Here is a 72,089-nt window from a genome sequence, read left to right on the forward strand (position 1 = left end):
CAGATTAAAATCAGAGTATTGGTGTCATTTAAACGTACTCACTGAAAGTGCCAGATAATGTCACAAGCTGTCAAAGACAGTCCATTCCTCACCTTTAAGTTGATTCCATAAGCCCTCACATTTTATAAGTTTGACGTGTTTTCCCCCTTACACACAACTTTTGTAAAGTATCTGCTGCATGTTGGTGTCAGAATCCTTGCTTGTAAAATACAGCCATACTGTAGAATGCTTAGTTTAAGCAAACTGTACGCTGTGCGTCGCTTCTGGTGTGCGATCTGCTTTACGTTCTTGTCGCAGCACCACTGGCACCGGAATTAGGCACCGAAATTCATATGCTGATTCGGTCTGGTGCGTACCGGTTCCAAAGGTACTGGTGCCATAATGGACACACATTTACAATGAAAACTGCTTACTTAAAGTTTATGTTTGTAATATTTGTATTATTTGCTAATTAATAACCTCATGTGGATCTCTGAATCTGCGTCTCATTTCGGTCACGGGCACATGTTTTGTGAGCCTTCCTGACTGAATGAATGAAATACACAGTTTTCCAACAAAGCAATGCGGGGTGCTGAAATATAATTGGCTAAACTGGCAGTGGGCGAGTTAAAAAAAACAAAACAAAGACAGCCGTTCTGGCACGTAACAGACATTTACAAAGCAGAATATCTGACTTCAGCACTTTTCAGATAAACAAGAATGTTCGCTTGGCATGTTTCTTAAATATCTGCAAACATATTATGGTATATTTATGCTTTAAAAGAGTCAAAAACGTATGTACAGCACCTGTTAATATAAACAGTTTTTTTTTTTAGAATTGTGTGTGAAAGTGTTCTTATTAGGGCTGCACGATATTGGAAGTCTGACAATGCGATATTTTATATTGCATATTATATACATTGCATACATGCAATTTCACCAGATGACGTAAACAGCTTTATTTGGAAATAATTCTTCATTTTAGATTGATTGGAATAAAATTTTTGAAGGGAGTGAGTCTCGAATAATATAGAACAAATAAATTACAAGTATAGATAAATAAAATATAGCAAAGAAAAAAGTGAATGGTTATTTTCTAGAGAGTCTAACAGTATTCAGGTTACATATATTGAATAATCAAATCTGCATAGTCTTCACTGCATATTAAGAAATCTTTATTAAAGTTACAAACATTAGAATTTCTTGTGGCCGGATGTTCTAAACTCTGAAATATTTAAATGTTCGCACAGTCAAAGGCCTTTAAGGAATAGCTCACCCAAAAATGAAAATGGAATCTCTATTTAGTCACCCTTTACTTGTTTCAAACTGTAATGAGTTATTAAAATTTCTTTTTTTGTTCAACATAAAAAAGAAACTCATAAATGTTTGAAACAAGTGAAAGGTGAAATGAAAATAGTGAATAAATGTTTGCGTTTAAAAATGCATGTAGATGATCAATTTTAGGTCATTATGATTAAACTCTGCATTGAGTATAATCAATTATATAAGTAACTATAAAACCAACTCAACATTGCATATCCTGCAATGTGATTATTGCAAATGCATTGCAATATCGATGCTGAAACCATTTATTGTGCAGCCCTAGTTCATTTACTTCATTTTATGAATATTACAGCAAGATTTTTTTTTTAAATTACAAAATGTATTGGCTTGTATTTACCTAATAAAGTCTAATGAGGTTATGAAAACAGAGAAGATACATACAGTGATGCTGTGGAGAATCTTCTTAGGAGTCACCTAAAAAAATAGCACCTTGTTTAACTTTGCATTAATAAATGTAATATGTGATCCTCCCAATATAACAGGAAAGTGTACATACCCTTGACTTAGTTGAGCTGCGGAACTGCTGAACATTGAGGCTACAGGTATTACTAGTATTGGACTAGAAATAAGAGAACCACAAAAAAATACCAATTAGAGATAGAAATTAGTGAACAAAACAATTGTCTTTTTTTTTTTAAACTGAAAAGAACCAATGTTAACATGAACTGTACCTACCAGACTGTAGACCTCAACATCAATCTCGAAACTGGAGCGAATATCTTGTCTGTGAATCAAATATTCAAACCAGTGTAAATCACTTTTATCCATAAAAACCTCACAGAAATGATTCAGTTTATACTCTAACATTGCATTTTATGTATTGTGTGGACTCACAGTGTGATGGAAGTTGGGAAGGTGATAGTGTCTCCATTTTGGGCATCAGCAGCTGTAGCTAAAGGTGTTGCCATAATGTTACATGGGCCATAACGAATCAGAACGAAGAAGTAGTGCCTTGGACGACCTTTATATACAAAGCAGACAAACTGTGTGTAAACACTGACTGCATACAGTGAAACATCTTATTCCTGCCATTCATAAATGTATATTAAAACTCACCTGTGCGAGCCGAGCAAACAAACTCCACCTTGAGAGGCAGCTGGATGCTGCTGATGCTGACAGTGCCCCTGCAGGGCTGAAGAGGTGCATTCTGGGATTTTGGTCCTCCAGGTTCACCCTCTCTCAGTCTGTTGACCTCTGCCAGTAAGGCTGCTCGTTTTTCACCTGCATGACAGGAACGGATTAGAACAGAGTTTGGACACTACCTGACAAAAGTCTTGTCGTCGATCCCAGTTGTGAGAGCAACAAATAATAACTTCCACAGTAGTTGATCATTTGGAAAAGTGGCAGAAGGTAGATTTTTATGATGAATCATCTGTTGAACTGTAATCATCACAAATACTGCAGAAGACCTATTGGAACCCACATGGACCCAAGATTCACACCGAAATTAGTCAAGTTTGGCGAAGGAAAAATCATGGTTTGGGGTTACATTCAGTAGGGGGACATGCAAGAGATCTGCAGAGTCCATTGCAACATCAACAGCCTGAGGTATCAAGACATTTGTGCTGCCCATTACATTACAAACCACAGGAGAGGGCAAATTCTTCAGCAGGATAGCACAAAAAAGGTCAAGGTGCTCCAGGATTGGCCAGCCCAGTCACCAGACATGAACATTGTTGAGTATGTCTGGGGTAAGATGAAGGAGGAGGTATTGAAGATGAATCCAAAGAATCTTGATGAACTCTGGGAGTCCTGCAAGAATGCTTTCTTTACCATTCCAGATGACTTTATTAAAAGTTATTTCAGTCACTGCACAGATGTGTGGATGCAGTCCTCCAAGCTCATGGGAGTCTTACACAATTATATTAATTCTTTCTCCACTGCACCATGACTTTATATTCTACACTGTACATTATTTCTGTTAAGCGACATGACTTTTGTCTAAGCAAAGTCAGACCGTACAGGTATGATCATATTTTATTTTGGTAAAATAGGCGTAATCTAGAGGCCTTTGCCTTTCATTTAAATGACTTCTAGTTGATCATTTGGTATCGGAAGAGAAGTTATTATTTGTTGTTCCTAAAACTTGTATAGGCAACAAGACTTTTGTTAGGTTTTGTATTCTCTACTCTCAATATAAGATATAAGACACAATTATTAGCCCTTTTATGAAATTTTCTTTTTAAATATTTCCCAAATTTTCTTCAGTATTTCCAGTAATATTTTTTCTTCTGGAGAAAGTCTTTTTTGTTTGTTTGTCTGGAATAAAAAAAAAGTAAAAAAATAAATTAAACCGATAATTTGAATATTATCATCCCCCTTAACAATGTATTTTTTTCTGATTGGCTAAAGGACAAACCACTGTTATTCAATTACTTGATTAATTAATCTAACTTGCCTAGTTAATCTAAATAATCTATTAAATTGCACTTGAATCTGAATATTAATATACTGCAAAATAACTAGTGAAAATGTGTGTACTGTCATCATAGTAAATGAAATTAGTTATTAAAAAACGTGTTAGAAAAAAAAATCTCTTCACTAAAGATACCTGGGAAATATCTGAAAAACTTCATTTCACAGGAGGGCTTATAATTTGGTCTTCAACTCTATATGCAGAAAGCTCAAGAAGAAAATGAGTAGGGTTGCACTTACTGGACACAAGCAGGAGTTTCTCAGCCTCTGCCTCCTGTTGTGAACCCTTTCCATGTTCCTCATCGCTGCAGCAGCTCAGAGCCTGCAGCGTCTGTGTGATAATGGTCTGCAATTTGGCCGCCTCCTCGTTTAAAGCCTTAAAGAACAAATTCAATCACCTGAATAAGATCCTGCATTCATAATGGTAACCAATGATGCATTTTATATCTATACACAACACATTTTCTAACCTTAATTCTCTCCTTGACGTTGACAGGCTTTTTTGAACAGATCTTCTCTTGAACCTGCTTCTGAACGCCAGGGGTCAAGCTCTGAGTAGAGAGTTGGTGGACCTTCCTCTGTGAGCGGTAGGCATCAATGCTGTCAATAATACATACAAATAATTGTCAATTATGATGTGTAAATTGTTTTTTAAAAAGCACCAAAGCAATTCAGCATATTAGAATGATTTCTGAAACACAACATGACTTAATATTGGAGTAATGGTTGCTGAAAATTCAGGTAAATTACTATTTCATAACATTATTGTATTTCAACTAGTGCAGTGGTTTTCAAAACGGGGGTCGCGAGACAATAGTTCCAGATTTTATCCATAACCTACTGAAGATAAAAATAATATTTAATAGTTACATAAAAAAAACAACATGCAAATAAAAAGCCATCAGCTTTTTAATTCTTTTTCCATTGGATTGCGACCCCTGGGGTTATTATGCTAGATTAATGACACGGCAATAGTGTTAGTTGCACCATATTGATTTAACGACACAATGTTAAACTTTGACACCTTTACAGCACTCACATACATTAAAAATTAAGACCATGACTGAATATAGAGGGTCCAAATGGAGGTCTTCAAAATTAAACCAAGAATAGTCTTGTGCAGTAAACATTGTGTCCACCATTCTCATTAAATGAGCTTAATACTGAATTAAACAAATGAATGACGACTATAAAAAAGTATATGGTTGTTAGACACTTGCACTTTTTTGTGTTGTCAATAAGCTTGTTTATATAATTCCTATTAGCATGTGTGCACCATTGTGTGCAATGTTTGTATGTTCATACAAGGATAGTGGGAGTTGAGAGTCCCTGGAATTGCTATTTTTGGGGTCGTGAGCTGAAAGGTTTGGGAACCCCTAAACTAGTGTTTTGTGTGCATCTAGCATGGGTGAGCACTTTTTATTTTAAAATTTTAATATCTTACTGACCAATCATTTGAACGGTAATGTATATAGAGAATCTAGCTGAATTATTTTAGCCTATCACTAGCTACGTTTCCGATTAACTTTTTATTCGATAAGAAAAGATGTGCATAAACTAGATGGAAACACTTTTACCAAAAAAATTCCAGTATGCACATTAAAAAAAGTCATGTGATCTTGTTATAAGCGATCATGTGATGATAAAAATGTGTGTGAATAGACAAACCAGCAGGCTGACTGTATTGTAAAACATCTGAAGTGTTGTTTTGATCATTCTAAAACACCTTAACCATTTCAGTATTAGTGTTATAATATTATTAATGACCTTCAGGACTGTCAAGAGCATCTGTGCTCTGCATCTCATGGCTTCAAACGCCACCAGGCGTTAGACTAACAAAGTGATACACAAAGACAACAAGGTTCTTGAAAATGTATTATTATTTGTATTTTTCAATTGTGGTGCACCTGTATAAAGGTGGAACGCTGTCAGCAGGACTATCCGTCACTTCTTCAGGTAAAGGCAGTTGATCTGATGGTTCAGACAGTGTGATTTCAATCTTCTGTAGGAGATTTCATAAACACATTTAGAATTAATACATTTATAAGCATACAACTACAAAAAAACAAACAATGCAATATTGCGACCTATGACTTAATTCAATGTCAAAAGCCATTTTTGATAACATTTTTCATAATAACAGTTTTAACAGTTTTCAAGGCATACAGTGGTTTGGAAAGTCAAGGTTTTAAAACCCGCAAAATATTCTGCTATGCGGTTCCTATGGTATATGTAAGGTTATTTTACCTTTTAAATGGTAAATAAATTATGTGTTTTTAAAACTAATAAAGACAGCAGAAGTCAATGATTTGTTTAAATTGGTCTGAAATGTTTACTGCTCTAAAATACTATAAAAATTTCTCAAAATAAATATTTTGTGTTCAAAGGGGAAAAAAAAGTTGTTGTTTTTTTTACCCAGACATTTAAAAATATATATTTTAAAGCAGTATCACAATACCATGAAACTGTGATATTTTCATCCAAGGTTATCATTTCGTCAGAATCTTATACCGGCCCATGCCTAGTCTGGGCTTCATAGCAGGGTTTTTGCAGGTTTACCGTCTTAAATTTAAGACTTTATGAATGAAATTTTAGACTCATAAAGGCCACATTTTTCAAATGGCCTAGATGGAAAAGATTTTTGATTGCCCTATAAAAAGGATAATTTAATACATTTAATAATACAAGAATTATTTAATAAAAAACTAAATATTTTAGATATTTCTTAAAACAAAAACTATCTTTAAAAAAAAAGGGACAAATGTTTTAAAAGTTTTAAAAACTATAATAAACTAAACTATGAACAACAATCTGTCCAGGTCAGTATCCTCTGCAGTAAACACATAAAGCACTTTTAAACAAATGTTATTGTAAGGAAAATAAGTAAACCATTATGGCAAATAGAGTTAAAAATTACCTTTTTCACTATGTCTGTAAATTCACGTCTTAAACTTATACAATATAAATGGATAATGCGGACATATGTAACACCAGTACAATTAAATAAATATAATAAAAACATACAAGATATTTGTATAAAATGTTTGGAAGCTAGAGGAACCTTGTTTCACTGTATTTGGCAGTGCACAAAGATTAAATTATTTTGGGAAGAGGTAAGAGTCATAAGTGAAAAATTTATTTCAAAACAAATCCTCCTCGACCCAAAGCTGTTTTTGCTGGGCTTATATCCAGAGGACTCGAATTATAGTAAAAGCGAACAAGTATTTATAGACCTCAGCTTGCTTTATGCCAAGCGATGTGTAGCTTTGCTATGGACAAAGATGCAACGACCAAATGCTACTTAATGGATAAGACAAATGTTGTCAAGTCTGCCATTAGAAAAAATAATTTGTATACTAAAAGCTAAACAGCGTGTATTTGAAAACATATGGAGTCCTTTCATTAGTTATATCAAAGAAGTGGAATTAACAGAGGAAGAAGTGGATGAATAATTTTTTGATGGACAATGCAGTTCCAGCTTTATAGTTCAGTATTGATACATTCTTCAAAATATGTTTGCTGTATTTAGTACTCAGTATGATTATAAATGTCATGTTTGAATAGATTACCATTAACAACAAAAGAGGAGCAGTTTTACTTTTATTTTTTTTATTATTGTTTGTTTGTTTTTAATATATATATATATATATATATATATATATATATATATATATATATATATATATATATATATATATATATATATATATATATATATATATATATATTATATATATATATATATATATATATATATATATCCTTATTTTTTGTATAATTTGTAAATGCAACAAGGTTATTGTTGGAAAAAATGTTTGAAAAATGTTGTATTTCAATGTGTACAAACTGAAAACGAAAAATAAAAATATTATGGAAAAAAAAATTACCTTTTTACATAAGTTTTATTGAGATGCTTTTTAAAGTTATATTGAGATGGATTGTTGGTCAGATTGGGTAGCAATACATGAACAAAGAAAAATTAAGACTCGTTTAAAATAAGATTTGAGACCTACAACACAATACTTCAGTAAATTTAAGACTTTTTAAGGCCTAAAATTTTGAGGTTTAAGGCATTTTAAGACCCTGCGGATACCCTGTCTTAGGCTAAATAATATAATAACTCTCTTTAAAAAAAACAAAAAAGGACAAATGTTTTAAAAGTTTTAAAAACTATAATAAACTAAATCTATGAACAACAATCTGTCCAGGTCAGTATCCTCAGCAGTAAATACATAAAGCACTTTTAAACAAATGTTATTGCAAGGACAATAATTAAACCATTATGGTAAATAGAGTTAAAACTTACCTTTTTAATTAGATTTTATTGAGATGCTTTTTAAAGTTATATTGAGATGGATTGTTGGTGATTGTTGGCCAGATTGGGTGAACAAAGGAGAAAAATTAAGACTCGTTTAAAATGATTTAAGACCTACAACACAATACTTCAGTAGATTTAAGACTTTTTAAGGCCTAAAATTTTGATTTTGAGATTTAAGACTTTTTAAGACCCCACGGACACCCTGTCATAGGCTAAATAATATTTAACCACAAAATCTAATTATACAGTCATTTAGAAAATCAAAAAAAGAAAAAAAAAAAAAAAAGGCAATACCAGTGGGGTGACAACAGCCTCCACAGATTTGCTGAGAGGAGAGAGGATATAGCTGGGTGGCAGGTTTAGAAAGTCATCTTCAGCACCCATTGGAGCACACTCCTGCTCCTCCTCCATTTCTCCTTCACCATCACAGAGCTCCTTCTCTTCATTCACTGCAGAACTGTCATCAGGAGTTTCTACACTCTCTTCAGACATCTCACTGTGATCAAGCGGCTCCTCATTTAATGTGACTGTGACTGCTTCCACTTTTTCTTTTTCGACTGCATCCTGTCGTGTGTTGTCTTCATTTTTGTCTGTGTTCAGTTCTGTTTCGTCTTCATTTTCGGCTGCATCCAATTCGGTTTCGTCTTCATTTTTTACTGTGTGCCATTGAGGGTTTTCTTCATTTTCAACTGTGTCCAATTCTGTTTCGTCTTCATTTTCGACTGTGTCCAGCTTAGTTTTATCTTCAGTCTGTGATACACAGCTCTCATCTTTCTCCATTTCCTCTTCTTTTTCATCTACAGCTTCATCTTCCTTTTCTGCGTGCTGCAGGACGTCTTCAAACATCTTATCAATTAGTGCGGAGGTGTTCAACGCCCCAGGTTCTGCTACAGACAAAATCAAATATGTTAAATATGGCAAATGGTGTTGTTACATTAGCTCTGAGAGATTTAACAAAGCTCATTTACCGACTGAGGTATAAAGTTCTTCATTAGGGAAACGAATATTCGATGTACATGGCGGTGTGGTGTTCAGACTTCCATCAAACACCTTACTGTCACCCTCACAGGAGCTGAATTCATTTCCCTTTAGTTCTTCCTGCAAAAAAGATAAAATATTAATAGATTTTGTCTCAAATATACACACTTTTGTTTTAAGTGCAAAAGACAAAATGGTGTTCTCCCGAAGTGAGTCAGTGCAATCAAAATAACTTTGCCCCAGTGACTATAATCTAATTCAAGAGAAAAAAACCTTATAACCAAGGTGTAAGTAGTATGACAAAACAAAAATGTTTATCCACAAACACAAAAGCCAAAGTCAAACAGACTCCAATGATTCATCTCAAATACATGCTCACACTCTGCAATGGAGGCCACTGGGGTTTTAGAATTTTCCTGTAAACCCAGGGCGATGATGTGGATGGTGATGCCCTCTAGAAAAATGATGGTTGTTTTCAAGTTACTTTCAATTCACAAATCCAGACAAAAATCCACATGAAGCAGATAAAGACCTTAACATATGGTGTTGACAACAGTATTATTTACAGTATGTTTTTTTTTCTTTCCCCAAATTAATTTCATTTTATTTATTTATTTTCTGGACTATTTTATGGTTAAAAACGTATTGTTTTATTATTTTAGAAATAATAATAATACATTTTATCTATAATGCGCTTTTTCTAAAACCCAAAGCGCTAAAGCATGTCCAAGAAAAGCATGTCCAATCAATTTAAATGATTTAAGAACTCACTTTAACAACATTGATATTAAAGTATGCCCTGTCCCAATAATCAATATATCGACTTATCGTGCAATACTTGGAGATAACCTCAATAATTTCTGCCATTGCAATATATATTTACAAATTCACAGAAAACGTTAAAGCCATTTTACAATGACATTTACATTCTACCTCACTGGCGTCAAAGTTTATAATTGGGCATTTACCTTATCGGATATTTAATATACAGGGTGATTCAAAAAGAATACCACAACTTTGAAAATCTGCATTTAATCAAAGAAACATCATGGAACCTTGGGTAATTAATCAATGTAAAGAGTACTTCAGTAGAAAACAAGTGCATAGATGTTCAATATGACTCCCTCCAGACACTCGAGTGACATCAACCCGATATTTGAACTTGTTTCTCACTCTGTAGCATCTCGGGCTAAACAGTTTGGATATCTGTAGTTATTCCTTCTTTTAGTTGAGCAACAACAACGAAACTTCATAGCTTCCTTGAATCGATGACAGAAAGAGCTTAGCTCTTCTTTTCTTCTTAGCAGACTTCTTGATTTTCGAAGTTGTGGTATTCTTTTTGAATCACCCTGTATAATAGGCCATTTACCTTTTTAACATCAAACTATAGAATCTATATAACAATGATAAGCGTTTATGGCTATTTGCATTATTATGCTGTTATATAATCAATGCCACAAAATGGTCTCATTGCCGCTTATCGCAACAATTTCTGTGTCAATACATCACACAACAAAAATTTATTATCGTGAAAAATCTAGTTCAAAGGGATGATTCACCCAAAATTTCATTTACTCACTAATTACATAATCTTCAAGTGGTTCAAAACCTTTCTTTCTGAATTTCTTTCTATTGTTGAACAAAAAAGAAGATATTTTGAAGAAAGCAGGAAACCTGTAACCATTGACTTAGTACGGACAAAAAACAAAACTACAGATGTAAAAAGTTAAAGGTTTCCAGCATTCTTCAAAATATCTTTTTTTGAGTTCAAGAGAAGAAACCAAAACAGTTTAGGTGAGTAAATGATGATAGAATTTTCAATTTTGATTGAACTATAGCTTTAATAAAGGTTACTTATTAAGAAACTTTAAGGTTAAGAAGAAGAATTAAGAAGATGATTAAGTAATTTTTACTTTTTTCTCAAATTAATTCAAGTCATGTTAAAATTGAAACGTGAAAGAACGTGTAACTTTTCTTTACAAACTATTCTTTTTCTATTTTAGACAAAGCTTTCATATTATTGTTATTATCATTATTAACATGCAGACTTTATATTTAATTTTATGACAGTCTGCATCATACAGCTAATTCAGTTTTCATGATTAAATTCCACAATATTGTCCACATTGTAAAATCATAGGGCACTGTTACCCTGAATGGCTCACCTCAGTGAGGGAAGAGTCAGACAGACTCCTCTTCAACCACATATTCTCTGCCACTGGCTGAATCTTCAATAGACGCAACTCATCCTCACGTGCCTGCATAACAAAGACAGCTGGACTAAGTAACAATTCAAATAAAGCATTTAAAAGATTTGTTTCTGAAAGGTAAAATAGTCATATAATAGATGAAGTGGGTAGAACAGCTCTACCTGGCGGATACGAAAGGCCTCTTTACTGCTGGGTGTCACTGTAGCATTCAGCTTCTGTTGCATGCCATGCACAAAGCTGGAAAGACTTCGTGTGCAGGGGGTGGATCGACCAGGGCTGTTCTGAGGTGTTGGAGCTTTGAAGCGTTCCAGACGAGAGCTAAACTCTCCCTCACCTTGTGTAAAAAAAAAAAAAAACATTTAATAAAGCACGCAGCAAAATAAGCAGCAATAGTAAGGGGTGAAGCCTGAATGAAAATAAACACTGACCAATGTGACTGACCACTGATGTCATGCTGGTGCAATCATCAGATCCAGGGTCAGACAGGCAGCGCTGTACTAAACCAGTCCCACCTGATCATACAAAAAAGGACTATATTTCACCAAATTACAGAAATATACATTTATATGCATTAAAGGAGACCCATTATGCCCCTTTTTACAAAATGTAAAATAAGTCTCTGATGTCCCTAGAGTCTGTATGTGAAGTGTCAGCTCAAAATCGGACTTTCCCCCTCAGATGACATGTACAAAAGGAGAATGTCAAAGTGTTTCTGCAGACTGTTTTATGCAGTGTGATTTTATAAAAAATTTAATTAATACATTTTTACAATAAGAAGCTGGTTATATTCACAGACAGTTGCCACACAACTGCATTTACACCCCTTATTATAATTTTTGCATAATAGGTCCCCTTTAAGAGCATGTATCAACAACAAAATTAATCTTTGTCATGCACATTAGAACAAATATTGAGCAAACATAAGAGTAGAAATCTAAATATTGTTTCTATTAGGAAAAATAGCATTCAGGTTTACTACATTATCTGTACAGAACAATTTAAATCAGGCAAAATTATTTGAAAATGTACTGCAAATTACCTTGCAAGTGAAAGATATGACATTGCATGGCACAAAAAGAGCTACTGAGAAACATAAATTGCTAAAATATTTAGCAGACTGATTTAAAAAAACGAATATATATATATATATATATATATATATATATATATATATATATATATATATATATATATATATATATATATATATATATATATATATATATATATATATATATATATATATATATATATATATATATATATACACTAACCTTCTCGTCTCTGGCTGAGTTGCTGGACCCTGGAGTGGACGGAGGCTATGGCTGGCGTATCTGGTTTCATCTCTAGCTCTGTCATTCTCAATCGTGATCTGGCAGGGGATTTTGAAGGGTCCTGGTTCTCCTCTCCACCTGCTGCCAGTCGCCTTTTCTTCAACACATTTTCAAGTTCTGGAAAACATTATATGGCCTAATGGTTAAAGGTCCCATGAAATTAAAATAAAGTTTTTAGATATTAGTATTAGTATTGTTAGATTTTAAGATGACTATAAGCTAGTGTGCACCAAAACAGTGACAAAATTTGCATTTGAAGATATAAAAGGGACATAAACATGTAAAGCTTGTAGTTTGTCACTTCCACCTAAATGGATCAACGATTTTAATTCATGTCAACCCATGCTACAGTTTCTCACCATGTCATAACCAATCAAATGCTCTCTAGTATCTGACATGTCCCAACCCCTTCAAGACGCTTCTCATTTGATGCACTTGAGCTGAACCACTTTTAACAGCAGAGCGGTGGAAAAAAAAAAAAAAAGCAAACGCTGTTAGCTGTTTTTTTTAAGGGGAGGAGCTACACTATGTCTCGCCCGCTCTTCATGTTTCGGTTTCATGTTTCGACGTAATGTCAAACATCGAATGAAAATGCACAATTCAAAGCATTTCATGGGACCTTTAAATTGACAATGAAAAGAGTTTAACATCTTAAAGCAATAGTTCACCAAAAAAAAATTAAGTTTAATTCTTAATTCTGTTGAACAAAATATATTATGAAGAAAACAGAAAACCATTGAAATTCACAGCTGGAAAACTCAACGGTTACAAATATCTTCAAAATATCTACTTTTGGTTTCAACAGAAGACAGTCAGTCAAACAGGTTTGGAACAAGTGAAGGCTAAGATGACAGAATTTAGACTTTTGGGTGAACTATCCCTTTAAATGTTTATTTAAATGTAAATAAACAAGATGATACAGAAAGAGAATCAGTCAGGTTTTGTGACATATTATATACAGGGCTCAGCATAATTGAGTACACCCCATTTTTTTAAAAATGAATATTTTTATACATTTCTCAGTGAATATAGGCAATGTGCAGTTGAAGTCAGAATTATTAGCCCCCTTTTGATTTTTTTTTTTTTTTTTTCAATATTTTTTCCAATATTTTCCCATATTTCCCATGACGTTTAACAGAGCAGGGAAATTTTTTACAGTATGCCTGATAATATTTTTCTTCTGGAGAAAGTCTTGTTTTATTTTGGCTAGAATAAAAGCAGTTTTTAATTTTGTAAAATCATTTTAACGTCAAAAATTATTAGCCCCTTTAAGCTATATATTTTTTTAATAGTCTACAGAACAAACCATCATTATACAATGACTTGCCTAATTACCTTTACTTGCCTAATTAACCTAATTAAGCCTTTAAATGTCACTTTAAGCTGTATAGAAGTGTCTTGGAAAATATCCAGTATAAGATTATTTACTGTCATCATGGAAAGGATCAAATAAATCAGTTATTAGAATTGAATTATTAAAATTATGTTCAGAAATGTGTTGAAAAAAACTTCTCTCCATTAAATAGAAATTAGGGAAAAAATAACCAGGGGGGGGGGGTAATAATTCTGACTTCAACTGTATTTTGGTGCATTTAAACAGATATATTTATTCAAATATTTTAATCACCAAACATGTTTAGACATTGAAAGATAATACAAATAAATTTAAGCTAAATTTTGACAAATTAATTACAACCTACAAAATTTCAATTAAAATTTTCCACTTTTTATTAGTTATTTTGCTAGATAAGCTCCAGATTTGGCTTCAGTACTGACTAATCTAATGTATATGGCCAAATATAGTATTGTATAGCTTCCTATTAAAAATATGAAATTAAAAATAGATTTGTGAGGGGTGTACTTATATATGCGGAGCACTGTATGTCATATAATATTTTATAGTATACAAATTGATATACTACAAAATATTAAGCAGGTAATGACAAAAGTATAATGCTATTTTCTTAATAACACTGCAGTTTAAGCAGTCAGGGCCAGATGAGGGAGACTCATCCACAAATCTCCATCTTGTGCTGGTGAAACTTAAGTGATGATTTTTTTTTTTGTGAGCACCAAACAAGGCACCAAACTTGAACTTGTAACTGTATATTGTGGGATTATTGTAAGCTCTATGTAGTCGAGTGGATTACACCTGTGGTGGCTCTTTGTAAATACACTAACTCTGAAATTAGAGAACAGTTAAATGACTTATACAAAATGAAATATGGCACCTGCCTATACTTGTATGTAGTCATTCTTGTCCATACAGCAGCTAAAAGGTTTGAATCTACAATTCATCAGTTTTGACTGGCAAAGTTCTGCGATATGTTCTAGAACAGGGGTCACCAACATGGTGCCCACGAGGATCACATGTGTTGCCTGTTCTAAAAACAGCTCACCATAGCACTAAATACCAGTAAGGTCCATCTAATATTTTTTGTAGCTATTCTTTTTAAATTAGTGTTAAATTATTGGTGTTAAATTGAAAATGACATTTAGTTATATATATATATATATATATATATATATATATATATATATATATATATATATATATATAATATATATATATATATATATATATATATAAATTTTCAGACAAATAAAGTGTTGCATATTGATATTTATCTGTTTCCTACCTTGTTAAATCATTGACAACTATTGTAAGAATTCATTAACATGATCAGTGTCTTCACATAGATGAATACAATTAATTATTATTAATAACATATAATTAAAAGAAAACTGAGAAAACATTTAAGAAGTGTGTATCAAACTGGTAGCCCTTCACATTAATCGGTACCCAAGCAGTAGCTCTCAGTGTCAAAAAGGTTGGTGACCCCTGTTCTAGAATGACTACTTTAAGAAAGACAGAACAGCATGAGTTTGTATGTTCACCCAAAAATGTAGCTTGTTGCACTAAAAATGTTGTTTACATGTAACTATTTTTGCACCTAGTAGTAAATAGATTTATGAAAGATTATTAATTGTTTGCATTAACGGCCAAGAAGATAAAAAAGGCAAAGGAAAATAACCATAATGTTCTTAAAAAAGTGATTTTTTTTTGGACTCTGCTAACAATATCTGACCTTCTTGACATTACATTTCTGTAATACTTGCCATGTTTTTCAACATGCTTTTCCTGTTTAACGGTCTTTAGATTTTATTAACTTTATATTGTAATCATTATTTAGTGTGTTAAATTAGATTCTTGCCAACTTGATGGAAATGGAAGTAAAATACTATAGTATTCTTTATTGACTGAATGTTCCAGGCGTTTTTTTTCTTGGAGAGGGCGGGTTTTTCAGAGTTTTTGTTTGAAATAGTCAACCCAATCTGGCAACACCATAGACTGCAGGAGGCGTCGTCAGGTGAGATTCTTACCACTAGAGGCTGAAGGGTTTTCCTCCAGTGGATCTCTCGGTCTCTTCTGATTTTCCATCTTTTTATCTGACAGCTGAAAAACAGTTTCAAGTTCAATGACGTTAAAACAAATTACTTTGCATCCCATCAGGTGTATCTAAGATATATGTATTCACCTTTTATTAAAATACGCATAGTATTGAGAAGTGTCACTAACTTTGTTTACACAGCCCACTAGAACAAAGTATATGGTACATATCAACTTATAAAAACTACTAAGTACTAAGTAAACTACTATACGTCTTCTTTGATATAGTTAATACGAGAATTCGGATTAACCTAAATGACAACAATTGCGTATTAATCATATATTGAGGCTAATGCGCTAACATACTAGCAACCAGTTTTTGCTGAACAACAAAAAGTCTGAACAGTCATAAAAATAAATGGCTATAGCGTTCATACGAATATATTAAGTATTTCTGTCAGCTGATCGTTGAACCAGCATCTTACCTCAGTAAAATAACCGTGTCAGAGTTTGTGGAGTTTTCAAACGTCTGCCTTTCTGTCAGCTGAGCTCGCGCGTTTGAATTTCCGCGGGCGTTCCGCGCATGCGCAAAGCATCGGCTCGGGTAACTCCACAGAGCCCTCCAGCGGCCTGATGAATTTTGACGTTATGAAGTATGGGAAAATTATCATACGTAACATATTTATTTGGTATAAGCCAGTTTTTTTCAGTACTTTAGATGCCATGGAGTCCCAAATATTAGCATGCACTTGCGAGGGTCCTCCCTATACTAAAATGTGAAAATTAATAATATAAATAGGTGTAAGATATTATTTGGAAGATATGTACTTTCTATTGTTACATTATTTTTATTTCAATTTAATTTAATTTCAGTGTAATTTTGGATGATCTATCTGAACAGTATATTATGCAATCATATTTTATTTATTGTTATAAATATTAGATTATTGTAATCCAGTTTGTAATGTTTGTTTTTCAATGAACTGTACATTTTTTAATAATTCGATGATATTATTTGGATAATATGTATTTTAATGTGTTTTTATTTTATTTTTTATTTCTATTCAATTTAATTTCAGTGTAATTTTTTATAATCTATCTGAACAGTATATTATATATTCATATTTTAATTATTATTATAAATATATTATTTTAATCCAGTTTGTATTGTTTTTTTTTTTTAATAATTCTATATTATTTGTAAAATATGACCTCATCTCTGCTATTGGTACACCTCCCTATAACAGAGATCTCATCTCAGTTATTCACAGACGATGTTGTTCTGTTGGCTTTATCGAACATGGACCTTCAGTATGCTCTGGGGCGGTTTGCTGCCGAGTGTGGCGAGTGTAACCTCCAAATCCGAGGCCATGGTGCTCCACCGGAAAAAGGGGGTTTGCCATCTCCAGGTTGGAGGAAAGTCCTTACCCCAGGTGGAGGAGTTCAAGTATTTTGGGGTTTTGTTCAGAAGTGAGGGAAGAATGGAACGTGAGATTGACAGGCGGATTGGTGAAGCGGCAGCAGGTTCATGTACTGGTCCATTGTGGTAAAGAAGGAGCTGAGCCGAAAGTCAAAGCTCTTGATTTACCGGTCAATCTAAGTTCCTACTCTCACCTATGATCATGAGCTTTGGGTAATGACCGAAAGGACAAGATCTCAGATACAAGCAGCCAAAATGAGATTCCTTCACAGGGTGGCAGGGCGCACACTTATTGATAGGGTGAGGAGCTCTGTCACCCGGGAGGAGCTCGGAGTAGAGCTGCTGCTCCTCCACATCGAGAGAGGTCAGCTGAGGTGGCTCTGCAACTGTTTCAGATGCCTCCTGGACGCCTACTTAGGGAGGTGTTACAAGCATGTCCCACCAGGAGGAGGCCTCAGGGAAGACCCAGGACATGCTGCAGGTACTATGTCTCTCAGCTGGCCTGGGAATGTCTCGGGATGCCCCAGAGGAGCTGGGGAGAGGGAAGTCTGGGGTTCTCTCCTATGCTGCTACCGCAACCCAGCCCCAGAAAAGCAGTTGAAAATGAATGAATGACAGAATATTATTTTTTATTTTAATTTAATTTCAGTGTAATTTTGGATAATCTATTTGAACAGTATATTATGTAATCATATTTTATATTTGTTATAAATATTAGATTATTGTTATCCAGTTTATATTGTTTGTTTTTTTAAATGAACTGTAAATCTTTTTAATAACTCAATGATATTATTCGGAAATATGCATTTTCTAGTTACATTATTTTATATTTCCATCTTAATTCAGTTTAATTTGTGTAATTTTGGATAATCTATCTGAACAATATATTATGTAATCATATTTTAATTATTGTCATAAATATTTTAATTGAATACTTTATTTTAATATTTTTTTTATCTAGTTTGTATTGTTTGTTAATGAAGTGTAAATCTTTTTAATAATTCAATGATTTATTATTTTATTTTTTGTGTTTTAGGCATCGCCTCGCCTCTGAGGATCACCAATCTTTGTTTTAAGGATCAAGAAAGCCCCTTGTTTTAGCATCCAGATTAGATAAAGACAAAACTTTATGCTCAATTAAAAGCAAATGACAAATAATTTTCTACATCAACGACTGCAAATGCGGCTGCTTCTTTCACTGTGCCATTCTGAAATATTAACAGAGATCAGATAGATGCAATGGGTTAAAATATTTTAATAACCAGAGGAGCAGATTATATGACATCATAAAGGTACAAAGAAACAAATTTTTTGCAGTGAAAATATATTATTTGTGCCTCTGAAGTCTGTCATTCACATTAAAACATTACAAATATAAACAAAACATATAAAAATAACAGACATTACACATCCACAAAACATTGTGCATCACTTTCACTTCATGTACTTCATAAGTCATACATAACAAAACTGAAGTAAAATGATTTTGAAATGTACTTGAATGTAACTTTGATGTGGAACGTAACGTGTAATATAAACCTTCAATTAAACCAGCCCCTATGACCTTCATACTTTGCACTGCACATGTTATCAGATTAAACATTGACAAGTATTTTGTTGTGGCTCGTTGTTGTGCAACCTGCAGTTACTGCCAAGTGAAAATGCCTTCATTGCACAAGTCAAGAAATTCAAGAAATGTACATAAACTGAAGAAAGCTAAATAAACTAAGTGACAACTTGCACAAAATGCAAGCTATGCAACATACACTACCAGTCAAAAGTTTGGGGTCAGTAGAGTTTTTAAATGTTTTAAAATAAGCTTCTCCTGCTCACCAAGGCTGCATTTATTTAATCAAAAACAGAGTTTAAATTGTAAAATTGTGAAATGTTATTGCACTATAAAATAACTGTTCAAAAGTGGTTTATAATTTAATTTAATCATTTATTCCAGTGATTTTAATGATGAACTTTCAGCTTCATTACTCCAGTCTTTAGAGCAGGGGTGGCCAAACTTTTTCGTATGAAGGGCCATGGGCCGAAAGTAAATAGACCAAACTATGTTACATCAATGGGAAATTTTTGAATTTATTGAATAATATTTTAAAATAAAAAGAAAAACATCACTTTGAATCCTATGAACTAATGCAGTATAACGCTTAATTATAACCTATTTTCAATAAAAACTTAAACACTCACATTTATAACACAGTGAAGTTCAATGGTAAATACAGAATCAGCCTTTGACTTGATTTGCTCACCAAATTCTCTGCACTGTCAGGTGACAGTACGTACATTTAAACAAAATCTCACTAATTTACACTATTTAATTGAAACATTTAATATCAGGTAGCTTTTAACAATAAAAAAGAAACAAAAGGTTACATTAAATTTGAACTGACAATCTCGAAACCATCCCCATCATTCTCCCTCTCTTCTCAGATGGGATGGTGAGCCAAATCAAAAGTTACTGTGGGCCAACTTTCGCCCACGGGCTCTAGTTTGGGCATCTCTGCTTTAGAGTCAAATGATCTTTCAGAAATCAGTCTAATATTGATTATTATTATAAATAATATCATTATTCACTTTATAATTATTAACGGTAATAGTCATAAAAGCAATAATGACTGGAGTAACAATTTCATTTGAAACTACATACAAAGAAAGCAGTTATTTAAAAGTTTAACAAATAAACAAATATTTAAAAAACATTTAATAAATGGTGCCTTAATAAACAGAATGATTTTCTTTAAAAAAAAAAAAAAAAAAAAAAAAAAAAAAGAAACCCCAAACTTGACCGGTAGTGTATACGTAAAACTAGTACAATCTACCACTATTCTAATTTAAGAGCTGTAGACAAATACAGTAGAACTATGATGAAAGACATTTAGATTTCAAAACACAAGAACAGTCCTAATCGAAATCTCCCATCAAGGACATAAAAATTAAGAATTAAAAAAGCAACATGAAAACCTGAAAAACAACTGGCCTAAGTTGTAGACATGCTTCCGACAGGCTGCTCAATAATATTTACTGTACCTTCACCTTTGTAACCTTGATTCATTTAAAGCAAGTCTATCTAAATTTCACATTTTCCATAACGCATCTGTCACAAACTGTGAGTATAAAAAAGATTAGAGAGGGATCACGTGATGCTTTGAGAGCGACAAGACGTGTCTGAAAGAGCTCCTCGCCATATAGCTGAATCTTTTACTAAACAGTTGTCCTAACTGCTTTAAGAGTTCACAGAATTGAGGAGAAAGTGATCAAGGTGTCTCTTGATGCCTTTTGGTTTCATGTAGATTCAACTATTAAACAAGCTAGAATAAATAAACGCCAAAACAAGAGCGCTGTTGCCGAGCAAGATGGCCATAATCCAGGCCCAGCGGTTTTTAACGAAACTACATTATCGGATGATGCAGTTAACCGTTTAGTAGAAAAGTTGTCAATTGTTCTTTATAAGAAATTACAGGCAATACGCCATCCAATTTCCGAGATATCAGGCAAGTTGGACAACATGATTAAGAGAGTCAGAGGCAGAGCAGAGAATATCGGACCTCGAGGATAATCAAGTTAACAGTTCAACGTGCCTCGGATCGATCAAAACATCCCTGCAAAAAGCCCTCGGATGTATAGAAGACCTTGAAAATAAAAGTCGGCATCATAATATCAAAATCGTCAATCTCAAAGAGGGGATGACCCCATAGCTTTTTTTGAGACATCGATCCCGACTACATTAGATATGAACGCAAAAGACGAACGGATCAAATTGGAAAGAGTGCACCGTACAGGATAACTTCACAATGAAGGTGAAGATCTGAGAGTGAGACGTGTGATTATTGGTTTGACTGCACAACTATAAAGACAGAAGACTGATCCTAGAAGCAACGAGACGTCTGGGTGACCTCTGTATCGAGGAAAAAAAAAAAGATTCAAGATTTCTCAGCTGGTGTGCAGAAAAAGAGAGCAGAGACAGCAGAGGCGTGGTGAAGATTACATGCAGCAGGATTTAAATATGCCTTCATTTACCCTGCCACTAGAAGAGTGTTCAACGTAGTCGGTAAGAGCACATACATGTCCACATAACTTTTTGAAATGCATAAAAAATAAAATTCACAGCGAAAACAACTCTTTAAATATAGTTTCATGTATAAAACTTTAAAATTTAATGTTCTTTATTATTGTTTTTGTTGAAGTTTGGGTTAAAATAAATCACTGTGACGGTGATGTCATCCCGGTACATGCGTGCCAAATCGCTAGGCAGCGCCAGCATGGTTGCTAGTCTCTCTTGGTCCATCTCTCCATACTCATTGGTGCCCAGTGCATGGCGAATCAAGTGTGTGGCTGCGTTTAGATCCAAAGCAGGGGTAGCCCTGGCTCGTCGCCGCAGAAGCAGCTGGTGCATCTGTCCCAAGTTGAGCTGTCTAGCGGAAACAGGAGCCTGCAGATGAACCCCTGTCAAATGTTCCGCAACAAGCTTGACTGCCTCATCATTGCTCATCTCATCCCAGAGTCCATCAGAAGCCAAAATCAAGAAGCGGTCCTGTGGCCGCAGCCGGTGGTGGGTGACTTCTGGTGTAACCTCCAAATAAGGCGGGGTGAGATAATTAGGTGGAGCATATTGATAAATATTCAGAGCCTCTAAATCAGAGTCTCCATTCTCCAGAACGCTCTGCTGTAGCTCACGACTCCACTTAAACCGCACATCCCCAAAAGCACGCAAGGGCATCAGGACTCCGAGCAACCGGTCATCTACGATCACAGTTTGGCGTTCGCTAGCTGGGTGCTGCCGCCATACCCGTTCCATCTCAGCCACGTTGGCAGCGTTGTGATCTCGAGTGAGCGGCAGAGAACCCCAGCTCCCATCAGCCTCCTGGACACCCAAAACCGCCCGGCAGTCTCCTGCATTGGCAACATGCACCCCCTCTGGTCCAACATGAGCCACGCAGGCTGTGCAGCCAGCGAATGCGGCCTGGATGGCGGTGTTCCTCATCAGGTCATTTGCAAGCGGCACCTGTGCCTCAAGAGACAGATCCGTGTCCAGTCTTTGGAAAGCATAGCTGAGAGCATCTGCAGGACGCATGCCGTCGCCATGCTCTTCACTCGCCAGAAGCTCCTGCCAATAAACGCGCAGATGATCAACATAGAGAGCTGCAGACTCCCTGTAGTTGTAGTCATTATGGTGTTTGTACCACTGCAGGATGGGCGGAACGGGTCGTGCGGTCTCCATGGCAGCTTCTAGATCCTCCAGGACAGACTCTGCCATCATCGCTACAGAAATGTAATAAGGCAAACGCTCGCTGACCGCTTGAGCACACGCGTGTCCGCCGTGTCCATCAAACACACCAAAAAGCATGCCACGAGTCTGCAAGCTGCTGGCACTGCTGCGCCGGTCCTCGAGCGGGGTGTTAGCTGGAAGTTGGTTACTTTCGAACCTCAACACTGGACTGGGTCCACCACGACCATCGAACTCTGGAACACGAACAGATTGTTCATTGGCACGCAGAACTGCATTGATCTGCAGTCGGCTCATCTGAAAGTCCATTTCATGTCTTGGAGGATGCAATCTGTTTTCTCCTTCCTGTTCCGGGCTTCCATCTGATCGACCACCACGGGAGGAGAAACCCCGGGCTGGAGAAGAGAACAGGAGGGCTCTACATACCACATCAGGTAAAACATGTTGGTTGGCTGCAAAGGAACTGGACAGCCGTGTTCCTCTAGTGCCTAAGAGGAGCGCTGAGCGCAAATAACCAGACATCACTGCCTGGATGCAGTGCCTGAAGCAGTCTACAACTCCAGCATCTGGGAAAACACAATGCGAGACCACAATTATTAGTCTTAAACTGATCTATAAATCACAGTACATGATTGAGGTAAAGTAGGTTTTATATTCGCACATTGATTCAGTGAAAACTTGTGTCAAAATTCCTATATTGTTTACAATGCTACTTTGAATATTAGGTCTGAAATCATATGCAAGTATGACTTATAAATAGTGCTAATGTTGTTTTCTTGACTGTGAACCATGTTGTACTTCAATAGTCATTGGCTGCTAATATGATTTCCCCATTATTAAGGAAAAGAGTTCATATGTGCGAATATAAAACCAACTTCACCCCACACAGTAAATGAACATCAGATCAATTGCATTTGTTCAAAGCAATTCTCATGTTTTCTGGTTGCTTGCTAATTTAACTGTCTAATAAATCTTGAATCTCATTTGTATGTCACTTTAGATAATATCATAAGCTAAAAGCATAGATGTAAACGCTACAGGCTCAAGTCATATGACAAACATGAAAATGTTCAAATTACAGTTTCATAATCTTCTGAAATATTCAAAGATCACGTAAATTATTCAGTGTGTCTATCTACGTTAACCGTATTTGCTAAGCAATTACATCATAGCTTTCTCATATCCATTAAAAGGTCAAATTAATAAATATGTACATGCATATTAACAATATATTGTTTTAAACCATTTTTACAGTATGAAACATGCATATAAGGACAAAATATTGTTTCAAAACATTTTTAAATATTAAAACAATTAATAAGAAAATGTTCAAATTAATTAAGTTACATAAAATTCTGAAATACTCATAGATCAAGTAAATTATTTAGTGTATCTACATTAACCGTATTTGCAAAGCAATAACAGCATAGCTTTCTCATATCTGTGAGGATCAGATTAATAAACATGTACATGCATATAAACACAAATTATGCTTTTAAACCATTATTATAGTACGAAACACACGAGCTTAACAAGCCAGCTTGTGTATTTTTTTTTTTTTGTCAGTGGAACAATTTCTTTAAAATGCAGTATTAATACGAGTAAACATAGTAAGAAATAAGACAATTAATAAAAAAAAATTCAAATTCATAGTTACATAATCTTTCGAAATACTCATAGATCAAGTAAATTATTAAATGTTTCGACCCCAGTGGTGGAAAGAGTACAAAAAAAAAATCATACTTAAGTAAAAGTACCATTACTTGCCTAAAAATGTAATACAAGTAGAGTAAAAGTATCTGTTAATATTACTCAAAGTATGAGTAAAAAGTAGACCTTTCAAAAGTACTCAAGAGTAGTGAGTATTACGCTGTAAAAAGCTGATGCATTTACATGCAAGCTAACCTGCCGGCTTTTACAATATAATTCTATTTGTCTGTATATCTGTTATTGTCAGTGGAAAAAATTCTTCAAAATGCAGTATTAATAAGAGTGAATGTAGAAAGAAATAATAAAAAAAAATAAGAAAATGTTCAAATTAAGTTACACAAGCTTCTGAAATACTCATAGATCAAGTAAATTCATTAGTATATCATCCATGTAAACCGTATTTGCAAAGCAATAATATTATAACTTTCTCATATTCGTGAGGGTCAAATGGTTATACATGTATATGCATATAAACAAAAATTATTGTTTTAAATTATCATTATAGTATGAAACACGCTAGCTTTACAAGCTAACCTGCCGGCTTTCGTGTGAATTCATTGATTTATTGGTTCATTTCACAATTTAATTATATTTTTCAGCATATTTGGGTAACAGAACGTGTATTTTATAATTGTCAGTGCAACAATTACTTCTAAATGCAGTATTAAGAAGAGTAAATGCTGAGTCAATCCACACACCCACCTGGCACTGCTCGGTGAAATGTCTTCTTCTGCGTCTTGCGGTTTGGAAACGCACAGCCACCAGCGCCCCCTTCAGTCATGTATTTACTTCATTGCCTTCTCTAGAGACTACAAAAAACATTTCTTTAGTATCTAAACTAACCGTAGAGACATACCATACATCAAAAATAAATTGTATAAATTAATTAATGGCTCATTAAATCGATTTTTAATTAATCAATCCGTTTTCACGGCTCAAACCACGAGGCGATTACAAAGCGAGGCGGGAATTTTAATTCTTCCGTTGAGCTGCCGTTAGTCCATCATAAATCAACAAACGCTACGAAATTCTTTGATTTCGACGATTCTGGTCTAATTTGGCACTATTAATAATCTTGAATCTATTAATCAATCTTGTTTCGTAAATATTTTAGGATTTGGATCGCTGGTGTTAAGGTATTGTTATTCGTAAAGTTAAACAGAAGTATATTGTTGTTCATTTTCAATGTGTAACGTTACTAAATATTAGAACAACATGTGTGATCTTTTTTTTGCAGGATAGTGACACTTCGATGGAAAACATAAGCTGATCAGTCCGAAAATGAAAAATGGAAGGTCAGCATCATATCGTGTAACAATTACAAAGGAGAGTTTTGGCAAATTAAACACATAAGCACATTAATTTATAATATTATTATATATAATAACTCTATTACATATTTACAATGACCTTGCATCTTACATGGTAAACATATTTGCTATTTATTTTATTTATTGATAATTGTGTGCACTATAGACATGTATAGATTTTTAAAATGTTTTTAATGATTAATGAATGTCATCATGAGGTTAACCTTTCAATTTCTTGTAAGATCTTTACGTTTTCTAGTTTGTTTTCTGTTAAAATATGCTTGGTTTGAACTGTTATGCAATGTTTAACTATATAAATAAATATATATATATATATATATATATATATATATATATATATATATATATATATATATATATATAATATGCACTCACCGGCCACTTTATTATGTACACCTTACTAGTACCGCATTGGATCCACTTTTGCTTCAGAACTGCCCCTGCTGCCTTAATCCTTCGTGGCATAGATTGAAGTCCTCAGAGATTTTGGTCCATATTGACATGATAGCATCACACAGTTGCTGTAAATTAGCAGTTGCTGCTTTATTGGATAGAGACCTGGTGACTGTGGAGGCCATTTTAGTACTGTGAACTCGTTGTCATGTTCAAGAAACCAGTCTGAGATGATTCGCACTTTATGAAATGGTGCGTTATCCTACTAGAAGTAGCCATCAGAAGATGGGTACACTGTGGTCATAAAGGGATGGACATGGTCAGCAACAATACTCAGGTAAGCTGTGGCATTGACATAATGCTCAATTGGTACTAATGGGCCCAAAGTGTGCCAAGAAAATATCCCCCACACCATTACACCACCTCCACCAGCCTGAACTGTTGATACAAGGCAGGATGGATCCATGCTTTCATGTTGTTGATGCCAAATTCCGACCCTAACATCTGAATGTCCCAGAAATTGAGACTCATCAGACCAGGCAACATTTTTCCAATCATCTATTGTCTAATTTTGGTGAGCCTGTGTAAACTGTAGCATCTGATTCCTGTTCTTAGCTGACAGGAGTGGCACCTGGTGTGGTCTTCTGCTGCTGTAGCCCACCCACCTCAAGGTTCAACATGTTGTGCGTTCAGAGATGCTCTTCTGCAGACCTCGGTTGAATTGAGTGGTTATTTGAGTTACTGTTGCCTTTCTATCAGCTCAAACCAGTCGGGCCATTATCCTCTGACCTCTGGCATCAACAAGGCATTTGCGCCTTGAACTGGCTCTGAACTGCCGCTCACTGGATATTTTCTTTTTTTCTGACCATTCTCTGTAAACTCTAGAGATGGTTGTGCGTGAAAATCCCAGTAGATCAGCTGTTTCTGAAATACTCAGACCAGCCCGTCTGGCACCAACAACCATGCCACGTTCAAAGTCACTTAAATCACCTTTCTTCCCTATTCTGATGCTCGGTTTGAACTGCAGCAGATCGTCTTGACCATGTCTACATGCCTAAATGCATTAAGTTGCTGCCATGTGTTTGGCTGATTAGAAATTTGCGTTAACAAGCAATTGGACAGGTGTACCTTATAAAGTGGCCGGTAAGTGTATATTCTATTGTATTGCACAATACTCATCAATTGTACATATCCAGTGATGTATTTGACTTTCCAAGCTGAATGATTTCACATTTTCAGCTACCAAGACAGATTTGCGTCTTTTACTGGAATGTCTGAAATACCAGATGAAATGGCCTGGCTCACAGAAACAAGCTCTTCTCACTATCATCTCAATCTGCAAGCAAAATGGTTTGCTTTAAAGCTCAAAACATAATAAAATAAAACAAAAATACAACCTTTCTTACACAAACTTATATTTAATATACTGTAGTGAAGTTTTGGATAGTCTATTGATTTTTCTTTGTATTTCAGATCAGTATGTCGAGTTCTTCAGAGAGATTGGAGGCATTTCCTTCATCTATAACCTGTCAAAGTCCAGCACTTTCTCTCAAGTTAAAGAGACTGCGCTATTCACACTTGCATCCTTGGCTGAACTGCATGGTATGTGATTGGTTACATATGCAAACAGTTAAGAGACCACTTGAAAATTCAAATAATTTCTTATTTATTTATGTGTTTGAGTGCAGCATATTTTTTATTTCATTAGCAACTGGTGAGTCTTCCAAATTCAAAATAAAAATGAATAATTTTTTTTTCCATAAAATAACAAAAAGTGGCATGTTTTTAGACATGTTTCTATTAGTTTTTAGATCCATTTTTTACTTTTGAAATATTCAGAAGAGTACATACTGGAATGATATTGGTTTTAACATCAAATGAATACCAACATGTCTGATTACAAACATATTTTCTCCCTGCAGAGAGCTGTAAACAGGCGCTGTGTAGAGAAGAGACGTTTCGAGACTTTGTGCAGCATCTGGAACAGGAAATGCCTCTGACGGAGAAAAGAGTCGCAGTGTACATGCTGTCTGTATTGGTTGCCAACAACAGTAAGTTTCACCATGAAACTTGCGTCAAAACTCAGAGGGGCCATTTCTATGCAGATGTTTGGTTTTTTCCAGGTTGGACAGGTTGTCTAGTTAGATTAGTATTTCACAATTGTGTGTACAGCTGAAGGCAAAACTATCCTTTTTGTAATTGTAAAAGTGCTGTTAAATGGAGAGAAATACATTTTATATATAATAGTTTAATGATTTCTTTCTATTTTTCAATTTTTATAAATGGTTGTCTTAATAAATTATATTTTAATAAAAAGATCTGAACAAAAATAAGATTATTACTAATTACTTACTGATAACTAATTTATTTTGTCTTTGCCGTGATGACAGTACATAATATTTTACGTTATTTTTCAAGATACTAGTATTCAGGTTAAAGTGACATTTAAAGACTAGGTTAATTAGGTTAACTAGGCAAGTTACTTTAATTAAGCAAGCCACTGAACAACAGTGGTTTGTTCTGGAGCTATTTGAAAAATAGAAATAGAAAATTTTTAAATGTTTCTCAAGGGCGTCTATTAACATTCATTAAAAAAACATAAACAAAATAATAAATAAAACTGATCTTAATGCAGCCAAACTAAAAGAAATAAGACTTTCTCCAGAAGAATAGGAAATACTGTGAAAATGTCCTTGCTCTGTTAAACATCACTTGAGAAATATTTGAAAAGATTTAAAATATCATAGGAGGGCAAATCAATTTACCTTCAACTGTATGTGTGTTTTGCATTCTAGGATGTGGACAGACTCTTGCTAAGACCTCCAGGTGTATCGAAGCCTTACTCAGATTGTTCAGGTATGCATAATATTCAGATAATATTAAACGTTTTGGCATTAATAGCAATCAATTTAAACTTGTAATGTTAACTAAATCAATTTATTTTTATCCTTTTTACACTCTAAGACAGTGAATTCCTGGATGAATAAAAACATACACTAACAGATAATAAATACTAAGATGTAAATGCATTTCAAATACTGTCTGGTGTTTTATTGAAGTGAATCTTCAAATTCAGAAAGGCATATGAAACCTCACTTAAAATAAAACCCTGTTGCTTAACAACCAGATTTTAATTGTTTTCTTTATGCCACTCTCCAGAAATAGTTTTCCAGTTCCCGGTGAGTCTTATGAGCTGCTGCAGTTGTGGACCACTGTGTCTAGTGCACTCTGTGGCTCTGTCAACAACCCTCAGAATGGTATGGTCATCTTTCTACCCCTTAACCATTGTTTACACACACATAAAAAAAGGGGTTGGACAATAAAACTGAATTGGCTGGTTTTAGACCACAATAATTCATTAGTATTGTGTGTGGCCTCCTTTTGTGGCGATTACATCAAATCATCTTGGTAATGACAGATACAAGTCCTTCACAGTAGCCAGAGGGATTTTGAGCCATTCTTCTTGTAGAATAGTGGCTAGTTCACAACATGATGCTGGTGGAAGGAAATATTTTTTGACTCGATCCTCCAAAACGCTCTAAAGTGACTCAACAATATTTATGTCTGGTGACTGTGCAGGCCATGGGAGATGTTCAACATCCTTTTCATGTTACATACACGGCACCATGGTAGTGATGTTTCAGTTTCATTGTCCAATCCCTGTCTATATATATGCAAACAAATACTTTCACAAGTGATATGTTTTTTATTTCACAGAGGAGAATCAGAACACATGTATGAGCATTTTTTCTGAGATAAAGCCCTGGCTGCAAGAAGTGGGATTGCCCAGAGCAGAGCTAGCACAACCCATATGCTCATTTATTGGCATGACTGTGGCAAACAATCGTAAGAACATCAGCAAAATAACTCTTACGTGCTCATTATCTCATCTCATGTGAAACTCTATTTTTCAGCCTGTGCTCAGGAGTATTTTGTGTCAGTGGGCGGTCTGGATTCACTCTCAGACACCCTCACCAGAGTTTTATCTCAGTCTACACACAGTGCTTCTGTTTGTAAGATGGCTACCATAATCACTAAAACCCTTTCTGCTTGCATCTCCAACAATGGCAAGACACATGCATGCACACCCCAGGATAACCATACAGGGTTGATTTGGGTTTACAGTTTTCTTTCTCTTTTTCTCTCAGAGCAGTTGGGATCTTCTTTATCAAAGCTGAGGGTTATTCCAGGACTGCTGCGTCTGTTGTCCAGCCCAAACCTTGATCCACAAGATCAGCTCGCTGTGGTGTTAACTACTGGACACCTCACAGATGCCTGTGGTCAGTTTTTTGGTAACATTCCAGGGTAAAATGTCTCATATTCTTCCAAGTTCAACAATGAAGTACTGCTCTACAAAAGATAAAATAATTATTTTTAAGTACAATTCGCAGGTATCTATACTGGTAACAACTTCTAACTTCTGCAAATAATTTGTTTCTTGGTAAGTTAGAAATAGAACAAAACATCAGTTTACAACGTAGATTGGTTATTTACATTGTACAGCATCTACTGTAGTAAGATGTACAGCATATAAAGTCTTATTGTCTTTAAATCACTGCAATTACATTTCACAAACATGGAACTGTGCATTTTTGAAATATAATAATCACCCTGATGCACCAGGGTCTGATTCTCCAATTTTAATATGCTATTCTATATGGGAGTATGCAAATTAATAATTTATGTACAGATACAAGCAAAGTCCCTTTAAGGCAAGTCATTTTACTCGGCAGCCATCTTTGAGATTTGGGGAAACATCGAATTCTCCAAAACTGCTTTCCAAGTTTACAATTGATTTTCATATTAGGAATTACCAATAAAATTAAACAACTAGCGTCTCTTTAGTTTCATTTCTAAACGTTTAAATCACACAAAATCTGCAGAAACTCGCGTCTAGTTTAAGCCCCTCCTCCGAAGTATCGTCAGTTTATAGCAATTGATGATTGGCTCCTGTACTAGAAGACGGGCTTTATTTGCCATATTGACTGTTACACTTTTCCCCATTCAAAACAATAAAAGTGACATGTCCTGTGGATTCTATAGTCTCTGTTACAAGTGCTAAAAATACTCATAATATATTGCTTATAAGTGAGCGTTTGACTAAAATTCATGTTTTTTCATTTGATATTTCTCAACAACTTACTGCTCTTTAGCTCAGTTGACTTAAGGTACAGATTGTTACAGATTTTTTATTTTTTTGTTTTTAGAGAAATATAAAAAATATAAATATAAAAAAATCTCAAATCAAGAAGCATTTTTTTAAAATATTGTTTTCAGAATGAACAAGTCAATTTTAAGCATGTTTTACCCTAAAACAAGCTAAATAAATCTGCCAGTGTGGAAAGTAAAACAATTGTGCCTTCTAGTAAAGGAGCCAATCCATAATCACTGTCTGGCGAATAAAGCCCGCCTTCTAGTATAGGAGCCAATCAGTAATCGCTATAAAATGACAATTCTCCGGGGGAGGGGATCATACCAGGCGTTAATTTCTGCAGTTTTTGTGTGATACGAACATTTAGAAATTAAACTAAATAGACAGTTGTTGTTTATTTTTATTGGTTATTCGTAATATTAAATGTAATCGTAAGCTTAGCAAGTAGTTTTGGAGAATTTGATGTTTCCCCATTCAAACAGAATGCCAGAGCATAGTCCCAGAGAGGCGTTTCAAAGATGGCCGCCAATAAAATTACTTGCCTTAAAGGGACTTTGGTCCTGATTCGCACTTCAGTATCTTTATCTTCACAGTATCACCACAATTGGCTGCTCTTACTCTTCAGTTATAAATAGCGTTTTGCCTGTTTTTTGTAGATTGTTGTAAATAGTCTGTCTGTTTTCTATTTGTGCAGTAGAACAGCAGTCGCAGTTGTTGTCAGCAGGAGGTTTGCCTATTATGATTACACTGCTCACTGAAACCAGTGATGAGGAGCTCAAAAAAGCAGCCATATTCGTACTTCACACCTGCAACAGAATCAGTGAGTTCCTTTTTTTATGTTCTCACAAGGTTAATCTTAATGGCTGTAGTAGCATGCTGAAGTTAAAGAGTCTAAGAGTGAATATAATCACAGTGAAGTTGCGACAAAGCCTTTTTAAATACAAAATGCAAGGACAATGCTAGTCTAAGACCAGGCATACTTCTTTGCAATTTCCATGCAATTTCAGCGTGGGTACCATCTCACACTTTATGGGAGGATAGCATGCGATTTAAAGCCAAACCTCAGAATACATGTGCACACGCTATACTGTAACAAGAGGTAATTCGATCATTAATGGACATTAAAACAGCTGTCATAATATTATTTATCACTATGTGGACCTTTTTGGATTCTCGGAAGCTATGGAAATTAAAAATGTAAAACAGGAATTATGTTAGGACCACTGTTATTGTTTACATCCCTCAAAATGGTCTATGGTCCGGTGGCTCAGAAGCAGCATGATTGATCACAATGTCCGTATTGGTGTCCATGTAAACATACTCAGTGTATCTATCCCCAGCTTAGAAGGTGCATGCTGTTAATTGAAGTACTAATTATATGCTATTAACTTCAGGTGACCCCATCTAACAGCCTTTAGTCCTGATTGTGTTTTTCTTCTCTGCCCAGCTGAATCATTAGGCCCAGGTATGTCCACTGTAGATCTAAATGAGTGTGACAGAGAGGGACAATGGCGTTCAGCTGGACAGATTCTTCAGAGAATACAGCTGCTTGAAAAAAAGGTTATTTGTGTATAAATGTTATGAGATTTCACAATATTTGCCGCAATGTTGTCCTTTGGTGAATTTATTTGAATTCTTCAATCTTAAATGTAAAATTTTATCAACCAAATTTTGCATCTTAATTTTCAGATTGGTAAGAAACTATGGGAAAGAGACCCTGAAAGCCAACCACACAGCATGAAGAGGTCAGACTCACATGAATGCAATGATGAATTGTGGGAGGGTTCTGTAACGCGAAAGGTCAAAGGTAATCATCGAGTAAATGGGGAGTTCCGTGCAATTCCTGCAGGAACTCCAATCACAAGTGAAATACTGCAAGACCAAGATAGTTTGGTATGTACACACATTGATTTCTAATATGTAAATAATAAGCATTCTGCATCAGGTTACAGCAGTTTTAACAACTTTGATAGCTAATTTAAACACAAGATTGTGTTTATGTATGTGATCAGCAGCCTGACGGCTCTGAAGAGGGTTTGAGTCCTGTCCAAGTCAACCTTTTTAAGGGCCCTAACTGGGAAAAGAGCGAAAAGAGAGAGCATGAACAAAAGAGAGAGAATGAGAGGAATATTGAGAGGAGGGACAACCAGGAAACATGGAGAGAAGGAGTGAACAAGAGAGAATTGAAGAGGAATGTGAAGTCTGAAAGAGTGGTGAAGAGATTAAAGATGATGAATCTAGAGTCTGATGATGATGGCTATGAACTTCTACGAAACTGCAGCACGCCAACAGGGGGCAACAGAGATACACAGGGGTAAAGAAACATGAGCTTTTCTAGATTCACACATTGGGTGGATTCCATTCCACAGGCTAATTAGAGCATAGGGATGATCCCTTTCGAATTGAGAGCATTGTGTGACACAAAAGAACTTGATTGCTCAGAGAATCATAGTCTAATGCAGGGGTGTCAAACTGAGGTCTTGGAGGGCCGCAGCCCTGCACCATTTAGCTACAACCCTACTCCAACACACTTACCTGTAGGCTTCAAACAAGCCTGAAGGACTGAATTAATTTTTTAAGATGTGTTTAATTAGGGTTGAAAATAAACTGTGCAGAGTCTAAAACAGTGTTTCTCAACCAAGTTCCTGGAGGACCACTTAATGGTCACTTAATGTTTCTCAATTCCAAGAACACAGAGAATGGACTCGTGTTCTTGTGGAGACTGGTCTTGCCATGATACATCGGAAGAACGAACTTGGGAGACCACGAGAACATTATTATTATTATTATTAATTAATTTATTTTTTTTAATTTACCAGTAAAGTATCACTGTGTGAAAGGGGCTACTGTTATACTTTTAGATGAACAGTTAATCTATGCTTAATTAAAATAGTTGTTAAGTATAATTTGGTAATATTCAATTAAAGTCTGACAATTTACTTAAACGTTTGGAGTGGCTTATTCTCTGTTGACGTCAGCTTGGCGCTTCAGCCACAACATTCTTAACCACGCCCCTCTTAGTTTGTTAGTTTGCTATGATGGAATGATGCAAAAACACCCTACTCAATATTCCATTTCAGTTGTAAGTACATTAACATACTGGAATAAAAAAATTCTGCAGCTTCACGTTTATTCAGACTTTAAACAGGGACATTCCGAATTATTCTTGCTTCTTTATTCTTTCTTGTTTTATTCAGGATTAGCATGTTCACATAAAATCCAGATTCACATAAAGCATTTCAATGACTTTTCAAGACAGAGTCAGTAAATTTTTCCTCCTCAAGGGAGTGACATTTCTCTCTCCATTTTATTTTTCTTGGGTTTCAGCCCAGATATTTTCAGACATCCTGATCCTGTGAAGAGAAACCAGCGCGCACCCTTTCTCTCAGATGGTAAATCTTTCTTAAAACATCAAACTCTGTTTGTGCTACATCACAGTTAAACCCGTCACTCCTCCTCATCTACTGCATAGACTTAATTCTTTGGTAATCATGTGATGTGATAATCGCGTTATGCTGAATTCTGTTTTCAGATAAGATGTCTCTGTGCACAGAGCTGTTAGACAAGGAAATCAACAAGTATCTAAAGCCACCATCTACTTTGAAGTCCAACACTCTACGCTGTGCAGGTGTGTGTCTGTATAAATGCACACAAATAACATTAGATATTAAAGGGATGGTTCACCCAAAAATAAAAACTACCCCCTCTTCATTTACTCTCTCTCATGTGCTTTTTAAATCTTTGTGTTTCTTTCTTCAGCTGAACACAAATGATATTTTGAAGAACCCATTGGTACACATTGATTCCATAGTAGGAAAAAAAATGGATGTTAATGGGTTCCAGCTACCAGCATTTTTCAAAATACCTTCTTTTGTGTTCAACAGAAGAAAAAACTCAAATAGATTTGAAACAAGGATGAACACAATCTTTGGGCGAACTATCCCTATAAAAGCAATACATTCTGCCACTTTCTGCTTCATCACTCTCATTTGTTCTCTTCTTGTATTTTCTTTATCTCCATAATGTCACATGCATGCACACGTTTTCTATCTCTCAGGTTGTGTGAAACAAATGAATGAGCTGAACAGTCGGTCATTTGGTGCTGTGTTGAGTAGCTGCAGATTTCAGTGTGACTTTCACTTGGCGCTGAGAGAGGCAGAGGATCGATTCAGGAGAAGCCAGCCATTAAAGAGGACTAGCCACACTCTGACACACACTCGCATCAACACGCACCACAAAAACAGAGAGCACAGCACAAGCGCTCAAGAGCATAAAGAGAGGAGCAAAAGGGAAAAACACAAGCTGAGTCACCAATCATCAGACAGATGTAAGAGACTGCGTCTTTCACAATAGCTTTACTAGAACAAGGCCTGGAGAACCAAACACACCCTCGTGATTTGCATTTAGTAATTTAGCAGATGCTTACATATGAAGCATCGATGTGTGTTGGGGAACGATATATATATATATATATATATATATATATATATATATATATATATATATATATATATATATATATATATATATATATATATATATATATATATATATATATATATATATATATATATATATATATATATATATATATATATATATATTATGTTTGAAAATGGTTTATACAATAGACTGTCGTTCCACATGGTAGTAAAACAAAATTATTGGTGATCTTTCAGCAACAATTGCCCATAGAATTATACAATAAAAGAGCAACATATTAAAAAAAATACAGATAAATAGACAATATAAAATAAATTAGGAATATACAAAAAAAAGAGCAATACAACAGGATATTTAAGTGGAATCTATACTTACAAATTTTTCAAGGCTAAAATATTTCTCTTTTTTATAATGTATTTTATATTTATTTGTATTTTATGTTTTGTTCTTTTTATTGTATTTTAGATTTTCATGACAGTCTGTGGAATTATGATGCAGGTTTTAGGTATCATGCCCCCTTATTGCACAATTAGTAATAACAAAGGCTGCGTCCGAAATCGCATACTTCCATACTATAAAGTGTGCTGAAAACAGTATGTGAGCAGAGTAGTATGTCCGAATTTATAAGCTGCTTTTATTTTCTGCGACTGACCGACCGGATGTGATGTATTCCAGTGTTGTCCAAGCAAGTCCGCGTGCACGAGATGAGAAAAACTATTTTTTTTTCGTGATTTTATTTATTTATTTATAATCAGAAAAAAAAATCTATATTAAAAAACATTTCTATTCATAAATGAGTAATAAAAAAAAATAATAATAATTTGTTGTCTCCACATTCCCTTAAATTTTTTGCGGCTTGAGTTTCTAGTTTTGCATTCATTCAGCCATGGTGAATGCACAGAGAATAAAGGTTCTTGCTTTTGCACTCCTTTATTTCGGACACTGCGAGAACAGCTTCTCTCCCATGGCGCACGAAAAAACTGCAAATTCTGTGCGACAGCCATAAGGGGGCGTATTCCAACAGCTGTGTCTAAATGTTGTGTGCAGTGGAAAGGCGGCTATAGAATTTGAAAAACAGTATGTGAGAAGCACCCAGATAACCTACTACTTCTAGCGAGATTCTGAAGTGTGCATCTGATGGACACCACGAGAGAATTAATGAATGGGAGTTAAGCGACACAACTGACGTGTGTAGGTTATGTGATCATGACAAAATGGCGGATGTAGTATGTCCGAGTTCTATTCATGCTACTCGCATTCATACTGTATACAACGTACTTTTTCTAATGGTCAAGTAGTACGTTCAAATGCAGTACCTACTGAGTACTAGGTTAATATCGGACGCAACCCATGTCACTCTCAGAGAAGTCATTTCAATTAGCTGCCATCTTTCTCAGGCAGTATGCTCGGGCATTCTGTTTGAATAGTGAAACGTCAAATTCTCAAACTGTTTGCCAAGCTGATGATTAAATTTCATATCTGGAATTACCAATAAAATTAAACTACAACAGTTTCTCTACCTTCGTTCATAAATGTTTGAATCACACAAAATCTGCAGAAACAAAAACACATATAGTCAGAGCTCCTTCCTCGAAGAATCGTCAGTTTATTTTGATCAACAATTGGCTCCTTTACTAGAAGGCGTGGCATCATTCGCCATATTGACTGTTACATATACCCCAATTCAAAACTATATGAGTGACATATCATGTCTATTCTGTAGTCTTTGGCAGTATGCAATGTTTAACAACATTATTAGCATAATTTTTAGTGCATTTTATATTTCAATACTGCTCAGTAATTCTTCTCTGTCCAGGTTATAGGCTCACACCCCTGAGAAGACCACGTGAAACATACAGTAAGGGTTCTTTACCTACTATACGAACAAATTCCTACACGTCTTTTTGAGTTTGATAGAGAAGACAGTGGGATTTAGAGGTAAAGAGGGAAACATTCATAGTACCTGTGCCACTTTAAACATCTGCACTATAAGTTTGATAAATGGTGCATGTGCGTGCAAAGACCTGGGATATAATGTTGAATAAGTTACTGTTTCGTAACACAAGATGCAGGACTGCACTTTCCACTTTTGTCTATGGTGTTGAGATGTCTTTCCATCTTTACTTTCATTTTTTTTTCTCCCTCCATGTCCTCCTTTTACCCTCAGTCTCACTCATTCCATTCTCTCCATTGCCGAGTTGTGGTCTCTGAGTGCTGTTCAGTTGTTCCTATATGGCTTTTTTCCCATAACCACAAGACTTTTTCACTGGACTTTCTAGAGATGTTCTTAGTGCAATTGTCGAGTAAATGGTAATGGACCGTTATCCAGTCATTATCACAATTCAAGCCCGGAAAGGGTGAGTCGACCCTAACTAAAAGGTTTTATTTGAGCTGTTTTACAATAATGAAGGTGGCACTAATGCATTATCTTGTTCAAATAAAATGAGCAATTTACAGTTAAGCAGTCATTATGCATTACTTTAAAAATCAAGCATTTCAGAGTCCTTCGTGAGTAGTTACTAATTTTAATTTCATGTGTTTCTTAAAGGTCATGTGAAATAAAAAACTAATTTAGTATCCATTTGGTATAGTGGTGTAACGGATCACAAATCTCACAGTTCAGATCACATCGGGGGGGGTTTTTTGTCACTGATCGGACCATTTTTCGGATCAGCCATAAGGGGAGGAGACAAATGTCATATTACAAAAAAAGTACTGCAAGACACTTGGTTTTAACAGACAAAACTCAGAAGCTGTAATTTTACTAAAAATAAAATGAAGAAATAATCAGCTGAATAAAAATAAATGGTAAAATATTCAGTAATTTATATAATTTGTACAACCCATATTTATTTTTAGTCTCATTTTCAATTAATGATTCAGTTATTCACTCAAATCTTTTTCATTGCTAGATGGATCATTTTTGAAGAATTATTCAGTGGCATATTTTTGTTGGCTGGTTGTCGCAACCTATTGGTTAAATAATGTAATTGTTGCCACAACTTTCATTTTGAGCATCAAGTTAAAGGCATATGTTGGTGATTTTTAAATCTTTACCATAAACATCAGTGGTTTTATCTAAACTATATACTGTTATTCCAGTACTTCTGTGAAATTTGACTGTTTGTAACTTCATAACTTACTCTAATGACTGAATCTCTTTCTTTATTTTTGCGTTTTTCAAACACAGATTTGAATGCAGCGATTCGAAGGATTAATAAACATATGCAAATCACCATCATTTATAATGTATGTTCTGTGGGTATTGAGATCCTAATCTTTTAATGCAGGCTAAACAAGTAGTGACAGAAAACACCTTTAATAACATAAGAAAATGACCACGTGCCAAATAACCTTCCACAACTTCCATCTTCAATATATTGTACAGGAAAGCCTAAATGCTTTCATACATATAATTTGAATGACGCGAGAGGCGATCTCTCTCTGCAATCTGTACAAATATAAGATTAATCCACAAGTTAAAAAAAAATTATTAATCCGCCGGCAACGTGTGTTCTGAACCATGGGTTATGATCTGTACAAATCACGGATCAATCGAAATCCAATAAACCCCTAGTATGTTAGTTTTAAGGATGTCTATAAGCTAGTGTGCTCCAAAACAGTGACAAAATTTGCTTTTAGAAGACATAAAACGGATGTAAACATCCAAAGCTTGCAGTTTGTCACTTCCACCTAAAAAGATCCATGATTTTTTTTCTCACATCATCTCATACTTCAGTCATCAAATCTTGATCAATAAAATACTTTCTAGTATTGAATATGCCCCGCCCCTTCAAGAAACGTATTATTTGCTTTTCATTTGATGTGCTTGAGCTCAACCACTGTCACCAAGGGGAGGAGCTACTATATGTCCCGCCCTCTCTTCATGTTCTGGTTGAGATTGTCAAACATCGAATTAAAAGGCACAATTCCAGGCATTTCACGCAACCTTTAAAATGCTTCAAGTTGACTGGAATATCTACTAGAGGTTTGATGATGATTTCTATAGATAATTTTATTTTTACACAGTGTCCGCAGGTTCTTGAAATATTAAAAGTTGATAGATTAATTATGAGAAAATTAAGGCCCTTAATATGTATTTAGAAGTCTTAATCGCGTTTTTACGAGGCCTTAAATTTTAAGCATTTTCCAAAGTGTTTGACTCCAAAAAAAGCATAAATCTATTTATTTTCCTCCAAATATTAACAACGGCAAGCTCGATCCACGCAATTGGTTCGGGCCGTGGCGTGTCCTGCCAAGCTGCTTCGTCCGGGTGATGTCACGTAATTTTTGACAAACGCGGGAAAGTGATGTGACGCTCTCCACATGTAGCAAAACCATAGAGCGAAACAAACGGCAAAATGGGAAAATGTATAAAATATAAAAGTTTAAACAGTGGCTGAAGCCTGTCACTGAAAACAACCGCATTATTTATTCTTTCAAGCTTTGTTTTTTCCGACCTTATCTGAGTTCTGTTGCATGGTTGTGCTCCATTGATTTAACTACAATTGTTTATTAACAACTTTTTATTAAGTTAAAGGTTTGATACTGTTAGAACTTGAAGTGACGATGAGGTCTTAAAATATTCTGACAAGGTCTTTAAAAAGTCTTAAAAAGGTATTGAAATTACCTTTAGGATTCCTGCATATACCCTGTTTTAATAATAATATGGAGAGTTCAGATGCAAGTGGCCACAATTTTCTTTTTAAATGAGCATTTTTCTCAGCCTCCGATGTTCCTGTTCAGTTATTTAACATTTTAAAGCAATGAAAACAATCTCTTCTTTGCCATAAAATAAGATTACCAAGCCAACACACAGGAGCCTGAGAAAAATCTTAATTTTATAATAACATTTCAGAAGGCACTTAGAGACTTTTGCACCCGTTTATACTCCTCTTTTTTTGTTAAATATAATTTTAGTTTATTGGTATTTTACAATTAAAGCCTTCTTATTGAGTAAGAATGTCATATACAGTAACCAGAGCATATGTGTAGAGAAGATGGCCAACTAGATTATGGTATTTCCACTGTGTACTAGACTACAGGGTTCTATACAGCATGTGCACTTTCACAGACTGCCCACTAAATCATTCTAAAGATCAATGTACCTCCCTGCTGCCCTGTGCAAGTTTAACCATTTGTATTGCTTTTGCCAGCATGGACACATTTAGTATGGTTTGGTTCATTAATTCCACTTCCTGTCCCTCTTATCCTGCATTTTCTCCCAGGCCCTGACGTGAAACAGTGGACAGATCACAGACAACTCAAGAAAAGCTCAGAAGAAAGTCTCTTCAAAAATGTATAGTACTATTCATAACTGCGATTTCACACTAACTTACAATGATCTCATCTGAAGCGTTTTAGATTCTCTCAGTCAGTCCTGCTATTTCCAGATTTATTTATTTATTTGTCACAGAATCAAAGAAAATGCAATTGTCAGTTTAATAACTTCTCTGAAATAACTTTCCTCATCTTTAATGGTTTTCTCCTTTAGTCTTCAGGCAGACACAGAAAGAGGCAGAACTGGTCTGATGAAGAGCTGTACAACCTCAGTAAGGGTGTGAAGAGGTTTGGTCACTCCTGGAACACCATCCTCTGGAAGTATCCCTTCCACCCCGGGCGCACCAATGTAGACCTGGCCAAGAAGTTCTACCACATGCAGGTCTCATGATGCACACTTAAGACTTTACCCTAACAGGATGAATGTATTTTGCATAAACTTTGTAGGACTATTATAGTAGACCCATAATGCATAATTTAGTTTTATAAGGGGTTTAAACACAGTTGTGTGGTTTAAACAGTCTGTTCATAAATATCAGCAGCTTCTAATGGTAAAATTTATACATTTTGGCCCAGTTTCACAAACAGGGCTTAGATTAAGCCGAGTATGCCTTAGTTAAATTAAGCTATTTAAGCCACATTTATAAAAATGGCCTTAGAAAAATATATTACTGGTGTGCACCTGGAGACAAAAAAAAGACACTGATGGATTTTAAGATATCTTAATGCAAGTTATTTTGAGTTTGGCTAGCTTAAACATGTAATTTAATCTTGACTACCCTTAAACCTTGTTTGTGAAACTGGGGGATAATGTTTTATAATCACACTTAAAAACAGTCTGCAGAAATACTTTGATTGACATTCTCCCTTTGTACGTGTCATCAGAGGGGGAAAGCCCCGCCCATTAGTGACAATCTCTCCCTCATTAGCATAGGAATTTGCTACTATGCTGACACATATGCATTTGTAGCTGCGCCCTCTTGAAGAGAAGGCTGGGAGCAGAATCTCATTAGAATTTAAAGCGACAATCACCAAAATGCCACAATTAGAATCAAAGTCTAAATGTTAGCCTACATTTAGCATTTAGTGTCACATCAGAGAACCTGGTTTTCAGTTACATAATGAGTCAAGTTCCTATGTTATTAGAAATATGTTTATGGATTAAAAAAAACTACTAAACTTTACTAAAATACCCACTTTTAAAATTAGGCCTGAGGTATTTATTGATGGTGTTATAATTTAAAATAATGAGAGTGTGGCATGGTGGCTCAGTGGTGGACACTGTCACCACACAGCAAGGAAATTACTGGTTCGAGTCCCGACATTTCTGTGTGGAGTTTGCATGTTCTCCCCATGTTGGCGTGGGTTTCCTCCGGGTGCTTCAGTTTGTCCCACAGTCCAAAGACATGCACTATAGGTGAATTGGATGAGCTAAATTGGCCGTAGTGTATGAGTGCGTGTGAATCAATGTGTATGGGTCTTTCCTAGTACTTGGTTGCTGCTGGAAGGCCATCCGCTGTGTAAAACATTTGCTGGATAAGTTTTCGGTTCATTCCGCTGTGGCAAACCCTGACAAATCAGGGACTAAGCCGAATGAAAATGAATGAATGAATTTATGAGAGCTGTAATTTATTGATCTATGCTTAAGACAATCACACCAGAGATTTGGCTCAAAAATGTAACAACAGCTGTTTTTAGAACATCATCAAAGTCCCTAAAAGACAAAGAAATGTTTAACTTTTTACTGCATTTTAAATTGTATCTTGACAATATAAATTTTTTTACATTTTTTTTTCATGTTTGACCTTGAAAATGTAAAATGTACTTTTACTTTATACAGTTGAAGTCAAAATAATTCGCCCTCCTGTTTTTTTTTTATTTTATTTTTTATATTTTCCAAATGATGTTTAACAGTGCAAGAAATTTAAGTATTTGCGGAGAAAGTCTTATTTGTTTTATTTCAACTCGAATAAAAGCAGTTTTTAATTTTATTTTTTCAAAAATATTAGCCCCCTATTTTAGTAGACAGAACAAACCATCGTTATACAACGACTTGCCTATTTACCTTAACTTGCCTAGTTAACTAGTTAAGCCTTTAAATGTCACTTTAAGCTGAATACTAGTCTCTTGAAAAGTATCTAATCAAATATTATGTACTGTCATTATAGCAAAGAAAAAATAATCATTCATTCATTTTCTTTTTGGCTTAGTCCCTTTATTAATCTGGGGTCGCCACAGCGGAAAGAACCACTAACTTATCCAGCATATGTTTTACGCAACGGATGCCCTTCCAGCTGCAACCCCTCCCTGGGAAACATCCACACTTATTCACACACATACACTACAGAAAATTTAGCTTACCCAATTCACCTATAGCGCATGTCTTTGGACTTGTGGGAGAAACCGGAGCACCCGGAGGAAACCCATGTGAAAATGGGGAGAACATGCACACTCCATACAGAAATGCCAACTGACCCAGCCGAGGGTCGAACCAGGGACCTTCTGTGCTGCCCGATAAAATAACCAGTTATTAGAAATTAGCTAAAAAATCTTCTCTCCGTTAGGGGGAAATATTATACAGGGGGCTAATATTTCAGGAGGACTAATAATTCTGACTTAAACTGTATATGCTCTCCAACTACTTTAATGTTTGAAATGGTATTGAAATACATACATTTAAATTAGATAAATATATCCAGTGATAATAGGCTCCAATCATGTGCTCAGTAAAAGAAAATGCTAAAGAAACTGTGACCTCTTTGGTATGTGGCTGTCATACTATTACATAACACAATCTGTGGTTGCTGTCTTTACAGTTCAAAATGACTAACAAGACATGGCTCAATAAAAATCTAGAAACATCGAATGTTAGCTAATTTGCAATGCCAGTACCTTTAAGACTATGGTTGTATCTATGCTTTATCATGGAAAGCAGAGCACAGACTGTATCATATTCTTGCTTCCTGTTTCATTTCCCCAATAGTGTCCTCTCTGAATCCTAATTCGTTTTTTCTTTCTCTTTTACTGACAGAAAGCCAAAGCGCAGGGTGTGGATCTGTCTGTTGCAAAGGCCTTATAAACATCACCGACTCAAAAAAGGACGTTATGTTATTGGATATTTTTGTTTTGAGACTGTATAGTTTTGTGTATAACAAAGTTATGTGTTAGAAAAAAAACTGAGTAATGTTAAAAAAAAAGAGATTATATATTTAGTTTCTTCTTAAGTTTGGTATTTTTCTGTTGTTTATTGGAAATGTAATGCAGAACTGGTCACGCATATCTATTTGTTTTCAGTCAAATCCACTTGATTTGCATGGGAGTCCATACTGTATGTATATTTGTATAAAGCTGAACAGTGATGCGTTCCCATTGCTCCTGTCATCTAAATTCATTCCTCTTATGGCTGAAGTACACAAAGCTCTGTTATACAAAGATAATGAGGCATGGCATTTCCTTTAGATTCCAGCAAACGGAAGCAGCTTAATATTTCATCAAACTTCGCTACACATTCAGTACAGAAAACACAGTGAAAAGATGTTTGTTTACATAAACCCAAAGTTTCTTAGGATAAGAGCCTGAAAGTTAACCTCAAAAAAATACTAATGTCCCATGAGACCTCTTTTCTCTGGAAAGAATGTTGCCCCCCTCTCCCCAGAAACCTCTCTGAGAAAACTCTTGAGATGGGGCATGTTATCTTCCCAGAAACTTCCCAGGAAGCTCCTGCGTATTGGGTTAGTTCATACACTTTTATGTTGTGTTTCGTTTGCACTCCAAATGATTTCAAACACCACTGCAGTAATATGTCAAATTATTTCCAATATCCTTGATGTTTTGTTCAGATGTTATGAAGAGATTCTGTAGGAATGCATACCATTTTTTTTGGAGAGGGTTAAATAAAATACAGATCAAGGAAGAATGTCATTGTGAGTTGTAGAAGTCTTTATTTTCATTTACTACAATCATTGTTTTAATGTACATTCTTTTTCATTTCTCCTATGGGAGACTGGCTGTACCGTTCATACACAATCAGCTTGGAAGAATACAGACCATCAAGAAGAGAAAAAGTTAGACGGCTGGTCGACAAATTGGTAGGAATAACATTAGGAATGTTCATTAGATCTGACATGGCTGGATTGTTTTCCTAGTGGGGTTTACATGTAACTTAAAGGGTCTTTTTTCAAGGAAGGCTTGTGTAATATTCACAAGTAAAGGGATCGTTCACTAAGAAAGAGAAAATTCTGCTATCATCCCAGCAAGCATTTTTTATTTTTTTTTTAAAAGATGTCGAATAGATGTCTGATAGACGTCTAAACATGGTCATCTTGGTTAAATCAACATGGTTAAAATCTAGTAGATGTCCAAAAATAGGCCAAAACTAGACTAGTCATCAAATAAACAGATATGAATGACTACTGTACTGTAATAGTCTGTCTATTTGACGACTAGTGTAGTTTTTGGCTATTTTGTTTAGATGTCTATTAGATTTTCACTGACAGCCAGAGTTTAGCCTTGTTTTAGCCAAGCTGTCTATGTTTAGATGTTTATTAGATGACACAAAATTTTTTGCTGGGATATCACCAATTTGAGTTCTTTTCTGATGTTGAACACAGAATAAGATATTTAAAAAATGGCTGGTACCCATTGACTTCCATTTAGTATTTATTATTTCTTACTATGGAAGTCAAATGGTGCCAGCCACAACAGCAGTCTTCAAAACTTCATCTTTTGTGTTCAAGAGAAGAAACTCTTAATGGTTTAAAACCACATGATGGAGACTAAATTATGAGGTAATTTAAATTTATGGGTGAACAATCTCTTAAAAGAACAAGGTTAACTTCCAAAGTTTTCCTTAACTTTTGATATACATTTATAAAATTATTGGTTTACTTATCCTTTCATTTCATTCTTACATTCAAAAAATGTTCATCCAGTTTGGATACCACAGTTAAATTCTGAATCGGACAATCCTGTTTTAATACTAAATCCTTGGGGAAAACATGACTGTTCATTTTCTTTAATAATGTTGTGACACACATGCATCTAATAACCTTCCAGCCGCTGCTGACTTCTAAAGGAGAGTATAGTGGTTTAAATGAGGTTGACTGTGTCCACTGCATTCTGTCCCATATCCTCCAAAGTGAATGAGGGATCTGAGTCAGGGATTGTGGTTTCATGAGTCAGTTTACAGTCCACGAGGTCCAATGAGGGCGTCTCCACCTTATCCAGACATTCCTTCTCTGCTGGTGCGGGATTGCTACTTTTGTCGTCCACCGTCTCACCGGTCATGGCTTCACTCACCACTGCCACTCCAGAAATGAGGGCTTCTGAGATTGGAGATTTCAGCAGGTCATCCAAGAGGCTGGGTTCAACATCAGAAGAAGCAGGATCAGACTTCTGCTCGGGGTCTTGCTCTGCAGATTCCTTCCCAATCAGACTGACGGATGCCAATGCAGACTCCACTGCTTCAATGCCTTTGTTTACCACATCTTCCACCGGTGCAGCAATCTGTTCAGTGACTGCATTGACCGTTTCTCCTACAGCTTGAGTGATGCTGTGCAGGACGCTGGTTGAGGAGTCAGGCTTCTCTTCTTCAGGCTTATTCCCTTCACAACATTTTTGCTCTTGGTTCTCTGTCCCGTCTGCTGTTTCAGTTTCTGTTACAGCTGGACCTGCTGTCTCTGCTCCAATCCCCGCTTCACTCTTCTTTCGACTGAGCTTCGCTCCCATTCTGCTCCCTTGCAATAGAGAGATCACAATTCTTAAAGCCAAGCTCACACAAATATAATCATCTTTAAATATAGCAGACTAAGCTGGGCTAGAAACATTCATGTTTATTAAAACATCAGAGTGGAAAGAACTCGAGAAAGAAAATGACCCACAGGAAATGGGTTTAGCAGGAACAACAAATTACATAATAGAATTTATTATTATTATTATTTTTTTTTTACAGTTTTCTTTTCCAGCTAAATTAACTCTATGGTTCTGTTTAAGTTAGATAGATAGATAGATAGATAGATAGATAGATAGATAGATAGATAGATAGATAGATAGATATGTAAATTAAACTACTGAAAGCTTAATTTTGAGAGATATCAACCTCACATTTAAGGTACAAATCTTTTTTATTTTCTTCTCTGTTTTAATGTTTTCCATATGAAATAAAACTTTACTTTTTCCACTTAACAGCAGTAATCGGCCACAAGTCTTTGAAAGAAACCTAGAGAACTACTCCTAAAATAAACGGTGCTTCTTGTAGTTTCATGACAAAACAAATAACATTTAACCATGGCTTAGACCTCAGCACATAATGTCCGCTTCTTGTGGTTTTATAGTCCAGCAATTGGAAATGCACAACTTTCATGGCCATGTATGTGATTAATAGCACAAAGGGCTGTTTAAATTTAGCATACGCAAGACATTCACATAAAAATTGTCTCGTTATTCTAACTATACGTGTTATGTATATTATAAGTAGATATGCAAATTAAAGATGAACTATTTCTTTTAACTCAGCCACACCTTCTTTCAACTAATGAAGTGCACTGAACATGGGTCTCATCTGACGACCACACTAATAAAAAGAAGTTTAGAGTATAATTGCTCTGTAATCCACTTTAAATACATTAAACTGAGAGAGAACATGGCGAAATTTAAAAACGTTAGAATTTTCACTAATGACGTGGCATCTCACCGCTGAGACTTAACAAAGCAGAGAGCTTCTGACAGCACCGACAAACAGCACACATACTTATTTTTAAGTATACCAAAGGAAAAACATAGCAAAGTTTGCAATCAAAGTATAATTAGCCCATAAACCTACCTTTGTTTAACGGTGAATGAGTGGAGACGCAGCAAACACAAAATCAGGGATGGAGAGACTGACTGAGCAAAGGGAGGAAAACTGCTAGTGATGTAGTTTCCAGACGAATCGTTCAACTGAGATGATTCTTTTAAATGATTTGGTCGAACCGATTCACGATTCACTCGAGTAGAATTTAACCAAATGAATTATACTGTAATGGACGTTTGCGTATCACAAGTTGTAGTAATAGTGTGTTTAAGTTGTAGTTTAACGGTGCTGCTACTATTGCTCCATGTTATTTAACATTGCAGCGACAAATAGTGGTATTAAAATTGTCTACCTAGTTGAAAGTCAGTAAACAATATATAAAATAAAAAGATAATCAACTAAATTCACTACTTTCGAGAGAACTTTAGCGTTGAACGATCTAAAACGAAATGAATCTTTAACGAGTCGAAACAAACTGAATCGATTCTTCCAGATCCTTCCCCCGTCTGACTCCCCGTTCATTCTCTGCAGGGCTGTCGGAAATTTGCGCGTCCCACGCACTCTCACCGCCCCGCCCTCTTTCACGACGTCACTGAATGTGTTTAAAATGTGGAACAATTGATTAAAGTCGGTCATTTCTGCTTCTTTGACTGCACAAATGATTCACTGATGCCCTGGCTTAAAGCAGTGTTTTCACTGACACAGTTTAGACACACATTTACTTCAAATATTTAGCTGAGAGTAGGCTAACAGGAAAAAGTTTTGGTAGCCTATAGTTAATAATATTTCAGATACACACTAACAAATAAGAAATAAAAAAAGAAACCGGTTGACAATACTCAGGATTTGTGAGGTATGTGTTTGAATAAAAGGTTAATATTTGTTTAATTCTATCAACGTCTGATAGCATTTCTTCAAATTTTAAATAAAACATTTAATTTAGACTTTTTTTCTAGAAAATAATACAATAACAAATGTTTTCAGAGATTCTACTGTTCTGTTAAAACATTGATATTGTATTGTCAAAAAATTATATGAACATGTCTGAAAGCTTGACACTTTATTTTATGCAATGATCTAAAAGACATTTCTCTAAATTTGATTAGTCATCTGTATTTTACAGAATAAATAAAAAATAAATTTTTAGTCAAACAGAATTCATACATTAAAGTTTACATTATATATGCTTTTATCCAATAATTGCAATGTATAACGACACTATATATACAGTTGAAGTCATAATTATTAGCTCCCCTCTAACTTTTTTTTCTTTTATAAATATTTCCCAAATGATGTTTAACAGAGCAAGGACATTATCACGGTATGTCTGATATTATTTTTTCTTCTGGAGAAAGTCTGATTTGTTGTATTTCGGCTAGAATAAAAGCAGTTTTTAATTTTTAAAAAAACATTTTAGGGTCAAAATTATTAGCCCCTTTAAGCTAATTTTTTCAGATAGTCTACAGAGCAAACCATCATTATTCAATAACTTGCCTAATTACCCTAACTTGCCTAGTTAACCTAATTACCATAGTTAAGCCTTTAAATGTCACTTTAAGCTGTATACTAGTCTCTTGAAAAACATCTAGTCAAATAGTATTTACTGTCATCATAACAAAGATAAAATAAATCCGTTATTAGAGATAAGTTATTAAAACTATTATGTTTAGAAATGTGTTGGAAATTTTTTTTCTCTCTGTTGAACAGAAATTGGGGGAAAAAAATAAACGGGGGCTAATAATCCTGACTTTAACTATATATATATTTACACTCACTGGCCACTTTATTAGATTTATTGCCCAACTTGTTAACGCAAACTTCTAATCAGCCGTTCTACTAATCTTTAGTGTTTACAGAGAATGGTCTGAAAAAGAGAAAATATCCACCTGGTTTGAGCTGATAAAAGGCAACAGTTACTCAAATAACCACACGGTACAACCGAGGTATTCAAAGGAGCATCTCTGAAAGCACAACACGTTCAACCTTGAGGCGGATGGGCTACAGCAGCAGAAGACCACACCGAGTGCCACTCCTGTCAGCTAAGAACAGGAAACTGAGGCTACAATTCACACAGTCTTACCAAAATTGGACAATAGAAGATTGGATAAACATTGCCTGGTCTGATGAGTCTCGATTTCTGCTGCGACATTCGGATGATAGAGTCAGAATTTGGCATCAACAACATTAAAGCATGGATCCATCCTGCCTTGTATCAACGGTTCAGGCTGGTGGTGGTGGTGTAATGGTGTGGGGGATATTTTCTTGCACACTTTGGGCCCAGTAACAACTGTGCACCGTGTCAACGCCACAGCCTACCTGAGTATTGTTGATGACCAAGTCCAACGGGAGATTTGCGTCATGGATGTGCAGCTGACAAATCTGCAACAACTGCGTGATGCTATCTTGTCAATATGGACCAAAAACTTTTCCAGTACTTTGTTGAATATATGCCACGAAGCATTAAGGCTGTTCGGAAGGCAAAAGAGGTTTCAACCCGATACTGATAAGGTGTACCTAATAAAGTGGCCGGTGAATGTAAATACGCTGTAGGAAATTGTCCACAAGATGGAGACATACAGCTTTGGATCATTTTCTGATGTAACCCTGAATATGCAGGGTGTAGGACTGAGCATGTTTTTGCTTTTTTTTATTTGTACCTGTGCTTCATGTTTTATTTTCATGTTAAATGACCCTATATGACCCTCAGATAAAAGGATTGATTTACACTTTTGTTATTTAACATTCTTTAAACTACAACTTTGCTTATCATGCCATCTCCCTTTATCTCTGTTTTGTGCGCAGTCATGTGTGTTTGTTGTAGCTGATGGCAGCTGTTGTTGTTGTTAGCAGTAATTGTACAGCTGAAGCAGTAATTGCAGAGCTGTGAGAAACTATCTGCTTGTATAATGTGCGAGAGACACAGAAATGAGGTTGTTATCACTCTTAAGACTCTAAATCCCTTCACTTTGATTCCTCTCTCTGTCTGTCACAGCATTTCCACGCTCTTCCGTGCTTTTTATTTGGAAGGAGCTTTTGGCACAGAGCGTAAACACCCAGGGATGATTAGAAACATATGTTTAGGAAGACAGTAGCAAAGTTTGACTACTCGTGTGTTTGTGTTCCAGATCTGTAAATTAGATGCCTGTTTTGCTATTCTGAAATTGTCCTCTCAAGACTTAGATTGTACATTTCCCTCTGGATAGGAAATGACACACACAGATTTCCTTCGCAACAAACAAACACAAAAACATTGTGCGTTTCTGATTTAATAATGTGGTAAAGCCAAACGAATCGGAACTTTAGGTCCAGCAAATGCTGCTTATTGTATATACACTGGCTGACAAATGTCTTGTCATCAATCCCAGTTATGAGAGCAACAAATAATAACTTAACTAGTTGATCATTTGGAAAAGTGGCAGAAGGTAGTTTTTTCCAATGAATCATGTTGAACTGCATCCCGATCATCACAATTACTGCAGAAAACCTAATGGAACCCACATGCACCCAACATTCTCACATTCAGTCAAGTTCGGTGAAGGAAAAATCATGGTTTGGGGTTACATTCAGTATGGGGGTGTGTGAGAGATCTGCAGAGTGGATGGCACCATCAACAGCCTGAGGTATCAAGACATTTGTGCTGTCCATTACATTACAAACCACAGGAGAGGGCAAATTCTTCAGCAGGATAGCGCTCCTCCTCATACTTCAGCCTCCACATCAAAGTTCCTAAAAGCAAAGAAGGTCAAGGTGCTCCAGGATTGGCCAGCCCAGTCACCAGACATGAACATTATTGAGCATGTCTGGAGTAAGATGGAGGAAACATTGAAGATGAATCCAAAGGATCTTGATGGACTGGGAGTCCTACAAGAACGCTTTCTTTGCCCTTCCAGATTACTTTATAAATAAGTTATTTCAGTCAATGAATTGATGCAATCCAAGACTTTTGTCTAAGCAAAGTCAGACCTTCATGTCCTAATTAAATAAATAAAAATCAAGACATGATCATGATAAAATAAACAAGTGTAATCTAGAGGCATTTGCCTTTCATATAAGCCACTTTTCTTACCAAATGATCAACTAAAAGTCAAGTTAATATTTGTTGTTCCTAAAACTTGGATAAGCGACATGACTTTTGTCAGGTAGTGTATATTCAGATATACCAGTCCATCCAGATTTAAGAGTTTCATTGTCATTTAGAGCTTGTGTGATTAAAATCCTTCAGATTTTCTCCATTGTGTCTTTGATCACATGTATAGCCATGATATAACTCATGGGATTTGAAAAACAGGCAATAAGATTTCTACGGAAATTGTTGTTTCTTTCACGTGTCACATTTCGGGCATCTCTGCAACAGATTACAAGCTTAGAATATCTTAACAGATTTGATCCACTGTATACTGTAAATAGGAATATGACTTGGGATACTTAGACTTATCAGAGAAAAGGTATCGATAATATAAAGTTTATTCAATCTGTTGATGTTGACCTGTGTTGATTTGAGTCAGTGTGTATCTGACCTCTTTGGTGTGAGTGTGTTGCTGGTGGCTTTAATGTTATTTTTAGCCGGAGGGATGTGGAGAGATTTGCTGGAGTCTCAGATTGCTTGACATCAGGACTTCAGTCAGAAAGACTCTCTCCATCTCCCTCCACATGTTCTCACAGCTGCCTTCATTTATTTCTTCTGGTGAAAAATTAAGTCTCTTGGATGCTGCCAGGTGCAAGATTTAGAGATGTGTAAATAAAATAAACATTTGATAATGAAATAAAACTATATATATATATATATATTTTTTTTTTTTTTTTTTTTTTTTTTTAAATGAGATAGATAGATAGATAGATAGATTGATTGATTGAAAGACATGGATGGACAGATGGATAGAGAGAGAGATGGACAGATGGAGAAAAGGACGGCTAGATGGATAGATGGACAGACGGATAGAGAGAGAGAGATTGACAAAGAGATGCATGGATGGTTAGATGGACAAATAGATTAATGGACAGACACAGATAAACAGAGATAGAGAGAGAGAGAGAGAGAGAGAGAGCTTAAAATACCTTGGCAATACATTTGTAACATTTGTCATGCCAATAAAGCAACTTTTTGAATTAGAATTTTTGAATTTGAGAGAGAAAGAGAGAAACTGACTAATAGAGTGACTGACAGATTAGGATGGATGGACGATGGACGGGTGCATAAAGAGAGAGAGATAGACAGATGAAAAGTAGGACAAATAAATGGATGGATAGACAGATAGATGGATGGACAGACAGACAGACGGATAGATAGAGAGATAGAGAGATGGATGGTTAGACGGACAGACAGATGAATGGACAGATAGAGAGTCGAACAGACAGGCAGAGGGATGGATGGACAAATAGATAGAAAGAGAGATGGATAGATGGACAGATGGATTGGGAGAAATTGACAAAGAGATGGACGGACAGGCAGATTGATGGATGGACGGATAGATAGAGAGAGATGGAGAGAAGGACCATGGATGGACAGATGGATAGATAGAGAAAAATTGACAGATAGATGGATGGACAGGCGAATGGATGGAGTGATAGATAAAAATAGACGGATGGAGAGAAGGACTGATGGATGGATGGGTGGATAGACAGAGAGATGGATGGACAGATAAAGAGAAAAAGATAGATAGATAGATAGATAGATAGATAGATTGATTGATTGATTGATTGATTGATTGATTGGAAGGATGGATGAATGGACAGACAGACAGACTTTAACCCTGTATAAAGTAAGACACTTCCAAAACACCAAAGTCACCCTCACCCATCCGTTCAAATATCTGCTGAAAATCTGCTATCTTCGATGTCATCTTAGAATCAGTGTGATTGTATTCCAGCCACATGCTATATTTCTAATCCAGAACGTTTCCTGGATTTAACCTTTTAAATCACGTACAAGGCATTATACTGGCTTTATCTGTGTAACACGTATTCTGCTCTCTACAGAAGGTCTCTATACACTAAATTGATCTGCTGATATTATACATCATATACAAAGCATATGGTGCTGATTCTGATATTGCTGTTGTGCATTTGCTTCTTGATTGTATTCGGGAGAAAGATGACAGTGAATTCAGATGCTTTTGATGAGTATAGATCCAAAACCCTTGCTTAATCCAGAGAAATTTACAATATACTATTTAATATGTGGCTCAGTGGTTAGCACTGTCACCTCACAGCAAGAAAGTCACTGGTTTGTGTCGCAGCTGGGTCAGTTGGCATTTCTGTGTGGAGTATGCATGCGCTATAGGTGGATTGGATAAACTAAATTGTTCGTAGTGTATGTGTGTGAGTGTGTATGGATGTTTCCCAGTGATGGGTTGCAGCTGGAAGGGCATCTGCTGTGTAAAACATATTCTGGATAAGTTGGTGGTTCATTCCACTGTGGTGACCTCTGGTTAATAAAGGGACTAAGCTGAAAAGAAAATGAATGAATGAATGAATGAAGTTGTCGGTTCATTCTGCTGTGGCGATCCCTGATGAATAAACGCACTAAGCCAAAAAAAATGAATGAATGAAGTTGTCGGTTCACTCCGCTGTGGCGATCCCTGATGAATAAACAGACTAAGCTGAAAAGAAAATGAATGAATGAATGAAGTTGTTGGTTCATTCTGCTGTGGCGATCCCTTATGAATAAAGAAACTAAGCCAAAAAGAAAATGAATGAATGAAGTTGTCGGTTAATTCCACTGTGGCGACCCCTGATAAATAAAGGGACTGAGCTGTAAACGAAATGAGTGAATGAAGTTGTTGGTTAATTCCGCTGGGGCAACCCCTGATGAATAAAAAGACTAAGCCAAAAAGAATGAATGAATGAAGTTGTCGGTTCATTCCGCTGTGGCGATCCGCTGAATGAAAATGAATGAATGAAGTTGGTTCATATCAATATCTATTAATATCTAAATAAAAATAAGATAAAATGGTTGACATGTGGGCTCAATCACTCAAATCTTGTTGTTTTTCTCAGACATAACAGTTCATTCCTTCATTTTGTTTTCTTCCTTGAAATTAAGTTTGCTGAGAGGAAATTGAGTAGTAATTTCTCTCTCTCTCTCTCTCTCTCGTTCTGCATCTCCACAAAGCAGCAGATTAACAAAAAGATTTGACTCTTTTCTTAATCCTTCAACACTCAAGCAGACTTGACCTCCAGATTGACTTAGATCCGCAATCGCGTGCAGACAAACACACAGAAGTCATGAACCTGGATGCTGAAAAAATGCAGTGCCTCGCTGATGCTCTTTTTTTGAACGTTTTGAATTTGATCCGATATAAATTTGATTTCTTTTTAATGTTTCATTGCATCTTCGGATTGTATTACAGTGAGAGTTATTGTGCACCAAAGAGGAATTATTCAAGACCAAATTGTTTTTATCAAACTCAAATAGCCATTCATTAATTTTCCTTCGGCTTAGTTGTTTCAGAGATTCTCCACAGCGGTATGAACCGCCAACTATTCCAGCATATGTTTTATGCAGTATGATGTGTTCAGAGAAAGTTGGAAACTAACATTCAAATATTGTTTATAGTGGTTAGCGCTGTCCCCTCACAGCAAAAAGAGATAGACAGATAGATAGATAGATAGATAGATAGATAGATAGATAGATAGATAGATAGATAGATAGATAGATAGATAGATAGATAGATAGATAGATAGATAGATAGATAGATAGATAGATGGACAGATAAATGGACAGATAGAGAGATGGTTGGATGGACACAGATAGAAAGAGAGCGAGATGAATGGATGGACAGATAGAAAGATGGATGGATGGTTAGATGAACGGATGGATGGATGGACAGACAGATAGAGAGATTGAAAAATTTAAATTGCACTGTTGCCTTACAGCAAGAAGGTTGCTGGTTCGAGTCCTGGCTGGGTCAGTTGGCATTTCTGTGTGGAGTTTGCATGTTCTCCCCATGTTGGTGTGGGTTTCCTCCGGGTGCTCCAGTTTCCCCCACAGTCCAAACACATGCGCTATAGGTGAATTGACTATGGTGTATGAGTGTGTGTAAATGAGTCTGTATGGGTGTTTCTCAGTACTGGGTTGCACCTGGATGGGCATCCGCTGTGTAAAACATATGCTGTAATAGTTGGTGGTTCATTCCACTGTGATGATTTCTGAAATAGAGACTAAGCTGAAGGAAATTGAATGAATGGATGAATTAATTAATATTCAAGATACCAAGTTAAGAAGATTTGCAGAACTTTGACAGATTAACAGTTAACAGAATATTCTTCAGGGCTTTTTTTCTCTTTAATATTCTATTTTATTTTCTTGGATGAAAACATTTATAAAATATACATGGAATATATTTCTTGCATCAAATGCAGTTTTATAAAACCTTCCCAGCAGACACACAAAATCATAAGACCTTAATATTAGGTTAGATTAAGGTCGCCAGCATCTAAGGACAATGTTATTTTGACGTCCAATAACGACAAGGCTAGACGTTGATATTTGGTTGATTTTAGGTTGTGTTGGAAATTGACCAAAATCCAATGTCGAGACAATCTTAAACCAACGTCATATTGACGTCAAATACTGACATTTATTCGTCAAGCATGGCCCATGGCGGATTTAACCTATAAGCAAAATAAGCAACTAGAAAATTTGGGGGCCCCTATAAATGCCTCTAAGTTTCTACAAATTATAGTTTTTAATTTAGTTTAACATAGTTTTATGAGGGTTTAACAAATACATTTTTATGCAGATGTGTCCCCCACCTCAATCATAGAGCAGGACAGCAGTCAAATCAGATGAAGATTTAGTCTTTAAAACAATTCTTTTTGTTGTGAATTCATTTAAAAAAAACAAATCATTTTAAATGTAGAAATCTCATTAAGACGTTGAAAAGAAGATTATATGATAGAAGAAAGAAACAGCACAGTGGAGCAGTTGGTAGCACAATTACCTCACAGCAAGAAGGTTGCTGGTTCGAGCCCCAGTTGGGCCAGTTCATTTAAAAAAACAAATCATTTTAAATGTAGAAATCTTATTAAGACATGTCATTAAGACATCAGTCAGTTTAAAATGGGTCAGTTTCTGGGCGAAGTTTGCATGTTCTCCCAGTGTCCTCCGGGTGCTCCAAAGACATGCGGTATAATAAACTAAATTGGCTGTAGTGTATGTGTGTGAATATTTCCCAGTGATGGGTTGCAGCTGGAAGGGCAACCTCTGCGTAAAACATATGCTGGATAAGTTGGCGGTTCAATCCACTGTGGTGATCCCCAAATTATAAAGGGACTAAGCCGAAAAGAAAATGAATGAATTAGGACTGTTGGGAAGTCTGGGTTCTGAAATCAACCTGATTTTCATTTCCAAACAAAACAACATCAATCTGATGTCATGTAGACGTCATGTGCCTGCTAATGACATCTTGTTTTGAAGTGTTCAGAGAACCTTCAAAACTAACATTCCAATATTGTTTGCAACAAGATATAGAATTTTTCCCGCTTTTTTTGCAGACATTCCCAATTTGCATAAACATTTTTAAAACATTCAAAAAGTTTCCATTTGAATGCAGTGAGAAATATTCAGAAATATTCATTCATTCATGTATTTTCTTTTTGGCTCAGTCCCTTTATTAATCTATTAATCTATAAATATGTTTTACGTAGCAGAAGCCCTTCCAGCCGCAACCCAGTACTGGGATACACCCATACACTCTTGCATTCACACACATACACTATAGCCAATTTAGTTTATTCAATTCACCCATACTGCGTCTTTGGACGGGGAGAACATGCAAACTCCACAAAGAAGTGCCAACTGACCCAGCTGGGGCTCGAACCAGCGACCTTCTTGCTGTGAGGTGACATCGCTACCCACTGCGCCACCATGTCGCCCTATTTAGAAATAATGTTTTCATAAATGTTGTTAACTAGGTGCAGTTATCGAGGAACTTTCTCATAACTTTTACTAATGTTTGAAAGGGTTCCTTTAAAGTTATAAAGTTCGTCTATTAACGTTGATAGAACGTTCTTCACAGGTATTTTACCATTTTCTTCAGATTTTTTTTAATATATAGCATTGCATAGCATTTAAAAAACCATTAACATTACATAAATAGAGGGTTGCTGGTTTGAGTCTCCGGGTTTCCTCCGGGGTGCTCCGGTTTCCCCCACAGTCCAAACAGATGCGCTATAGGTGAATTGGGTAAACTAAATTGTCTGTAGTGTATGTTTGTTTGTGTGAATGACTGTATATGGGTGTTTCCGAATACTGGATTGCATGCTGGAATAGTTGGCGGTTCATTACGCTAGTAAATGATTAAAATAGTAAGTAAAACGAAGTAAAATGATTGAATAAATGAATAAAACTAAGAAAATATTCCTAAAATGTTTGAAAAATTTATTTTCCATACATTTATTACTTTTTTATGTTGATATACTGTAGCATTTTTTACATTAATAAATGTTACACGTACAGTATACCGCAAACATTACACATACTTTTTTGTTTCAAAATATAATGCTTTGGAAATGTTCTAATGTTTAAAAAATATTTATTTTGACAATGTACGCTTAAAACAAATAACTTTTTAAAAAACAATTGAAAGATTTCACATTTTCTAAACGTTCTTCCATACTGTTAACATGTTTATCACAACATTCTCATACCCAAAAACTAAATTTATACGTTAATCATAGAACATCCATGATTGATGTTTTTCTAAAATGCGTTAGATATTCATTTAACATTCAAAAGTAACATTCCTATTTGAAAACTATAGACTAGAGAAAGCATGTTTCGAGAACACTCAAAAATATATTCATGACAAAGCAAAACATTATAGTGCATAAGGATATATGATGTTACATTGAATGCTGGGTTCCACACAATCGTTTCATCTCAACACAAATTAAGTTAACTTAATAATTTTTTTTACGATTTTGAGTTGATTGAACATAAAACGTTTAAGTTGTCCCTAAAAACCTCAAGAGTTGTGCTGTTTCAGCTCAAGTGAGGTTTATTTATAAATTAATTTGGAGAGGATCACATGCTTATGATTGCTTGCGGCTGGTCGCATTATCCAATTTATGATTCACCAATCAGACAATTCCTAAGCCACTGTAATTACCCTAAGTTTGTCCAGCCATCTTCGTTTTGAAGAATCCCCCTTCCACTCTTCTCCTCCTTTCCTAGATGGGTGGCATGGTGGCCTAGTGGTTAGCACTGTTGCCTCACAGCAAGAACGTCACTTGTTCTAGTCCTTACCAATCCAGCCAACGTTTCTGTGCGGAGTTTACGCGTTCTCCCCGTGCTCACGTGGTTTTCCCCTGGTTTCCTCCCACCGTCCAAAAACATGCAACTTAAGTTAATTGACTAATCCAAATCGGCACCATAGACATGGTCAGTCGACAGCGACCTCTGGTGGATTTACGCAAGAACAGCAGGTGCAAATGACACTCGCGAGAGAAGTTTGGGATCTCAAAAAGTGCACACAGCGGCATCTGGTGCATTCGCAAAAACTGCAAAAAAATGTAGCTCCTGGGATGTTTTTGCCAATCTCCAGAAATGTATATAGGGGTACGTAATCAAAATGATCCTGGGTTGTTGTTTTTTTCATATGGCTCGATCTATTCTTATGGCTCAAATCTATTCTTTTTGTTTGATGTAATATTTTTAACATTTGAAGAAAAAAGCCCACAAACATACCATCCACAGTGTTTTCAGTTTAGTTCTCTTGTTCGCTTTATCTGATGCATATGGATGCATATAATCCCATATCTCAACAGTTTCGTGTTGACTTCATGGCAGTTAGCGTGGCTTCAGTGCTTTATCTAGGCCATTGTAAATGAACGTGGCAGAATCTCTATTCTCAGGTGAGAATCTCATCTCCTCCGCCAAAGATGAAAGAGAGTTTGAAGCTCATCTGAATTGCAAATAGTGCCATCATACTTCACTGGCAGCTTAACTTATTTATGAAAGCTCTTTTTCTGTTAGTTGTCAGCAGGCATAGTCTTGTTGGGCCGTGAATGGAAAAGAACTTTTCTGTGATCATTTAAGCAGGGCACACATGCAGCTTAATTCATGAGGCTTTGATACATTTGTATTTTTTGCAATGCCAAAGTTTACTTTTAAAACGTGTAGCTTAGAACTTTATTGATATTGATTGTGTATATCGTAATCAATAGGATAATGTTGTGGGGTTTAATTTGAGCTTCACCTAGTTTTAATTGTTAATTTTGCGATTTTGTTGCACATGCATAAAATATTAAAATTAAAACAATATTTATTCTGACGCTATAACATTCATATTTTATAACTAGGGCCAGACTGAATCTGTGGATATTTGTTGCTATTTATCTGTGCAGAATTTTGCAAAACAATAGAAATAAATCTGTGGATTTATGTGGAATGATTTTGGGAGTCACTAAAAGGTTTACAATAGATCTTGTTCTTTGGTAAACAAAGCAAGTCTCTCATATAATACACTTGTAAATACATTGAGTAATCTATTTAACCCAATGGTTTAGTTAAAAATATTTGGTGCTTTGTTTAGTTATTTTTTACCTTTATTGGGGTATTTATTAATAACTCAACCAGTTTAGTTTAATATTTGGTGCTTTGTTGGGTTATTTTAATCCTTATTTGGTTATTTTTTAATAACTCAACCAGTTTAGTTTAATATTTGGTGCTTTGTTGGGTTATTTTAATCCTTATTTGGTTATTTTTTAATAACTCAACCAGTTGGGTTTAATATTTGGTGCTTTGTTGGGTTATTTTAATCCTTATTTGGTTATTTATTTAATAACTCAACCTGTTGGGTTAAAAATTAAGAATTTCAACAGTCAACTGATTTAACTGACACAGTACAGCTGTATTAATATGGGTGTGTAATGTTGTTTTTACATTTTAACGTTTATTTAAGCTGTAATGCAATATTTTATCAATATTTATCAAATATCCTCTCCGTGTAGTGTTTTCTTTTTATATCCGTTTCACCAGCACTCTTATTATTGATGATACAAACGCTCGCTTATAGGCGATCTATATTAAATCATCTCTACAGTTTTTTAGAAGCTTTTGAATGTGGTTTAAATGTATTGTACATTGTGGACACTGAGTGAAGCCTGCTGCAGCTGCTGCACAGCCTATACAGCACACAGAGCTCCATATTCTGCTCCATCAACACATGGTTTTCTGCTTGCAGTTTATAACTGTCTGTACTTTCTTCTGTTACTTGTTGTTTGTGATTCTTGATTTATTTTAACAAAGTGCCTGGAACTTAAAATGTAATAGAAACAAAGCATTTTCAACATTTTTGAAAATTGTATGTTATTTATTTACACAGCCATAAATATCGCATTAATAGTACTAGCAATAGTAGCAATAATAATACCAGAGTGGAAAAAAATTACATTTAATCAAAAATAACCCAATGTATTGGGTTAAACTATATAACCCAATGCATTGGGTTAAAATAACCCATAGTTGGGAAGGTGCTATAATAACCTGTTGTGGGGATATATGTTGGAGTATTTTTAACCCAACTATTTTAACTGAGTATGTCTAACTAAAAGACAGAAAATATGACTTTACAGTCTGCATTGTAAATGAATCATATATTTATTGAAATTGATTGTTTATATTGTAATCAAAAGGAAACGCATGTAGATTTTAAATTGAGCATCAATTTAATTTTAATTGTTAATTTAGTGATTTTTTTTGCGCCGGTTTGCTATTAGAGGGCGACACGGTGGTTAGCTGGTTCGAGTCCCGGCTGGGCCAGCTGGCATTTCTGTGTGGAGTTTACATGTTCTCCCATTTTGGCGTGGGTTTCCTCCAGGTGCTCCGGTTTCCCCCACAAATCCAATAAAAAAACATGTGCTATAGGTGAATTGGGTGAACTAAAATTGGCCGTAGTGTATGAGTGTGAACGTGAGAGTGTATGGGTGTTACCCAGTTTTGGGGTGCGGTTGGAAGGGCATATGCTGTGTAAAACATATGCTGGATAAGTTGCCGCTTCATTCCGCTGAATAAAGGGACTAAGCCGAAGGACAATTAAGGAATAAATGTTTATATTAAAATATTAAAATTCGAGCTGATAGAAGGGCATCAGTGTTTTTTCTTGGCACACTTTGGGCCCATTAGTACCAATTGAGCATCATGTCAACGCCACAGCCTATCTGAGTATTGTTGCTGACCATGTCCATCCCTTTATGAACACAGTGTACCCATCTTCTGATGGCTACTTCCAGCAGGATAACACACCATGTCATAAAGCGCAAGTCATCTCAGACTAGTTTTTTGATCATGACAATGAGTTCACTGTACTCAAAAGTCACCAGAACTCAATCCAATAGAGCACGATTGGGATGTGGTGGAATGGGAGATTTGCATCATGGATGTGCAGCCGACAAATCTGCATCAACTGTGTGATGCTATTATGTCAGTTTGGACCAGAATCTCTGAGGAACTTTTCCAGTACCTTGTTGAATCTATGGCACAAAGATTAAGACACTTCAGAAGGCAAAAGGAGGTCCTTCTGGGGAAGACGTACTAAATTGTACCTAATAAAGTGGCCGGTGAGTGGTGTAAATGCATTTTGCATATATAAAAATATATAAATTTACATATAAATATATATAATACTATATAATTATACAGTACATAAGCATAAATAATGTAATGTGCATCATTTACATTTACAAAAATATTTATGAATATTTTTTAGCAACTTTTAATTCAGTCTAACTTCTTTAAAAGGTAACTCTCCATAAAAAGTAAGCAAATATTTCCCACTTTGAAATCCAAGATAATCCCCACCTCCAAATTGTAACTCCGAGCACAAAAATCTGCCTGATTTAAGACGTGATCCGTGTTTTTATCACAAACAATGTGGGAAAACTTACAAAGTTCAGTACACAGAGGTCATGGCTTTATCACAATAGTGTTGCTTCTTGCCAAGTGTAAAGGTGATTAAAACCACACACTGTGACGCACCTTGTCAGTCAATGCATTACGTGATCAGATCAAGCCCGATATTATTAGAATTCATATATCCCGGTGTAATCAGCTTCTGTAATGCGCCTCATCAGTTCAGTCCCCATACTGCTTATCAGGGACCCTCAGTGTTAAGTCTCAAATCCCTCGTCTTCAACAGATGTGCGGACCCCATCCGCAAAATTACACATCCCATGGCAAGACTTACTGCTTAGGTCATGTGGAGGCTTCTTCGTAATCTTCCTAGAGCTGCATTTGCTTCTCAGCCCTGGTCTTGGAGAGCTGTGCATTATAGATGCTTTCTAATATAACACCACTAATCTAGAAGGTTAAAGATAATATATGTATGTCAGGTAATGGAGAAATGTCAAATTTGCAGTGTTTTGAGCCACAAACACTGTTTTTAATGCTACGAACAAGAGTTTACCCTTGTACATTGTTCAAATACTACCCTTTTGTTATAATAGAGATGAAAACATGCACTGAATTAAACTGCTGTAAAAATGCATCAATATTTTTTAAATTTGTGTGCAGAAATCTGTTAATCAACCTCAGTTCTGATCTAAACTACTAAATGTTTTTAAAAAATTACAGGATTTTAACTCTTTAATTGCCAAATTCACAAATAATTTCACTGATTTGTTGAAAAAACCCCACAAAATGACGTATTTTCAATATAAAAAGTAATTGTGGAATGAATTTATTTTACAGTCTTGAACATGTGAATGATTAGTAACAACACTGGCTTTGATGCATTGTTCGATTTTCATTTGTTTCTCCCTAATTTACTGTTGGTGGTTATTTTTGCCCTATTGACTTCCATTATAACCATTATTAATGGTGCATAAATACACCGTCTTTGTTTTATTTACTCTATGTAGTTCTGAGAGCTGAGATGCATATTTTGATTTTCTCAAACACATCAAGGTAAGTGCGTAAAGGTCACTCTCACACACTCAAACACACATACACACACTTTAATTTGCTGTTATACTCCATATAAAATCCAGAAACTTCTTTTGCACAAGGTTAATTCTAAAGGGTTTATTGAGCCAACTGATGATCAACAGTAAAATTGACAATTTTTTTGTTGGGGAAAACCCCCAACAATCAAAAATGCATGATTATAGGGTGTCATGGTTTTTTAATAAATAAAAAAAATTGGTTATGGGGAAAACAGCCACCAACCGTAAATTAGAAAAAAAATTTTTTTTTATAAATCAAAAACAATGCATCAAAGGCAATGTTGTTTTACATGTCCAAGACTGTGGTAAAAATAAAAATAAATCCAGTCCACAATTACTTTTTATATTGAAAATACGTCATTTTGTGTGTGTTTTTTCACTAAATCAGTGACATCATTTATGAATTTGCCAATTAAAGAGATAAAATCCTGTCATTTTCTAGGCAATTTAGTAGTTTTGATCAGGACTGAGGTTGATTGACAGATTTCTGCAAACAAACTTGAAAAAAAAATTATCTGATGCATTTTTACAGCAGTTTAATTTAGTGGATGTTTTCATCCCAAACACAAAAGGGTAGTAAATTTGCCTAGAGTGTATCATTGTGTTTGTTTGTTTGTTTGTTTGTTTGTTTGTTTGTTTGTTTGTTCGTTATTTTAATTCAAAGCATTTTCTCAAAATATGTGTCAAAGTAAGATTTGTCAGCAAAAATCATTCTGCTGGCTGAAACACAGAAAAAGTTATGGCCAAATTAAGACTCAAAATCACCCCAGAGTGGATGAAAACATCCCCAACAGGGTTAAGATAGCAGGTTTTGTGCTGCTTCGTCCCTGAAAAAGGAAAAGAAAAAGAAATCCACAGTACCACAAAAGGTTTATTCAGCACTTGTAAATGCTTCATTACAGTTATACACTGTAAAAAAGTCTTACTGCCTTAAATCGTTTAGTTATTTAAATTACATTTCTCTAGTCATCTCAACTTAAGTTAGTCAAATTGACTGAAGTTAAACCTTGTAAAAATAAAAAGACTGATTACTTATTAAAATAAGTGTTGTGAAAAAGTGGTCTCCAACCTTTTAATTACCGCGGACTGGTTAACGCTTGACAATTTTACTGCAGACCAGGGGGTGGGTGTATGTAGATTACTAGGTGACCATCAACCATTTTCTCAGAGGATGACAAGCTAACAAAACTTTGCTGCAACTCTGATACAAGTTTTATTCATGGAGAAAAGTAAAAAGCCCTGCAGTGTTTGTCTAAGATCTGTAAGTCTACAAAAATGTGTCTATTCCATACAAAATGTGAAGCGTTCCTGTTTTTGTCACGTGATTTGCGGTGTGCTCGCAGCTTTCTGAAGATGTTTTAAAATAGGTGCACCTGAAAGGTGCGAGAGCGTTGCACTATGGTTGCACATGAGAATTGCTCCCATACGCTTATTTCACGCGGCCGCCATTTTAAAGAACCAAAGCGAGGCTGCGGTGGGAAGAAACCCGGAAGTATAGGACAAGGACTGTACACATTACAGTAACATGATGCGGAGTACACACCTCCAGCTGTTGCCGAGATTTCAAAATGCAGAACTGGTGTAAACATCACTTTAATATCATTCAGTAAGTTTAATTTAGAAAATTAAAAGCAATTTAGCATCAAACAACATCGCAATCTCTTTAAGAGTAATATGCTCAAGTGTCCTCCTAGGCTTCAGATCATGGCAGCAGGTAAACACCGTGGGGACACTTCCCTGCTTCAGTCTATGTTACCCAGTGAGCGCTAAAACACTGTAGCACACCCTCGTGTTGTCTGTAATAGTGTTGTCCCGGTACTTAAGTTTTAAAACCATCTATTTCCCGCTGAGTTTTTGACTCGACTGATCTTCACGGCTGCTTCGCGTTCCAGTCTCCGTGTATCTGTGTTTGCACACAGTTTACTGCCCTTCACCCAGTGCAAACACAGATACACGGAGACGCGAGCGGAAACAGCCATGAAGATCAGTCGAGTCATCAAGCAGATCGCTCGGCTCGTCTGTGTTTGTACTCGGTAAACAGCGGAGGGTGAACTGATGACCTTCTCGGCCAATCACAAGCCATTCTGTTGATCACGTGAACACAATGGCAAATCAGCGCTGTTTTAAGAAAGCCGTCAACAGTGCCTTAAATGTTAGCGGGAAATTGATGTTTTTTCTTTTAATTCAGTATCGTGACAAGTCTAATATAGTGAAAGAATCAGTTCATTAACTTGAGTTTGATAAATGGCATCTAAAACGTGTGTTTGGGAAAGAAAACGTTAGCTAACTAGTGCCATTTCCCTTAACTTAGCTGAAAATGAGCTCTGATATCCCTTTCTATTTTCACCATTCATTCAGGACGGACCTTCGGGTCACTCGGAAGGCGGTGAAATGATAAATTTGTGTCACTTTCTCTTCGCTGATAAGATATACAGCCAAGTACACAACGTTCTAATGTAACTCCCAACGATACTTCCGGGTTTCTTACCACCGCAGCCTCGATTTCGCTTTTAAAAATGGCGGCCGCGTGAAATCAGTCCATTATGCACACAAGCCACGCTCTTCCATTGGAATTAATTAACCTGTGCGGGGAAAAGACACGATTCTTACTCATTTTGCTAGTTTTGAGGTTACATTTCGGTGCTCAAGATGTAAACAATAGAAACTTTTCAAAATAAAAGATCGTTTAGACTCAGATAATAAATAAATTGGAAGTAATTAATGCTTTTTTGTGTGTGGCCTGTTACCAATTGATCCATAAACAGGGGGGTGGGGACCATTGTTTGGGGACCACTGTTTGTAAAATATTTGTTGTCATGATTTTTTGTCACATAATTTTTTACAGTGTATGGATTGATGGATGTATGGATAGATAGATAGATAGATAGATAGATAGATAGATAGATAGATAGATAGATAGATAGATAGATAGATAGATAGATAGATAGATAGAACGATGGATGGATAGATAGACAGACAGACAGACAGACAGACAGACAGACAGACAGACAGACAGACAGACAGATAGATAGATAGATAGATAGATAGATAGATAGATAGATAGATAGATAGATAGATAGATAGATAGATAGATAGAACGATGGATGGATAGATAGACAGACAGACAGACAGACAGACAGACAGACAGATAGATAGATAGATAGATAGATAGATAGATAGATAGATAGATAGATAGATAAATAGATAGATAGATATATAGATAGATAGATAGATAGATAGATAGACTGTAAAAAATAAACATTATTTTAAAGGTAATTGTCTGTATTTTTTCACAGAATTTTCCAGTTTTTTTCCATTATACAGTGAAATCGCTGTTGTTTTATAGATATGTTCTGTAATAAAAATATTTGAATAATAAATTTACAGTTATTGCTTGTATTTTGGTATTGTGTTATTTTTCTGTTTTTTAAAGGAAATGTTCTGTATTTTCAGAGAGGAACACATATTTTAACTTTAATATTTACAGATTATCCCTGTAAAAATATGGAAACAAAAACTCAGTCAAATATTTTTTTAGTATAGTAAACATATGAAGATTAACGTGAGGTTAATAATGTCAAATAATAGCCTACTGTTTGTAGGCTGCATATATTGCAATCACTGTAAAACTGTAAAAATCACTGTTATTTTACTATTTTACTAACTTTACTACTAATATATAAATTCATTTTACACATATATTTTTATTATATTTTCCCCACAAAGGGTTGGACAAACTGCACAGAGTTTGACACTCTTGTTTTAATGTATTATTTTATTAGTTTTTTGTAATGCACAGTGTTTAAATGGCTATAAAATAAGTTTATTGTTAAAAAATTTATCAGTGCTAACAATGTTGCTATGCTAACTGTTACGATCACCAGCAATCTATCGACTGCGGATCACTGGAGAACTACACACTCTACATTAGCGTACTACAACTCCCAGGATTCTTAATTCTCATTGATTACACACACACAGCCAGAAGATCATAATGGACTGATTTCAAGGACTATAAACTCAGCACACAGACACATCGTTGCTGAGTCTTGTAAAGTGTTTAGCGAGCATTGACGCACTTTGCTTTGTTACTTTGTTACTTTGTTTGCCGCCTTTACGCTTGGGATTATTTGTATGCACCTGTTTGTTCCTGTTTCAACCTTTAATTGCAAGATGGTTCTCTTAATAAACTGCTATTTGATCCTCAACTTTGTTTTGCAAGTGTCCTCACATGACACTAATGTTGTTTTTGTTGTTAAATGATGAGTAAATGTGTTATTTGTAAAAGAAATTAGATATAAAACAGTTTTGTATTTTTTAAAGCAAATTGTATTGGAGTGTAACCTTCATATAAAAAAAATTGTTAAATTGTATTATAGTTTATAGTTATATATACAGTGTTTCATGACAACAGCAGTTAGGCCTATTTGTACTCAAGCTTTTTTTTATCATTCTTTAAAAGCTATTTTTCTGTTTTAAAATTTTATGAAGTATTTAGAGATTTCGTGCATAACTACATAAATTAATCTGTATAATCTCATCAATTAATCTGCATAATTACAGTTATAATCACATTAATTAATTTGTATAATTACAATAATAAATTATATATTTACAGTAATAATTTGTAAAATTACAGTAATCTGTTTAATTGCAGTAATTATTAGTAAAATGGCAGTAATTACATGTATCATTACAGTTCTAATCTGCAACATGACTGTAATTATGGAGCAAGAAATTAGTTTTTTTTTACAGATTATTTACATTTATTATTCTGACAGTTTGTTTTCCATTTTTCACAGTTTAAAAGTAAATTATCAACAGTAATAAACTGTAATTTAATGAATGTTGCTCTTAAAGTATGTTCTGTACCGTTTTTGCTTGTAATTCTGTGAAATGGTCGGTTTCGGTAATTTACTGGAATATGTCTTAATATGTCTTTTTACTGTTTTTTTACAGATTTTTTTTACAGTGTAAACAGATTAAAATTTCTTGTGCATTGTTCAAATATAAACTAATATTATTTCTGCAGGTGTAATTTTAGTGTAAATGCATTTGTGCATTATTGTGTAAAGTAATATTAGCCTATCTCTAGTGCTTTGTTTTATTAAAATAATAATGAAGCAACTACTGAAGTGCTAATGCATGTGTTTATCATTCAAACATAAAAATATATAAGGTAAAATAATTTTGTTCCAGCAAGTGTAATGTCTTGTAATTTTTGTGCATCACTAAAATGTATTAAATATATACTTTTGTGTTAAGTGTATTATAATATGTACTTAAATGATGTATTACATTTTTGAAAATTAATATTTTAATTACGTCAGGTTAATTTGTCACATGACGTAATGAATATCCATAATATTATTGAAAATATAATTTAATAAATCAACAGTTGAAGTGAGGCGTACTTAGATCATTGGATCCAACCAGTTACGCATACTGTGCGTCTGTCATTGAAATGATTAATATTCATGAGGCAAGGCTTCCCGCTCCTCACTGTCACTCAGTCAAATACTCAAAAGCTCCTCAGATGCGCGGAGCCCAAGAGTTTCTGCTGTGTCTCGGCATTTGCGGTCTCGTTTAGAGCGATTGGACGATTTTATATGGATGTTATCGATTTATGAACGGATAGAGGTGCTTTTTTATTTATGAAACCAGTAGCAGAGACGTATTTCGATGGTTTCAGTTCATGCCGTTGAAAATGTAGACCGCAAACAATCTCACGAGAGAAAAGTGTCAAGTGAAAGTGGAAATGCATGAGGGTGAGTTATCGTTTATTTATTTATTTATTTATTTTGCTTTATTGCTGATAAATGCTACTTTTGTATGTCCAAATCTGTCTGACAGTTTTAGCAATGCCAACATGAAAAAAATACTATAGTAATTTACAGCATATACTACAGTATTTTTGAACCATACTATAGTAAAGTTGCTAATACACTATATGATAGAATTTACAACACTTTGTTATTGAATGTTACAGCATAGACTACTGTAGTATTAACTATATTAAACTGATAACCTGTATTAAATAATGTAGGATACTTTAGTTTTTACCACAGTAAACTGTAGTGTATTGTACTATAATATACATAGTTGTAGAAAACTACTATATTAGTTGGTGTGTTACCATAGCAGATTTTACTATACTATAGTTTAAAAACACTAGTATTTACTATAAATCATCACTACAGTATTGTTTCAGTCATGGATACATTTAAAATAAAGCCATCATGATACAGTGATTAGATCAGATGGTAATACAGTGGTTGTGAATTATATTATCATAACAATTTGGCATGCTGTAAATGTTTTTATAGTTATAATAATAGTCTAGCATATTTCTCTATTCAGGGCGCCGCAGTGGGTAGCACAATTGCCTCACAGCAAGAAGGTCACTGGTTCGAGCCTCGGCTGGGTCAGTTGGTATTTCTGTGTGGAGTTCTCCCATGTTGGCGTGGGTTTCCTCCTGGTACTCCGGTTTTCCCCACAGTCCATGCGCTATAGGTGAATTGGGTGTGCTAAAATTGACCGTAGTGTATGTGTGTGAGTGAGTGTGTATGGATGTTTCCCAGTGATAGGTTGCAGCTGGAAGGGCATCCGCTGCGTAAAACATATGCTGGATAAGTCGGAGGTTCATTCCGCTGTGGCGACCCCAGATTAATAAAGGGACTAAGCTGAAAAGAAAATGAATGAATAAATATTTAATTTCCACAACTATTTTCTGTTTTTTTAACTATTTATTAGTGTAAGTAATTGTGTACTGTGCATGCATAATATGTAAATATTATATTGCTTTGTATTTACATGATGCTCCAAAATACTTAAAATAACACCATATCATTACAATATAAGCATGGTTGCAACCGTTTTTTTTTCTCTGAGATGCCTTTTCTTCATCCAGTTCATAATGTCACTTAGACTTCAGTTTTTAAAGGGAGAGTTCACCAAAAAAATTGAGATTTTCTAACAGTTTACTTATGCACAATTGGTTCTAAACTTTGTTGGACTTTTACTTGTCCTCCCAGATTAAAACATCAGTCAGAGGCTTTAAATAAGTTCAATCAATTTAATTAATTAGATGAATAAAGCATTACAGAGCTCCAGGTGTCAGAGAACAGCAACACAGGCAGTCTGTGTCAGCTGGGCACACACACCCACTTCCGCTTCCCCCTCCATATTTATCGACGTCTCTCTTCAGCCCCGCCCAGGGCCGCTTCAGTAAGAAAGATCCTCCATCTAGATCAGTTAAATCATTAGCTATTAGGCAGAACAAGCTAATCTGCACAGAAAAAGTTATACACATAACAGAGCCAGCAAGAGAATGAGCCTTTGCCCCTACCGTCCGTGATTGTTCCTGTAAACGAGCACTCTCTGAAAGTAGCGTTGTAACATTTTGGTGATAACAAGTACAGAGGAGGTAACTTCTTGGTTATCAGTCACACAAAGCCACAGATGTTATGGAGCAAGTTTATATGTAGTTAAGCACATAAGGTTTTATGAGGATAAACACATCAGCATGAGTTGTAATTAATTAAAAAATAGAATTGAACTATTAATGCAAGAATTTGTCTATTAATGCTTAGGACAAAGTTAGAATCATCAAAAATTTACTTTTAAAACTTTTAGGACTTTCTTTTCTCATGTTTAACCCAAAACAGCACACAGTTTTGAAGTTTTAAAAAACTGTAACCACTGTGACATCCATAGTAAAACAAATATTACAGAAGTCAATGGTTACAGGTTTCCAACATTTTTTAAAATATCTTCTTTTGTGTTCATTAAAAGAAAGAAACTGCATTGTGGTAAATGAAAGGTGAGTAAATGAAAATAACAGAATTTTCAAAGTTGTGTGAACTATCCCTTTAAACTGACTTATGTCTTGCCTTTCGGTTGTTGTTTGGCAAGCCAGTGCAGTAAGCTGTCTGTTTATACATACAGTAAAGTTATATCAAGACATACTGTACTTCTGCTTTGAGCAGAGTCTGAATGTTGGTGAGTGCAAGTATTGCAAACTGCACAAGTGGTGCTGAACTGACAGCTCCTTTACAAATCACATCTCAGCTGTAGACAAAATTCATCAATTTACTTCTGTATATGACAGAAATGACTATATTGATGAGAAAACAAAAGCTTCAACATGAGTATATTTGTGGATGCTGCAATCCGAGCCCACTGAAATTATCGGTTTCAAGGGGCAATTCACCCAAAAAGGAAAATTCTGTCATTGTTTACTCATCCTTCACTTGTCCCAAACCTGTTTGAGTTTCTTTTTTTTCTGATGCACACAGAAGGAATATATATATGCTGAAGTATGCTGGGAAAAAAGAGCTTTTTGTTCCTACTATGAGTGTTAATGGCAGCTTTTTTCAACTTTCTTCAGGATATCTTATAGCGGGTTCAACAGAAGAAAGAAA

At 35.3% G+C, this 72,089-nt stretch overlaps 5 protein-coding genes across 7 annotated transcripts in view; 2 read left to right on the forward strand and 3 right to left on the reverse strand.

The window, feature by feature from the left end:
- The window catches only part of anln2 (anillin, actin binding protein 2), a 25,859-nt gene extending 9,316 nt beyond the window's left edge, over window positions 1-16,543 (reverse strand). Inside the window, exons 1-16 of one of the 3 annotated variants that reach the window (XM_056478649.1) lie at window positions 16,455-16,543; window positions 15,963-16,035; window positions 12,519-12,695; window positions 11,673-11,756; window positions 11,406-11,578; window positions 11,200-11,292; window positions 9,025-9,154; window positions 8,351-8,940; window positions 5,646-5,740; window positions 4,209-4,338; window positions 3,979-4,114; window positions 2,380-2,544; window positions 2,158-2,284; window positions 1,999-2,047; window positions 1,820-1,882; window positions 1,705-1,737 (exon numbers count right to left, since the gene is read on the reverse strand). In XM_056478649.1, coding sequence (XP_056334624.1) covers window positions 1,705-1,737; window positions 1,820-1,882; window positions 1,999-2,047; window positions 2,158-2,284; window positions 2,380-2,544; window positions 3,979-4,114; window positions 4,209-4,338; window positions 5,646-5,740; window positions 8,351-8,940; window positions 9,025-9,154; window positions 11,200-11,292; window positions 11,406-11,578; window positions 11,673-11,756; window positions 12,519-12,695; window positions 15,963-16,020 — 2,103 coding nt within the window. In that variant the 5' untranslated portion in view covers window positions 16,021-16,035; window positions 16,455-16,543. Of the gene's footprint in view, window positions 1-1,704; window positions 1,738-1,819; window positions 1,883-1,998; window positions 2,048-2,157; window positions 2,285-2,379; window positions 2,545-3,978; window positions 4,115-4,208; window positions 4,339-5,645; window positions 5,741-8,350; window positions 8,944-9,024; window positions 9,155-11,199; window positions 11,293-11,405; window positions 11,579-11,672; window positions 11,757-12,518; window positions 12,696-15,962; window positions 16,036-16,454 lie in introns of all 3 variants that reach the window. The other 2 variants (XM_056478650.1, XM_056478648.1) reach the window with 2 other exon arrangements.
- A 4,774-nt stretch (window positions 16,544-21,317) lies between these two features.
- pdp2 (putative pyruvate dehydrogenase phosphatase isoenzyme 2) lies at window positions 21,318-25,069 on the reverse strand. The gene is made up of 2 exons (XM_056478842.1): window positions 25,035-25,069; window positions 21,318-23,188 (listed from the first exon to the last, which is right to left on the reverse strand). The coding sequence occupies exon 2, from the start codon at window positions 23,142-23,144 to the stop codon at window positions 21,552-21,554; it is 1,593 nt and encodes a 530-aa protein (XP_056334817.1). The 5' UTR covers window positions 23,145-23,188; window positions 25,035-25,069; the 3' UTR covers window positions 21,318-21,551.
- Window positions 25,070-25,620: 551 nt separating this feature from the next.
- On the forward strand, window positions 25,621-44,839 carry terb1 (telomere repeat binding bouquet formation protein 1). Its single transcript, XM_056478026.1, has 20 exons — window positions 25,621-25,627; window positions 27,296-27,406; window positions 27,530-27,658; window positions 27,979-28,107; window positions 28,852-28,912; window positions 29,216-29,313; window positions 29,774-29,902; window positions 29,971-30,123; window positions 30,205-30,336; window positions 31,903-32,028; window positions 32,656-32,768; window positions 32,898-33,101; window positions 33,221-33,522; window positions 34,536-34,600; window positions 34,741-34,836; window positions 35,266-35,535; window positions 37,468-37,509; window positions 40,880-40,950; window positions 41,146-41,313; window positions 43,963-44,839. Exons 1-20 carry the CDS (start codon window positions 25,621-25,623, stop codon window positions 44,008-44,010), a joined length of 2,454 nt encoding a protein of 817 aa, XP_056334001.1. The 3' UTR covers window positions 44,011-44,839.
- Window positions 44,840-44,852: 13 nt separating this feature from the next.
- Window positions 44,853-47,860, reverse strand: si:dkey-238c7.16 (uncharacterized protein LOC559078 homolog). Its single transcript, XM_056478702.1, has 2 exons — window positions 47,752-47,860; window positions 44,853-46,666 (listed from the first exon to the last, which is right to left on the reverse strand). The coding sequence occupies exon 2, from the start codon at window positions 46,656-46,658 to the stop codon at window positions 46,020-46,022; it is 639 nt and encodes a 212-aa protein (XP_056334677.1). The 5' UTR covers window positions 46,659-46,666; window positions 47,752-47,860; the 3' UTR covers window positions 44,853-46,019.
- A 21,482-nt stretch (window positions 47,861-69,342) lies between these two features.
- The window catches only part of neto2b (neuropilin (NRP) and tolloid (TLL)-like 2b), a 20,070-nt gene continuing 17,323 nt past the window's right edge, over window positions 69,343-72,089 (forward strand). The window contains exon 1 of the mRNA XM_056478565.1: window positions 69,343-69,434. Coding sequence (XP_056334540.1) covers window positions 69,425-69,434 — 10 coding nt within the window. The 5' untranslated portion in view covers window positions 69,343-69,424. The remainder of the gene's footprint in view (window positions 69,435-72,089) is intronic.

Source organism: Danio aesculapii, chromosome 18, assembly GCF_903798145.1.
Source record: "Danio aesculapii chromosome 18, fDanAes4.1, whole genome shotgun sequence".
Lineage (NCBI taxonomy): Eukaryota > Metazoa > Chordata > Actinopteri > Cypriniformes > Danionidae > Danio > Danio aesculapii.

Bases quoted from the DNA above. Each gene is read 5' to 3' on its own strand.
- pdp2 (XM_056478842.1), bottom strand. From the start codon at position 23,144: ATGTCTGGTTATTTGCGCTCAGCGCTCCTCTTAGGCACTAGAGGAACA.
- terb1 (XM_056478026.1), top strand. The intron at 32,769-32,897 runs GTTATTTGTGTA...CTTAATTTTCAG, and splicing joins TACAGCTGCTTGAAAAAAAG to ATTGGTAAGAAACTATGGGA. The intron at 33,102-33,220 runs GTATGTACACAC...GTATGTGATCAG, and splicing joins TGCAAGACCAAGATAGTTTG to CAGCCTGACGGCTCTGAAGA.
- si:dkey-238c7.16 (XM_056478702.1), bottom strand. From the start codon at position 46,658: ATGGGAGCGAAGCTCAGTCGAAAGAAGAGTGAAGCGGGGATTGGAGCA.